Source organism: Mesocricetus auratus, unplaced genomic scaffold, assembly GCF_017639785.1.
Source record: "Mesocricetus auratus isolate SY011 unplaced genomic scaffold, BCM_Maur_2.0 Super-Scaffold_100028, whole genome shotgun sequence".
NCBI classification, from domain to species: Eukaryota; Metazoa; Chordata; class Mammalia; order Rodentia; family Cricetidae; genus Mesocricetus; species Mesocricetus auratus.
This window is the reverse complement of record NW_024429209.1, coordinates 19763971-19835383: the sequence shown is the minus strand read 5'-3', so window position 1 is coordinate 19835383 and position 71413 is coordinate 19763971. Positions and strand designations below refer to the sequence as shown.

General features: G+C 50.3%; 4 long non-coding RNA genes across 4 annotated transcripts; 2 read left to right on the top strand and 2 right to left on the bottom strand.

Annotated features, from left to right (window-relative positions):
• Positions 1-5027: 5027 nt before the first annotated feature.
• Positions 5028-11809, top strand: LOC121134483. The gene is made up of 2 exons (XR_005871577.1): positions 5028-5140; positions 10558-11809. It is a non-coding gene; the product is annotated as an uncharacterized LOC121134483 (long non-coding RNA).
• A 9371-nt stretch (positions 11810-21180) lies between these two features.
• Positions 21181-26122, top strand: LOC121134437. The gene is made up of 3 exons (XR_005871517.1): positions 21181-21263; positions 24269-24548; positions 25708-26122. It is a non-coding gene; the product is annotated as an uncharacterized LOC121134437 (long non-coding RNA).
• Positions 26123-29163: 3041 nt separating this feature from the next.
• Positions 29164-32627, bottom strand: LOC121134594. Its single transcript, XR_005871698.1, has 2 exons — positions 31915-32627; positions 29164-30454 (listed from the first exon to the last, which is right to left on the bottom strand). It is a non-coding gene; the product is annotated as an uncharacterized LOC121134594 (long non-coding RNA).
• A 7222-nt stretch (positions 32628-39849) lies between these two features.
• On the bottom strand, positions 39850-44184 carry LOC121134544. Its single transcript, XR_005871629.1, has 3 exons — positions 43781-44184; positions 42020-42122; positions 39850-40647 (listed from the first exon to the last, which is right to left on the bottom strand). It is a non-coding gene; the product is annotated as an uncharacterized LOC121134544 (long non-coding RNA).
• Positions 44185-71413: the final 27229 nt, after the last annotated feature.

The window sequence follows — 71413 nt, the reverse complement described above, 5'->3', positions numbered from 1 at the left end:
AATTATCCAAAGTAACTCCATTTTGTCCTAGTTTTAGCTAAATTCCCCCAGCCCCCACTGAGCACATCCCCGTAAGAACATTCTTACGCAGTAGCTACCAGCATAAAAAAGGACACGCACTGGTTGGTGACCCACTCATGCGCGTGTCACACGGTAAGTTCAGTCTTTCGGATCACCCCACAGTCGATCTTTGATATTTTCACACACGTCTTAAATTCTTGGGGCAGTGGGTTTTGCTGGCTTTGTTGAAGATTTCAACTTTATTTTTGCAAACTATCTTATAAAAACCTCTTCCTTATATTGTATATTTGAAAACTTAAAAACTGGAATGATTCAGAGTCACCTGTCCATCTAAAACTACTTGCCTTTTCTGGGCATGGATTCTGGAGTCCCAGCTAGCCTGAGTGTGAGGGCTGGCTGGCTAGTTTTGACTGGACACTTCTTCCATTCCCTTTGAATGTTGGGAAGGAATTCGTTTGCGGGTTCTTAGCATGCTGGATACAATATCTATTGGTGCTGTCCACTGTATAACTTCTTAGCGTGCGTGCTAGATACGACGTCTGTGTGCTGTCCACTGTGTAACTTTAACTCGACGACGGATAAGAGCTTTTCCTCTTTTTCCTGATGAAACCAAACCTGCCTTCCTCGTGTTACTCTGTGGTCCCAGGTTTTGTTTCTCGTCGACATCCCCATCAGGGCCCCGTTAACACCCACAAGCCCCCTCTATTTTACATTTAAAACTTTGCCCATACTTACTGTCAGGTCCCAGGGAAGCCCAGGCTCACTCAGAGCCCGTGGCTTCTTCCAACACTTCTCATTCTGCCACCTACCCTAAACCTGTCCAGGCCAGGGCTGGACTTTGCCTCCCGTCCCCCAGCTTCTCTGATTCCTGTATAACCCAGCCAGTTCTGCTACCGCTCTCTTGGTTCCCTGTGTCCTCTTGCTCTCCTGGCTCTCTCTTGGCCCTGGCTGGCTCTCTCTCAGCCTGCAGGCTCTTGTCTCTCTCTCTCGGCTCTGCTCATGGTCTCTCAGTTCCCATATGCTCACTTTGCACGCACCGCCTTGACCCTGTTCAGCCTGGACCCCTCCAGAAGCCTCTGGCTGTTGTCTCCCTCACGTCTACAATAAAAACCTCTCCTCAGTCAATTCAGGAGTGGCATGTCCTCATCTCCATTCACTTCATACTTTAGTGTCATTTTGTTGTTGTTACTATAACCAAATGCGTAACAAGAAGCAACTGGGGTGGGTGGGTGGGGCCAAAGTTTGCTCTGCTGTGGCGGATTGAACGAGAATGGACCCTGTAGGCTCAAAGATGTGAACACCTAGTCCACAGTCGGTGGAACTATTCAGGAAGGGTTAGGAGGTGTGGCCTTGTTGGGGGAGGTGTTCTCAAAGCTGAGAACACACTTTGAGATTTCAAAAGACACCATTATGTCCTCTCTCTCTCTCTCTCTCTCTCTCTCTCTCTCTCTCTCTCTCTCTCTCTCTCTCTCTCTCTTGTTTGAAGATCAAGACCTGAGCTCTCAGCTGCTCCAGCTAATGTGTCTACTGCTTGCTGCCATGATGGACAATGAACCCTCTGAAACAGAAAGCCTAATTAAATGCTAATTTCTTTTATAAGTTGCCTTGGCTGTGGTGGTTTTTTTTTCATAGCAATAGAAAATTAACTAATACAGAAGTGGGCTACTGCTGTCACAGGCCTGTTCTTGCGGTCTCATGTAGGGATGCATAAGCCCTGACCTCCAGTTGCTCACATATACCTCCACATATGCAGCAAGACAGCCCGGACATCTGCAGCAAACAAGCTTGTGCACAGAAGCGTAGAGACAGCAGTGGGATGGTCAACAGCTAACTTTTAGCTCAGGGTCACGTCGTATAGGACTTTAAGGCTGGTCCAGAGACATAGCTATTTGGCAAAGAATGTGGCTTCTTTTTACCCTTGCCCTGAGACTTTGCCTGAGGCTGCATTTGGGACAAATTTCCCTGGGGAAGATTTTAGAGCAGTCTAACATTTTATCTGTTTCATGATTTTTAGTGTTCATGCCCATGCGGGTCTACACCGATAAAGAGCACGTGGGACAAAAAAAGAAAAAGAAAAATGTGTAGTTTGAAGAGTGAAGAGTAACCTGATCAGAAGTGGAAGAAAGGGAGTGACGACCTCAGGGCAAGTCCCCACCCAGCTAAGCCTCCAGGCTGCAAAAAGAAAAGCTGGGGAACCGTTTGCCCCTACAAACCCAGCAACCCAGCAAAGGCTGCTTCTGCACCTGTGACATGAGCTAGGCTCCCTCCCGAGTGGGGCGGTCAGGCAGTGTCCTCTGCTGGTCTTGGCCTTGGAGTCACAAAGGATTAGTGAGTAAAGAGGTTGTAGGATCGACCTTCGTCATTTCGGAGAGCCGCTGAGGCCAGGCACGTGGCAGGGGACTCTCTGAAAGGAGGCCCAGAGGTGCTCTCGTGTGACTCTGTGTGACGCTGGAGATGTCAGAACTGTGGTGTGTGTCACAGGGGAAGCTGCCCACAGGGAGTGGAAGAAAGAGAGAGAGGTGTGCTGCAGCCAACGGAGCTGGGAAGCAAAGCAGCTAAGCCCTGTGACGTCAGACGTGGAGCTACTGGGCCTGGAGTTTGCTCTCTGGTCGGCGGTCCTCCTTCGGTCTAGCATCTCGTCTCCATTTCCTCTCCTGGGATAGCAATGCATACTCTGTGCCACTGCATATTGGAAGCGTACAATTTGCTTTTGTATTTTACAGGTAATAGATTATAGCTAATAGATTGCCCTGAATCTCAGAAGAGACTTGGTGGTGGTGGTGGTGGTGGTGTGTGTGTGTGTGTGTTTTGGTTTTTCGAGACAAGGTTTCTCTGTATTGTTTTGGAGGCTGTCCTGGAACTCGCTCTGTAGACCAGGCTGGCCTGGAACTCACAGAGATCTGCCTGCCTCTGCCTCCCGAGTGCTGGGATTAAAGGCGTGCACCACCAACGCCCGGCGTGGGTGTGCCTTTTTAACCTCTGCAAAATGTGACCTGTCACCATTTCTGGGAAGCCAGAGTTTACCATCCTGGCCAGTATTTAAAGCTCGCTTTGAATTTGTCTCAAAGCTATGGTCATGGTCTTATCTCTCCCAGTGGATTAACAGGGCCGAGGGGTTGAACGTGTGGTTTGACTGAGAGAGGTCCCTCTAGGCTCTTATGTTTGGATGCTTGGTCCACACTACATGGAACTGTTTGAGAAGGACTTGGAGGTGTGGCCTTGCTGCAAGCGGAGGTTTCAAGTGCGATTCTCAGCACTGTCTCCCTCTGCCTCCTACTTATGGATCCAGAGCCGAGGACCTTTAGCAAAAACTACTTTTCTGAGCTGGGTGGAGACTTAGCGTTCTCAACTGCCCCAAACATGGAAGAACTAATCTGTTTGTCTTTTAATCACCTGGCCAAGGGACCACACTCAAGGTGGGATCCTTGAGCCGTGCTAATGGGATAGGAGGAATAATTATCCTGTAAGTGAGATGATGTCATTTCCTTCTCCAAGCCCCTACTACAGTCTCTCTAGCAGAGTCACAGCCACGGAGCTTCCTGAGACGGCCCACCTTGCTGAATGACTCAGAGAAGCCTAGCTCTCCCTTTCCTCATTCTCTCTCTCTCCTGGGCATGCCTCGACTCTTTGGACCTCACCCTTTCTCAACGGCTTGTCTACCAGGCAGCTGCCTTTTGTGCTTTTAACTCAGACCGCTTGGCTTTCTCTCTTTCTCTTTCCTGTCTCCTCAGGTAGCTGCTGAGATGTACATGTTGCTTACTTGAAGATTTTTCTCTCAAACTCTGATCAACTTGCCCTTAAGTTTCCTTTTGAACCAGTTCTTAAATTTTATTAATGAGATCAAAATAAAGAGCCCCAGAGAGGAACCAATTTTCCCCCAAAACATGTGACAACCCCTCTGGGACTGCCCCAAAACTTCCGGTTTCACTGGACTCTGTGTCAGAGAAGCTTGAGTCTCAGTATCTGCAGCACCCCGAGTGAGAGCCCAGAGTCCAGAAGAAAACCCTTCCAGGGTGGAGCGCTGGATCCCAAGGTCACACGCACAGGAAGCCATGCTGAGGTCAGGCCTGGGGCTGAGGTTCAGCTGCAGTTCTGGTGCTGCCTCAGGGGCTGTGAACGGAGTCACCGGAGGCTCATTCCTACCCCACGTTCACAGTTCCGTACGTACCCAAAGCTGCCTTTCTGTGGGGGTCCGAGCCCTCTTCCCTGGGCTTAGTGTGACCCAGAGTGACCTTGACCCTGCAGAAGGTTACAAGGTTGAGATATTTCCTGCTGTCTCTGCATAAGTCACTTAGAGAGAGAGAGAGAGAGAGAGAGAGAGATGTGGAAAAAGTGACTGCTGGTTATATTTTTGTCAACTTGACACAAACTGGGGGTTTCTGGGAAAAGAGACCTCAACTGAGAAATTGCCTCCATCACATTGGCCTGTGGGCGTGGCTGTGTCTTGATTTACAGTTGAAGGGGAGGGCCCAGCCCGCTGTAGGTGGTGCCATCCTGGGCAGGCGTTACTGGGAGGTTTAAGAAAGCAAACCAAGCAAGTCCCAGGGAGCAAGCCAGTGAGCAGCACGCCCCCCTCGGTCTCCACTGCAGCTCCTGCCTCCAGCCTTGGACGCCTGCCTGTCTTCCGTCTTCTGATGAACTGTAGAGTGTGTGATAAAACAAACCCTTTCCCCCCAAGTCGCTTTTAGTCGTGGTGTTCACTACAACAAGAAACAAAATGAGAGACCAGACCCCAGACAAAGGAGGCTGAGGATGTGCAGATGGAGGGTGGCAGGAGCACGGGGAGGGATGGGACTGCACGGGACGGGACACTGAACCTCCCCAGCTGCTCCAGAAACTCTGCTTCTCTGCAAAGACCGGATCCTGAATATCCCCCGGGCTTCAGCCACAAACTGCCCAAACTGAGTGATTCCAAACAAAGGGAGCCATTCTTTTCCAGCCCAAAGTCCAAAGTCAAGGGTGGGCGGGGCTCTCGCTGAGCCTGGGTGGGGAGGGGCACCTCCACACCTCCACTCTCCTGCAGCTCTGCTGGCTCAGGTGTCCCTTGGCTTGCGGCTCTCCTATGTGCAAGTGGTTTCCCCTCTCTTCCTGGGTGCCGCTTCTCCTTACAAAGACGTCGGTGAGTCAGAGCCCACAGACCCCCAGTGTGACCTCACTGTACCTGGCGTTGTCCCAAACCCTTTATTTATTTCCATGTAAACCCACATCCTGAAACTTTGTAGCCATGAATATGGTGTGTGTGTGTGTGTGTGTGTGTGTGTGTGTGTGTGTGTGTGTGGAGAGGAGAGGGAAACATTTAACCCACTTCTGTGCTTAGTGTAGCTTTTGAGAGATGATGTATATTCTCTCTCTCTCTTTCTCTGTCTCTCTCCCTCACTCACTTAATCCCTTCCTGCCCCCTCCTCCCTCCCTTCTTCTTCTTTTTCCATGTTTAAAGTGAGTCCTGTGGGTCTCAGAGAGATCTGAAAGCTCTCCCACCCACCTGAGACACGACTGAGTTTAGATTTGGGTAGCAGGATGACATTTACGACCATGGAGCGGGCAGGGAGGGCTGGCAGGCAAGACTTATGAAATATTCATACACAGCAATAATCTTCGTGGAGAGCAGCCGAGGCCAGGCTTTGTCCAGCACTATTGATTTAGGGACAGTTAATTATCTCCTTCCAAGGATAATAACCCTGCCCATAGCCAGCCCCTCCCCTAGCAGTCCCCGAAAACACTGCAGCCTGTGGCCACATCTCCAGGGTCCAGACTTGCACGGCACGGTGGCCACCGTGGTCCCTGCCTGGAAAGAAACCTGAGCTTAGTAGGTGTGGGCTTTGTGTGTCTGTGCCTTCTGAGGGTGTCTCTTCACCAAGTGTACAGGTCTGTCCCTTCCTTTCTAAAGTGGGAGAAGAGTCAGTCAGTAGTGTGTTTGCCTGGTTCCGTAATTCGAGCTTGTAATTCCAGTGCTGAAGAGGCAGAATCAGGCAGATCCCCGAGGCTTGCAGGTCAGCTACTCCAGCCATGGGCTGGGGCGGGGATCATACTCAGACTCTCAGAAGACTTTGTGCAGGGATGGACAGGGGGTCATTCATTGACTCTTTCACTCAGCTATTCAGAGCTAGACACATATGCTATGCAGGAATATGTGCCCCACTCCAGACTTCGTGATTTGTGGTGACAGGCTCTGTGATGGAATCCCTTGTGCAAGACAATATTCAGAAGTAGAGGAAACAGTGATGAGCTCTAGGTTAGGTTCCCAGTGACACATATGTATATTCCAGTGTATCCCAGACCCTCTTTTTCCTACTCTGGGCTTCTGGCTGTCTGGGGATGGGGATGGGGTCTTGATAGGGTTCTGTCCCCAAACATCATGGAACAGCCCCTGGGCGGGTCTTCATCTAGTGGGCTGTGCCATCCCCTAGGGAAGTGGCTGGTGGCATTGTAGGGACCAGTGTAGCAGCATCCAAATGGCACAGAAGGAAACCAAGGTTTGCAAGCCTCACTGTAGCCACGGGCTCGGGATCTCTCCAGACCTTTCCAGAAAGCTGAGTGGATAAGTGGAGTCTGGTGGCATGGAGGTACAGCTCTCCCGCAGACTGACAGATGTAGGGCAGGCCTGGGTGCCTGTGACACCAGAAGGCCTCAGGGGACCTCACTGTAGGGGACAAGGAGCTTAGGGGTCCCAGTGCCCACCCCCATCTCTTCCTAGAACTTTCCCAGCTAACATATGGAGGGTTGAGAGCGGAAGGCTGTGGTCTGGATCCCCCTTGCACTTCCCTGGAGCCCGGGTCCCAGGCCCTGGGTGGGCAGGATAGCAAGCTGCAGGGGGGCCAGGAATCAGACTGCCGTGGAGGCAGACAGCCACCCCTTCTCGTCACTAAAGGTTCCCATTTCCGGTGCTGCACACCCATCAGTCAGGGATGCTGCCAGGTTTATCATCATCTAATCCTTTTAAAGGTCAGGGACAGGCTGAGACAGAGAGGACAGCCTCCAGCCACCAGCCACCAGCGCCGTAGGAGGCGGGTCCACCCTGCCAGGGCCTCGTCCATCACGCATGTAGCTGGCCTGTGGTAATGAAGGCAACTCTCTCGCTGGCCCTGATCAATGTCCGTCTGCCATCTCTGTCAATAACCGCTGCTGTCCAATCTCATCCCCGACAAAAAAGCACTGGGGTCGCCTGAAGCACTCTGCGTGGTTCAGCGCTGACTTGTCGAGGAGCAGGAACTGAGTTGACTCTTTTGCTAATGAAACCAACTCTGGGGTCTCTGCAGGCGGGTTGGAGGTGTGGGGTGGGATTCGGCAGAGGGCTGGGAGGAGCAGGAGCATTTAGGGAGTTGAACACGTCCATCTCCTCTTTGATGACAGTCTCAGGGTGCTTCTGGCTCCTATAGGAAGCAGCACCTAACTGGGAGACGGCGGTAAGGACAGACCTTCTGACTGCTGCTGCTGGAGAAAGCCAACTCTAGAACTTACCTGTGGTTCCCAGGCCCTAAACCACAGCAGGAGGCTGAGCACCCTGGTCTTTTCTGAGAGTCCAGCAGCAGCCGGAAGCTGGGGACACACCACAGGGGCAGCTAACTTGTAGTTAGGGACTTTCCAGGTCACAGGAGGAGGTGTAGCCAAGCACACCCTTCGCTCACCCCGCCTCTGGCCAAGGGAGGCAGAGAGAATGGGATCCACACGGACAGCCACGGTTTGTGGCTGAAACCAACAGCCTGGGTTTGACTGGGGAAAAGCAGGATCATGCCAGCAGGGGAGTCCCCCCCCCCACTCTTTCTCTCGTGCATACTTTAGGATGTTGGATGAGTTTCTTTGGCCCCCAATAGCAGAACACTGGCCATAGCCATGGGCCTCAAGGTACTGTTTCAGGATCACAGCTGAGTTATTCTAGGACCTTTGAAAACCAGCTTGGTCAAGGTAATTGGTTTTCCAAACAACTTGCGTTGCGGTCTTAGCTACCGTTCTATTGGCGAGAAGAGAAGACTCCATGACCAAGGGATCTCGTATGAAAGAAAGTATTTGGAATTTAATTGGGGGCTGGCTTTCAGTTTTAGAGGGTTAGTCCGTGGACATCATGGAAGGAAGCAGTCGGGCATGGCCCTGGAGCAGTAGCTGAGAGCTTCACACCCTGAACTTTAGGCAGCAGCCAGAGAGACAGAGACAGGGAGAGAGAGACACACACACAGAGAGAGAGAGACAGAGACAGAGACAGAGACAGAGAGACACAGAGATAGACAGAGAGATTGATTGATTGATCGATTGATTGAGACTGGGCCTGGCCTGGACCTTTGAACCCCCAAAGCCCATTCACAGTGACACACCTCTAGCAAGGCCACGCCCCCTCATCCTTGCCAGCCAGTTCCATCCAAACATAGCCATGGGGACAATTCTCATCCTACTTTATTCAGTGGCTACCATTGGTGACCTGCCCAGTGGGTACTTTAGACGAGGAAACTAAGATCAGAGAGGGAAATGAGCATATCACACAGCTGGCCTGTGGCAGGAAGAAGGGATTCCCCACTCTCAGCCGTGTGTAGCTCCAGAAACTGTCCAGCCGGGCTAGGAACGGGAAGACAACGCCTTTGTGGCCAGGCTCATTAGGAGAGAGGGCTTCGGCCTGCGGAACTCCGAAGCACTGGTGGGGAGGAATCCGAATTGAGGGGTGGCGAAAGGGGAAGGAAAAGCTGCATCAGGCTGGAAGTGTGGGCTCAGCACTCGCCTAGTGTGCACAAGGGCGGGTTTGATCCCTAGCACCGTATAAACCAGGCGTGATAGCACAGGCCTGCAATCCCCACTCACTCTCAGGGGACAGAGAGAGTGACCAGAAGCTCAAGGGCGTCCTTAGTTATGCAGAAAGTTTGAAAAGGGGCAGCTCTGGGTGGCACCGGTGCTCAGGGTGCCGGAGCAGCGTCCCCGAGTGTTTCCTTCTCCTGTCCATGTGTCCATGTCTGTAAACACTGCGCCCTGAAAGCTGGGAAATGGCCAGAGAGTTCAGGCTCTGTGAATCGGACAAGCTTGGTTCCCATCACCTGATGCTGGCCGCCGTCTTAATGTGACAGGAGCGCTGGGTATGGGATAAATGAGCAGCTGTGACCAGGTTCTCGCGCATTTGTATAAACGAGGGTCATGGACCATGGCTGACATGCATTCACTATAGAAGTACCAGTTGCCCCGGGTGCCAGCATCCATCTGGAGGTGCTGGGTGCTGGGTGCTTTGTTCTGTTCCACCATCCCGCCTGACCTTCCCTTCATCTGTTGCCGTGTGAGGACTGGACTGTGCTCCAGCTGAGAAACCAGGTTCAGAGAAGCCACCGTGCGCCTCTTCTGTAACTTAGCAGGAGTGGGACCTGGGTGACGCCATCACTGGCTGCCTACGTGGTCATCTTTGAGCCTGGGGTAGGGCCACTCCTCACCTGGGGTCCTTTAGGTGCGAGGCTCTTATTTCTTTCTTTTTTTTTTTTTTTTTTTTTTTTTTTTGGTTTTTTGAGACAGGGTTTCTCTGTGGCTTTGGAGGCTGTCCTGGAACTCACTCTGTAGACCAGGCTGGCCTCGAACTCACAGAGATCCGCCTGCCTCTGCCTCCCGAGTGCTGGGATTAAAGGCGTGCGCCACCAACGCCCGGCTGAGGCTCTTATTTCTGAGCAGCACACAGCCTCCCACTGTCAAACTGGTTAGGTTTCAGGTGACACCAAGAGACACCTGCTTGCTTCTGAGAAAACAGCCACCTCTACTTTGCAAAGAGAGAATCGTGAACAGATAAGAATAAGAGAAACAAGGGCTTGGGACTGTAGATCAACGGGGAGAGAGCTCGCCTAATATCCACAGAGCCCTGCATTCCACCCCAAGCACTGCAGAAACTGAGTGTGGTAAACTCCAAGGTCATCCGTTATCTCCACCCCCACCCCGTAGTGAGTGAGAAGCTAGCCTGGGCTGCCACGAGGCCTTGTTTCAAAAGATAAACATACAGACAGACGGACAGCTGCCTGTGCCTGGAGCAAGAGACAGTACAGCCCCTGGGGCTATTGTCAACCCCACCAGTTGAGAACAAGACCACTACCACAGTTTAAAGACAAATTTGAAGCAAGCTGTAATTAAATACTGGCACAGTTAATGGACTCTGGCCAATTCCTTGTCTGGGTTCCCAGACAATGGCCACCAGTCTTGTTTTGCGGAGGCTTAAGAAGGCAAAACCACGGGCCAAATATTTCCCTTCAGGCCCGAAACGAGTACCTCCCACCTACATCCAATCAGGGGCAAGCCTGTGCACCCTGATGTATTTCCTGCCTGTGAGCCTCCCGCCCACAGGTGATCAAACACGTTCCAGTGCGGATGGGTCAAACAAGCTTGTTTAGGGGAGTGAAAACACGTAGCCTGTTGTCTTCCATAAACAACAGCCTCCAGCACTTCAGGAACTGTGTGTCCTTGGGCAAGGGGCTTGCTGTCAGAGGCATTTTTGTTTCATGGATCTCTTGGGCACAGTAATTAAAACTTGAAACATAACTTAGGCTTTTACACTCTGGACTGTTTTCCCTTGTGTTTGACTTGTTCCAGGCTGCTTGGCCAGACCAGCAGTGTCTGTCAATAGTTCCAGGCCCAGCCTCCGAGAAGCTCAGGTCTTCTGGAGAAAGTCTCAGACAGAGGAAACAGTGGTTTTCGGCGACGGTGGTGGCAGCGGCGGCAGGCTCTCAGAGGCGCAGAAGAGTACCCAGAAGGGGAACACAAGCAAGTCTTTGTCTCCAAGGAAGCCGGTGGCCATCAGGGTGTCTTTGATTCTCCAGCAGCCTCTGAGACTACTGGACAAGGCAGCGAGTAGGCTCTGTGCCTCAGTTTCCTCATCGTTAAGATGTATGTAACTTATCTACCTGGATATCCTGAGCATTCATTGGCAGGGATGTGGCTGTCAGCTCCCATGTTTCTATATGTTCTTGTGTGGGGGCACATGGGTACACATACTTGTGTGTAGGCACACTGTGTGCACGCGGGTGCACATAATTGTATGTAGGCACACTGTGTGCACGCGGGTGCACATACTTGTGTGTATGCACACTGTGTGCACATGGGCACACATACATGTGCGTCTGTACATGCAGGCAGCCAAGTTCCTCCTTGACGGTTTCCTGGTGGCTGCCATGTAGCTCTGAGTTTTCCTACCTGCACCCTTCATACTTGTGTTTCTCAGGCATGTGGCCCCCTACTCCTTTAGCCTCCACTTCCTTGGTGGCCCTTTTCCAGGGGTCAACCTTGGGTGTCATTCCATAGGCACTCTCCCCCTTGTTTTTCGAGGCAGGGTCTCTCACTGAACCTGGGACTCACTGATCAACTAGACTGGCTGGCCAGTGGAACCCAGGGGCCCTCCTCCCGTTGCTTTCCCAGTCCTGGGCTTAGGGATATGGGCTGATACCTTATGCAGCTCTCACGCAGGAGCTGGGGATCCAGGCCAGGCCCTCATGCTTGCATGACCAGTGCTTTCCGGGGTTGAACTGTCCCCTCAGCCCCAGCTGCCTTTCGTGTATAAATTTTAGTCTCTGATTTTACTTGGCATGTCAAGGGCATGGTAACTCTAGCTTTCTAGCTGGAATCTCCTGTGAAACTCAATGCATGGCAGAAGATATGACCGACTGAGAAACCAGCCCAGACTCTGAGGACACCACAAGGAGGTCCTGGGTGCTGGTGACATCACCAAGGACTTGAGCGTCCAGCACTAGGTTAAGACAGGCAGTCTCGGCCACCAGTCTGCCTTTGCCCGTGGGTCTCTAACCGGCAGGTACTCCTTTTAATAAAAGATTTATGAATTGGTTGTGTCCATTAGTGGCTGTTTGTATGTACATAAGTATACCATGTGTGTGCCTGGTGCCCACGGAAGCCAGAAGACGGCATCAGATCTGGAACTAGAGTTACGGGGAAGTTATAAGCTGCAGTGTAGCTGCTGAGAGTTGAACCCAGCTCCCTGGAGGAGGAACTAGTGCTCTCAGTCACCAAGCCATCTCTCCAGCCCCCAGCGGTTACTTGTGGCCGGTTCCCCGCTGTCCTGGGCTGTGGAATAAAGGATGCCTGATCCCTGCCTCGGGGTTTAGAATACCCAGTACAACAGCAAAGAGAGTAGACACCTCTGCCTTGTTCCTTCTGCCAGGGAGAACCGCTGTCTCCCATCATTAAACGGGAGTTCAGCTGTGAGAGTCTCACAGGCACCTCTGACTGGCCTGAGCGAGTTCTACTCTAGAGAGGTCTTTCTGTGAGAGGGTGTGGGGGTCAAGGGGTGCTTCCTGTGTCTGCCGAGAGGGTCATGTGACTGGTTCCACTCCAGGCTGCTTAGTGTCCCTGTCATGAGAACATGCCAATTTTACCAGGTGTTGCCTTTCTAAACATGTTTATTTGTGATTTCTATGTGTTCGTGTGTGTGTGCCTGCGTTAGTTTATGTGTGCCATGGGTGCACGGGAACCTGTGGAGGCCAGAAGGTGTCAGGTCCCTTGGAACTGCGTTTTAGGGCTTGGGAGCCACCATGTGGGTGCTGGGAGCCAAGCCCAGGCCCTCTGCAAAAGCCACAAGCACTCTTCACCGCTGAGTCCACTCTCTCTCTCTAGCCTCCAGCTGTTTCTTATTTGTTGAGGGAATCACTCACGAGGCTTTTTTTTTAACTTTTGAGTCTGTTACTGTCTCGTATGAAGCTTTCCTCATGTGGGCCCTGTGATAGCTGCTCAGCGTACAAACTCCTTACAGGACAATGATGTTTAAATGTCTAGAACTCCCCCCCAGACAGGAGTCGTCTATGTTGGATCCTCCTTCACGCTTTACCAGGAAGCGGCTGGTTCTGCCTTCCTGCTTTACTTCCTGCTAGCATGGATTCTTGGGGTCAGGTGGAAGTGAGAGCCTCCTTGGGTTTCTTCTGAGCATGCACTCAAGCCAAGCAGTCATCAGGAACCTGCTGGAATCCGAAATGCCCCCATGGACAGCTACTTCATGAGACTTCTCTTCCGAGTTTTCTCTTAGGATTTGGCTAGCTCATAGTTTGCCCCAACTGTGGTTAGCTGGAATCCAGTGAATGAATCCATCATTTCTTACTGTTTAAAAAAAAAAACAACTCAGACTTGACACACTGGGAAAGGTCAAATAAAGGCATCCTTGCACATAGTCACCAGGGACAGAGAAATGACAGTTCCCTGGTGCTGAGGCTCTGTTCCCTCCGGGTGAGGCTGGGCCTCTGACACGAGGCTGTGGGATTTCAAAGGGACCCAAACTGATGAGAAAGTTATGGAAATACAACGAATGAAGATGCTACCTGGCTTTCCCACAAACTCTCACTCTCTGGAATTCTGTAAACCAGTGCTGGATTTCCAGAATCCTGAAAAAGTTGATTTGGGCATTTTTGTTAGTTTCTGTCACGACTTTTGTGGAATAGAGAATTATCCATTTTTGCTGATATCCCTGTGACTTCTCAGATTTGAGAGTTTGCCGGTGGTGTTCCTCTTTCTTCCTCACTGGCATTTGGTCCCCAGGGAGTCTGGTTGTAGAAAGTGACTCGCCAGGCCTTTATGGAAAGTCACAAGGCCTTTGATGTATTATTCAGGGTACCAATCGATGCCAGAGCCTATCCATTCCCCACCGGTCCCCCTGCCTGGGGCCTCTGGTGTTTGAGAAGCAAATGCCACCATCTGAAGCATCTCCATAGCTGCAGCCTAAATCCTGGGCCCGGCTGTCAGAGAGAAACAAGAGAATCCATCGCTTGTGTGGTAGGCTGCTCCTGTCTCTGAACCCATGGCCGCCAGGAGAAGAAAGCCGCTTTCGCAGCCTAAGATGAAAGGAAGAGCGATCTCAGTTTCCCAGTGCTCTGTCTCTCCGTCCAGAAGCAGCTGTGATCAAACGGGAAGTGCTTGGGAGTCAGGAACGGCTGCCAGGGACTTGCCATATCCCAGATGCCCGGAGTCGTTGTGATACTAAGGACATGGGAGCCTGGGCTCTGTCCTGTGTTTGCTGTCTCTGAACTGTGTGACTGTAGCTGGGCCACCTAGTACAGCCACTAAGATGAAACCAGGAGTCCTGTGCAACCTGCCCTACTCAACAGGTTCAAGTACAGAGACTGCCTGGTGGGAACTTGGGCACCCTGTGCTGGGTCAGGCTGTGTGGTGGGGAGTCAGGGCCTCAGAGCATGGCTGGGGCCTTTCAGCCTCCAAGACCGAGTGTCCTGAGGGGTGGCCAGCCTTCCCTCTGGGGACACAGCAGGCACCGGCTTTCATGTAACGGGTGTTCCATACCACCTGCTGGTACTTCTGACTAGCTGCATTAATGTTATTATTAATAATAGAGGCTGGCATTTATTAAGAACTCAGTATATGCCAGGCACTTCTCTGAGTGTTTCAAGCGTGTTTAACCCTCGCCAGTGCATGCAGGAGCTGCTGGGGTGGTCTGCATGGCATGCACACGGAAACAGAGGCAGCAGGGAGTGCATGCCACAGAGACACTCAGCTGGATAACATCTGCGGGCGCGTGTGCAATGAGGGAAGTGTGTTTGCTTCACAGGGAGTGCACGCCACAGAGACACACAGCTGGATAACATCTGCGAGCGCGTGTGCAACGAGGGAAGTGTGTTTGCTTCACCCACCCGGGAGCAGAGTGTGAGGCCAGTGCTGTCAACTCTGTAGGATCCAGGATTACAAAGAGACAGACTTCGGATGTGTCTAGGAGGGATTCTCTAAACTGGGTTCTTTGAAGACCCACCCTAAATGCGGGCAGCGCCTTTCCATGCGCTGGGGTCTGAGACTTCATATACAAAGGGGGAGTTGAGCTGCTCGCCAGCGTGTACCCCTTTGCTTCTGACTGCAGCTGCCTGTGCCCTCACCTCACGGCCCTGCTGCTGAGGCTCCCATGACGGACTGCACCTCAAACTGAGCTGGCAGAAATCCTCCCTGCCCTCAGTGGGTATTTTGTTCAGCATTGCAGTCAGTAACTACACACAGAGATCAGCAGGAGCCATTTAAAGTGCTAACCAAGCATGGTGGCACACGCCTTTAATCCCAGCACTCAGGAGGCAGAGGCAGGAGGATCTCTGTGAGTTCAAGGCCAGCCTGGTCTACAGAGCAAATCCCAGGACAGGCAGCGCTACACAGAGAAACCCTTTCTGGAGGTGGGGGAGGAATAGATGGACAGATGATGGATGGATGGACGGATGGGCAGACAGATGGATGATGGATAAAATCCCTACTCCCTCCCTGACTGTGGGTGGTGGTAGGAGGCCAGGGTGTAGATCAGAAAAACGTTAACCACAGGACACTCTGTGTCATTTCTGGTAAAGTAACTTCACAGTGCTCAGTACTTAGTTACTGCTTGCTGTTTCCCTAGCAGGCAGCTTTGCTCCCTGAAGGCAGAGTGCTCCCTGAAGGCAGAGAACCATCTCCCCAGCTGGGGACCAGCTCCTGGGGCTGGAATGGGGCTTTCTGGTGCCTCCAGGCCTTGTTTCCGGTTGTGTCACGGCATAGCCTTGGCACACTACTCTGGTCATTCCCCCTCCTGTACCACGGTAGTCTGGTGGTCCACTCTGACAGTGTCAGCCAGACAACCAACCGGCTAATGTAAGATCCCACTGGAGGCCTGTGTGGTGTACTCCCTGTGTCCCACGATGCATCATGGCTGACTCAGTTCCCCCTGGCCTTCACTCTGGGCATTTCCCACATCGGGACAGGTCTAGCCTGACCCTTGAGATCTAGAACCCAGAGTTGCAAAGGCAGCTAGTGCCTCCCAATCCTTGACCTGTAACCTCCCACCCCTGACCTGTAACCTCCCACCCCTGGCCTGTAACCTCCCACCCTTGACCTGTAACCTCCCACCCCTGACCTGTAACCTCCCACCCCTGGCTTCCCTCTCTGCCTCTGTCTTCCGCTCTCCTGGGCTTTCCTTCCCCATCTGCTGATGAATGGTTCTAATAAGACACCAGAAGGGATGATGCCAAGATTATTATTGCAACTGCATCTCCCTCCATCAGCCACCATGGGCTTTTTGCTGCCAGGGTTTCCGAAGTTCAGAAAACAGTTGTCCCTGGTGCTCCTGACCTTTGACACATATTCCCAGACAGCTGAGCACCCATGCTGGGGGCTGACCCTGACACTTGCCACACGACAGAGATGCAGAAGTCCCCGGTGCCATCCCCTCAGCTTCAGCCAGACCCAGTTACCACCCTTTCTGGCCCAATTAGTCCAGATCCTGCATCTAGAGTCCTCTGGCTCTGCCCAGGTCCCAGCAACATTTCCGCAGCGTGGATCGTCGGAACAGATCTCCCCGGGTCTGAAACCCACCAACAACGCTATCGTGAAGACAGGACTCGCTGCTTTTGCCTCCCAGGGCCCAAGGCTCTACAGACACCGTGGATGGGCCCTGTAGAGGTGCCTCTCTCCCTTTCCCTCACGACTGCATGGATCACAGCTGTACTCACCAGGCCTGGGATTCTCCAGCGCCGTCTCAGGAGTCATGGGAGGCTGGAAGAGGAACTCTCATTCAGCGACAGTTTCAGCAGCAAATTTCAATTTTGTTTCATTAAAAGAAACGATCACATCTATTACTTAGTGCTGGGGTGGGGCACTTGAGTGTCAGGGCGCGCGTATGAAGGTCATATTGTGGGTCATGCTTCTCTCCTTCCACCACGTAGGTCACCGAGCCGTCCTGCTGGCCCTTCAATTGAAGGCTTTGGTCTCCCTCCCTCACTGGGCCAAGAGGGCAGGCGTGGGCTGGGTTCAGCGGAAGGTGCTGGATGGGTGACGTTGACTACATTGCTTAGGAGCCATCATTTGCTAGTGGACGTCAAAGCCGGGTCCTGGGGCTACCTCAAATGCGCTCGCAGCTTGGACACCTCTGGATGAGGGAGGGCACACACCTAGGACCCCTGCCCCCAGCACCGGTGGTATGTCTTTAAAGTACCAGCGGTCATTCCCCCCAGGGTACCAGATGGCTCTCAGTTACAGACACCCAAGCAGAAAGAAGAGAACTGTGCTTTCCAGATTCTAACTCTAGCCCCAACCATGTCCGGCTGGCTTTACCTGACTCCCTGGTATTAAAGCACTGTGTCGCTCTTTTGTCTTTCAAATTTATCAGCTCCAGGTCCCAGGCCCCGAAATCATCCGTATGAGATAGTTACTGACAACCATGCTAATTAAGCCAATTAAGATTTTAAAAAACAGCCAGACCAAAAGTAAGCAAACGCCTCCAAAACATCTCTTGGTGCTGAAGCTCAGGAGTGCAGCATTTTTGCAGACCAAAAAAAAAAAAAAAAAAAAACCATAAAAACCACAATTGCATCAGTGTTTAAAGGAGGGTACATCAGTGTTAGGGGGGTTGGGGTAACCTCGTAACATCTGCCTTTTTGCAGAGCTTAGCAGTATTTTCCAGACACAACATGGCAATTATTTTTGATTTACACTTCCTCTAGTTATTTTAGTTTTATGTTTTAGCTTGCACAAACATTAATTATTTTGGTTAATACATCTGGACCGTGGTTAGGGTCACGGACAGTCCCCAAAGCACTGCCAAGGCGGATGTGGCTATTGAGAGGTGGCAGACAGAGAAAGCAGACACAAAATGGAGTCAAGAGAAGACGATGTTACCTCAGTCACCCTGACCCAGTCCACCCGGATAGCACAGGCTATCCCACCTCCAGCACACTCTCTGCCAGCAAACGACCTCTCACCCTCTCCGGTGAGACAGTGGAAGAAGACACAGATATGTCCGTGTGTCTGTCTTTCCCGCACAGGGGCCCCTTCTTCAGTCTCAGTCTCAGAGACGCTTATCCATTTGATATTTATTTTACTTTGTATTATGTTTTATTTATTGGCTGCCCAGGTTAGTTGATCCTGTGGGTTTTCTTGTGGTGTCCTTGACCCCTCTGGCTCCTACAATCCTTCCTCCCCCTCTTCAGCAGGATTTCCCGGGTTCAGCCTGGTGTTTGGCTGCGGGTCTCTGCATTTGTTTCCATCAGGCCCTGGAGGAAGCCCCTCCGATGACAGCTGGACTAGGCACCAATCTGTGAGCATAGCGGAATATCATTAGGCAGCATAACATTTGACTTTTCTTTTTCTTCAGTCATGTTTGGTTCGATCCTAGATCTCTGGGCTGTCCAACCTCCGGGTCCTGAGCCCCAGGCAGTATCAAGGGTGGATTCACTCTGCTGGTCTCAGGCTGGACCAGTCATTGGTTAGCCACGCCCATGATCTCTGCCGCCCTTACCCCAGCATGTCTTGTAGACAGGACAGACTGTAGGTTGAAGGTCATGTGGCTGAGTTGGTGCCCCAGTCCCTACACTGCAAGTCTTATGTGGTTACAGGAGGTGACCAGCTGAGGTTACACATCCTCTATTGCTAGGCATCTTGAGTAGAGCCACCTTTGTAGACTCCGGAGAGCTTCCCTTACACTGGGTTTCTACCAGACCGCCAAAATGTCCTCCTTTTCCCATCAGCTTTCAGCACTCCCCCCCACCTGACCCCTCCTGTCCCCATCCCTGCACGTCCACAGCCTACCCAGAAAGCCTCTTTGCTTCCCTTCCATGGAGATCTGAATGTCTCCCTCGAGTCCTCCTTGACACCTGTTCTCTCTGTGTCTACGGATTGCAGCATAGTCATTCTTTACTTCTAACATCCACTTAAGAGTGAGTACATTTGATGCTTGTCTTTCTGGGTCTGGGTTACCTCACTCAGGATGATTTTTTTTTCTAGTTCCATCCATGATGTCAATGTATTTTAGAAGCTGAATAATGAGCTCCATTGTGTAAATGTACCACATCTTCTTTATTCATTCTTCAGTTGAGTGACATCTAGGTCGTTTTCAGGTTTTGGCTATTATGAATTAAGCTGCTATGAGCATAGGTGAGCAAGTGTCCTTGAGGTATGACTGAACATCCTTCGGGTAAATGCCCAAGAGTGGTACAGCTTGGTCTTGAGGTAGATTAGCTCCCAATTTTCTAAGAAACCACCAAATAGATTTCCAAGACGGCTGTACAAGTTTGCACTCCCACCATCAGTGGAGGAGTGCTCCCCTTGCTCCACATCCTCTCCAACACAAGCTGCGTTTTCTGATCTTAGTCATTCTGACAGGTGTAAGGTGGAATCTCAGAGTCATTTTGATTTGCATTTCCCTGATGACTGAGGATGTTGAGCACTTCTTTAAGTGATTCTCAGCCATTTGAGATTCTTCTGTTGAGAATTCCATTTAGATCTGTACCCCATTTTTAGTGGGATTATTTGGTATTTTGATGTCTAGTTTATTGAGCTCTTTATACATTTTGGGGATCAGCGGTCTGTCAGACATGCGGTTGGTTAAGATCTTTCCCCATTCTGTAGGCTACCGTTTTGTCCCATTGACGGTGTCCTTTGCCTTACAGAAGCTTTTCAGTTTCATGAGGTTCTATTTATTAAGTGTTGATCCTAGTGTCTGCAGTATTGGGGTCCTGTTCAGGAAGTTGTCTCCTGTGGCAATGTGTTCAAGGCTATTTCCTACTTTCTCTTCTACTAGGTTCAGTGTAACTGGATTTATGTTGAGGTCTTTTATCCTCTCTTGAATTTGAGTTTTGTGCAGGGTGATAGATATGGACCTATTGAATCCTTCTACACACCAATATCCAGTTGCACCAGCACCGTCTGTTGAAGATGCTTTCTTTTTTCCATTGTATAATTTGGGCTTCTTAGTTGATCATCAAGTGTCAATGGGTGTGTAGATTTATATCTAGGTTCTTCAGTTTGATTCCATTGACCCATCTGTCTGCTTTTATGCTGATACCATGAAGTTTTTGTTACTATGGCTCTGCAGTAGGCTTGAAATCAGGGATGGTGATACTTCTGGAAGTTCCTTTATTGTATAGAATTGTTCTAGCTATTCTGTTTTTTTTAAATATGAAGTTGAGTATTGTTCTTTCAAGCTGTGTAAAGAGTTGTGTTGGAATTTTGATGGGAATTGCATTGAATCTGTAGATTGCTTTTGGTATGATGACCATTTTTACTATGTTAATCTTACTGATCCATGAGCATGGAAGATCTTTCCATCATTTGATACCTTTTTCAGTTTCTTTTTTCAAAGACTTGAAGTTCTTGTCATACAGGTCTTTCATTTGTTTGGTTAGCGTAATCCTAAGATATTTTATATTTTTGTGGCTATTGTGAAGGGTGTTGCTTCCGTGATTTATTTCTCAGCCCTTTTATCATTTGTATATAGAAGAGCTACTGATTTTTTTTAGTTAACCTTGTATCCAGCCAGTTCACTAAAGGAGTTACCTGGTAGAGTTTTTAGGGTTGTTTATGTATACTACTGTATTATCTGCAAATTACAATACTTAGACATCTTCCTTTCTAATTTGTGTCCCCTTGATCTCCTATAGTTGTGTTATTGCTTTATCTAGAACTTCAAGTTCTATATTCAATAGATACAGAATGAGTGGGCAGACGTCTTGTTCCTGATTTTAGTGGAATTACTTTGAGTTTCTCTCCATTTAATTTGATGCTTGCTATCAGCTTGCTGTATATTGCTTTTTATTATGCTTAGTTATGTCCCTTGCATCCCTGATCTCTCCAATACTTTTGTCATGAAAGGGTGCTGGATTTTGCTAAAGGCTTTTCCAGAATCTAATGAGATTATCATGTTTTTTTTTCCTTTCTGTTTGTTTATATGGTGGATTACACTGACAGATTTGTGTATGTTGAGTCATCCCTGCATCTCTGGGATGAAGCCCACTTCATCATGGTGGATGATCTTTTTGATGTATTCTTGAACTTGGTTTGGAGTATTTTATTAAGTATTTTTGCATTTATGTCCATGAGAGAACTTGGTCTGCAATTCTCTTTTTTGGTTGAGATATTGTACTGTTTGCATATCAGAATCTGCTCTTGATTTAACTTTGGTATTTGATATTGAGAAAATTGATTATTTCTTTTAGATTTTCCAGTTTTGTGGAGTACAGGTTTTTGAAGTATGACCTAAGCCTGTTGTTATGCCCCTCTTTTTGTTTCTGATTTTGTTAATTTGGATATTTTCTCTGGTTTTTAGTTGATTTGGCTGAGGGTTTGTCTAACCAACTCTTTGTTTTATTAATCGTATTCTCTTTTATTGATTTCAATGCTGAGTTTATTTCATGCAATCTACCCCTCCTGGATGTGTCTACTTCTTTTTGTTCTAGAACTTTCAGGTGTGCTATTAAGTCACTGGTACGAGAATTCTCTAATCTCTTCATGAAGGCACTTAGTGCTATAAATTTTCCTCTTAGCACAACTTTCATTGTGTCTCATAAGTCTGGGTATGTTGTACAGTCATTTTTATTGGATTCAAGGAACTCTTAATTTCTTTATTTGTTCTTTGACCCAGTGGTAATTCAGTAAAGAGTTGTTCAGTTTCCATGAGTTTGTAGACTTTCTGTTGTTTCTTTTGTGGTTGAAATCTAGCTTTAATCCATGGTGGTCTGATAGGATACAAGGAGTTATGTCAATTTTCTTGTTTCTGTTGGCATTTGCTTTGTAACTGAATATGTGGTCGGTTTTGTAGAAGGTTCCATGTGGTGCTGATAAGAAGGTATATTCCTTTGTCTTTGGGTGAAATGTTCTGTGGATGTCTGTTTGGTCCATTTGTGTCATAATGTCTGTTAGTTCCACTACTTCTCTGTTTAGTTTTTGTCTGGATGACCTGCCCCTTGATGAGAGTGGGGTGTTGAAGTTTCCCACTTTTCATGTGTAGGGTTCTATGTGTGATGTAAGCTTTAGTAATGTTTCTTTTACAATGTGAGTGCCCTTGTGTTTGGGGCATAGATGTTCATAACTGAGGCATCGTCTCGGAGGATTTTTCCTTTAATGAGTATGAAATGTACTTCCCCACTTCTTTTGGTTAATTTTGGTTTGAAGTCTACTCCGTTAGATAGTGGGATAGATAAAATCACTTGCTTGTTAGGTCCATTTGATTGGAAAACATTTTTCCGACTCTTTACTCTGAGGTAATGTCTATTTTTCATGTTGAGATGTTTCTTGTATGCAGCAGAAGAATGGATCCTGTTTTTGTATCTATTCTGTTAGCCTGTCTCTTTTTATTGGAGAATTGAGTTCATTGATACTGAGAAATATTAATGACCACTGATTGTTTGTTCCTGTTATTATGTTTCTGGTGTTGGTAATGGTTTTGTGGTGTGTCTGTGTGTGTGTGTGTGTGTGTGTGTGTGTGTGTGTGTGTGTGTCCCTTCTTTTGAGTTTTTGGTGGGAGATTATCCATTGTGTTTACGTGGTTGTAGTTAACTTCCTTGGGTTGGAGTTTTCCCTCTAGCAACTTCTGTAGGATTAGATTTATGGATAGATACTGTTTAAATTTGACCTTGTCATGAGATATCTTGTTTTCTCCATCTATGGTGATTGAAAGTTTTGCTGGGTATAGTAGTCTGGGCTGGCATCGGGATCTCTTCAGAGCTTGCAGGACATCTGTTTTGCCTCTTCTGGCTTTTCAGTCTTCAATGAGAAGTTGAATATAATTCTGATATGTCTGCCTTTATATGTTACTTGGTCATTTTCCTTTGCAACTTTTAATATTCTTTATTTTGTATGTTTATAGTTCTGACTATTATGTGGCAAGGGAACTTTCTTTTCTAGTCCAATCTACTTTGTGTTCTGAAAGCTTCTTGTTCTTTTATAGGTACATCCTTTAGGTTAGGGACATTTTCTTCTATGATTTTGTTAAATTTATTTTCTGAGCTTTTGAACTGGGCTTCTTCCATTATTCCTATAATTCTTAGGTTTTGTCTTTTCATGGTGTCTTAGATTTCCTGGATGTTTTGTGTTAGGAGTTTTTTAGATTTGAATTGTCCTTTGACTGATAAATCTACATTTTCTATTGTATCAATGCCTGAGATTCTCTTTTCCAACCTCTTGAATTCTGTAGGTGATGACTGCATCTGTAGTTCCTGTTTGCTTACCCAGATTTTCTATTTTCTGAATTCTCTCACATTGTTTTCTTTATTGTTTCTATTTTGATTTTCATGTCTTAGATAGTTTCCTTTGCCTGTTTGTTTTTTTTCTTTCTTGGACTTCTTGGCATTCTTTAAGGCATTTGTTGATTTCCTCCATTTTTTGGTAGTCTTTCTCAATTTCTTTAAGGGAGTTTTTCATTTCCTCTTTAAGAACCTCTATCATCATCATAAAGTTGGTTTTAAGATCATTTTCTTATGCTTCAATGGTGTTGGAATATTCAGGGCTTGCTATAGTGGGAAGATGGGCTCTGGTGGTGACATTGCCCTGCCATTGTTGTTTGTGTTCTTATCTTTAAGCATCTGGATTTGGAATGATTATAGATCTAGGCACCTATTTCTATGTTTGTCTTTGTTGGATGGATGCTTGATTCCTTGGTTTCTATTTATTCTTTGGGATTCTGGCTGGAGTGGTCTGTGGTTAAGCAGAGGGTCTCTGACCATTTGGGCCTGGACTTCTTATGGCCTGGGTGTTCTTTGGTCCAGAAAGGGGCTGCTGCCTATGTTTGGGGCTGAAGTTCTGTATGTATGTACATGGCCTCTGGCATGGCTGGTGTCCTCTGGGGTTCAGATGCTGACACGACTTCTGGTGGGATAGGAGGCTTCTCCCTGGTTTTCAGGGATCTGACCTGGTTTCTGGGTATCAGGATGCTTGGATGTCCTCTGGATCAGGATTCTGGTCCTCTGATGGGATAGAAGGAGTGGTCCAGATGTGTGGCCCGGGATATTGATATGAGGAGAGGAGGGGCAGTTAGAGTTATGCTGAGGTTCAGAATGCTGGCCTGGCCTCCTCCTGTTATGTTTTTCCAGACAGTCTCATGTAGCCCAGGCTGGTTCCCAACTTGTTATGTAGCTGAGCACCATCACATCACTTTTGTGAGTTTCTGGGGGGTATTCTGTGCAGTTAGTTGGCAGGCAGAGCCTTGGACTGGAGAGCATCTATGGGAGCTTCTCTCTGGACTTCCCTCCACCACTCCTGCTAGAGACCCAGCTTCACTGCTGCTTTGGAAGTGACTTCCATTCCACACACGTTTTCCCCGGCATTTCACACAGTCAAATGATGGTGTTCCCAGTACTGTCCCCCAGTGAAGCTCTGAGTAAACACTGAGACGACATCAGTCGGGGAGGCAGTGGGACAGGGGACCCCGAAAACACCCACGTTGAAACAGACAAGGGGATAGGCTCACGGTTATTTAGAAGTACAAAAAAAAAAAAAAGAGAGAGAGAAGTTGTACAAGTTAATTCTAAACCCCGTCCATGTGGTCTAGAAAATTGCTTCAAAGCTCATTACCATCATGCAGGTTCTAAAGACTCAAGGAATCCCAGGAAGCAGACAACCCAGAAGCCTCAGGAAGTCCCTGAAACTGACCAGGCAGGCGCCTTAGGCTCCTCCTTCCCCACATTCATCTAACCAGTGATAATGGTTGAGAACACAGAGACCAGCTGAACCGCGTGGAAGCGACTCTGACCTGTTGTACCGCCTGCACACACTGTTCAGCGTACTTCAGGATTCTGGCTTTCATGAGCTGTCACCCATGCTGGGGTGACAATGCAGCTGTCTTCAAAGCATTTTCTGCTCCTGTAAGTAACCCCAGTGAACTCTTTGGCTCTCCGAGTTCGACTTGGGTGGTATCCTCACTTTTGGTCTGTCATTGGTTCTCTATCTGGAGTAGACATTTGTTCACGGCTCCCTGGGATAACATCACATGATAATTAAATGCTAGCCAGATGCCATAGGAGCTTAAAGGACACCTACATGTGGACCTGAAAGCCATCTATCGTATCGAGCAGATGGGTCAGGTGACACCAGCCACTTTCCCTGTGACTTTGCAGAGAGAATGGCTGCTGGGCTGTGGGGTGTTGAGCAGCTAGGATGTCCACACAAGACTTGTCTCTAGGGCATGCTCAGTTTGTTCACATGGGCATTCCTTATAACACCATGCTGATGTAAAAGTAAACAGACATCCCACCAAGAGGGGAACTAGCATGGCTGAAAATGCTACTGCAGAGTCCCCCTGGCAAACCTTACCCAGTGAGGATGTTTTGGAGGCCTTACAGGCATGACCCACGACCTCTGGGAAGGCCTTTAGCTGTGGCGGGCTGGAAGGTCTTGAGAGTGTCCGGCAGTGGCTAGCACTGATAGGCAGGCATGTGTGAGCTCAGTAACGGTGCCAGAAGTTCAGTGGTCACCGAAGCCAGGGCCACACACAGAGGCCCGTCTCAAAGCCCTCTTGTTCATTTGCATTAGCATGGAGGCTTAGGATGCCCTGCCGGGTCTTGAAAGCACAGCTGTGTGATCCTGGGGGCTACCTCCAAAGTTCCCCCTTTTGTATCATTGAGCAGTAGGAGTTTTAGGGCTCACAGCTTAGGGTTGGCTCACATCAGTACCATCTTGGGATTCGTTCATTAGTTTATCAAGGCCTGTCCTAGACTTGGCTCATATCTGAGCTGCCTTGTGGTCTGTTAACACATCAGAGCCTGGGGGGTGTGTGGTGGGGGGTCATTGTGGGTGTGTGGGTGGGAGTGGGTAGTTTCTGTCTGAGCTGCCTGGTGGCAGGCTCCTATTTAACAGGCTGTTACATCATTCTGAATCACACAGGTGATTTTTTAAGTTACACGAAACGGTTTCACTTATGTTCCTAGCATTCTTGTCTGTCGGGCACCGGCTACATACCGGGCTCGTCTCGTGTGGGGCAATCCTTACACTAGCCGGAGCTGCTGTTCCATTTCTCTTTCTCAGGTGAGAAAGCCAAGTCGAGAATGTGCTCACTGTCCAAGGGCAGCATGGGTTGCGTCCAGATTCTGCCGCTACTCACTGATCGGTGTGTGCCTGAGCCCAGATGAATCCACAGAAGGCCACACACTGTGAGTCAAGGAGCATGGGGCATGTGGGCATCGTGTGAGTCCTCAGGGTGAAACTTGGATCAAATCCAAGTTCAGAACCTTCATGCTGTGCGGCCCCAGGCCAAACTATGGCTTTTTAAGCCTGGGCTGCCCACTTATCTTCATGCTGGTCACCAGTGAGACCGATAATCTCTGGGCTCCTCGCTGACACGGAAGGACCTTTCATGCACTGAAATGGCTTTTTCTTCCTTCTGTTTCTATTTGTATTTATCTTTCATGACGTAACATATATAAAGTGTGCTTTAATCGTATTCTCCCTGTTACCGTCTCTCACCCACACCTGTTAGCAGCAAGCCCCTCCTACTTTCATGTATCATTGGTGCCCCAGTGAGCTTAATTAGGGTGCACACGTGTTGGGGTGAGCAACAGCAACTGAAAAATTGGGTCCCGCGAGCGCTGATGGAGCCCAACTCCTGGAACCTCAGCATGTTTGTTAGGTGCGGCACAGGGAGGAGGATCAGCTGGTCCCAGCAGGTCTCCATAGTGAGCAGTCTCCGTCTATAAGTGTTCTGGAGGAGGAAGATGCAGCGACCAGTTTCTGTGCACACTGATAATCATTCTGTACACACTGGTCAATCATTCTGTACACACCTGTCAACCATTCTGTGCACACCTGTCCATCATTCTGTGCACACCTGTCAACCATTCTGTGCACACCAGTCGGTCGCTCGGAAACATTCATGCGTGGACTGAAATCTTTACCACTTCTGAGCCTGGCCCCCGGGGAAAGGTTTTGCCAATTTTCCATGGGTCCAAGCCCTTGGGATTCTTGACATCAACAATGCACACTTTCCATCAGCTACCAACTGTCGAAAGCTTCTGAGGGACTGGTGGGGGCCCGTGAGCCTCTCCCCTCATCTGGGCTAGCTCGATGGTGTGCAGATGACCACAGTTGCTGTGAGTTTGTGGACATGGCCGCTGTGCCATGAAGAGGACCTCATCTCCCAGCAGTCCCTCCCTCTTCCCACCCCTCTTCCACCATGAGCCCGCGGTGACACAGGTGCCTATCACTGGATGAGCACCGGCTGGTCTCTTACTCTCCGCACTTCACGGCTGCCCTGACTGCTGCCCACTGCAAACAGGCTTTTCTGACCGAGTCTGCGGGCAGCACTGCTCTGTGGGTCCTAAGGAAAGTCTCCAGAGGGCAGAGCAAAGACGGTCAGATCGTAGCCCTGAACCCTGGCATCCCTCACACGGTGCATACAAGACAAATCACAAAACCAACCCACCTTGGCAGGCATAGCTCTAGGTAGAGGTTCTTGGGGCATAGGTCCCTTGGCCCCCCTCGTTTCCCAATAGTGAGAACCAGGCCCCGGAAGCAGCAGCTGGTGGGGTCTCTGGCTTTATGTAGGTCCTTATCCAACCTGGTCTGGGTCCCTGCAGCATTGCGGGTTGGAGGGGACCAGGGCAGCATTGGGGTAAGTGCTGGGAAACCTTGTATCAGAGAGCCTGGGGGCAGCAGGGATGTGGGGCAGTGACCCCTCCACCCCTCCTGTCGGTGTCTTGCATTCTTGGCTGGCGGGCATGAGATGGAGCCTGTGCTCGTCCCTTGGCAGACAATGGTAGGATATGGTTCTTTCTGCCTGCCTTGGGAGAGCAGGTCCTGATCTAGCTCCTCTGCCTGCTACCCGGAAGTTGGTCCTAACTACCCACATCTTCACCTCACGGGTTTCCCTCGGCCACAGAGCCACAAGTGGTCAGGAAAAGTCAGGACTCTGTGCCAAATACACCCTCACAAAAAGACCCTGGTGGAATGCTGGTAAGAGCGAGACCGCAGGAGGGGACCCCACATTTAGAGCACCCCCACGCACCCATCCCCTATTTTTAACTAGGTGCCGTGTGGGCCCCCTAAGGGGAGTGTGGTAGACAGAGAGATGCGACCCTGGACACCCTGGCAGAGTTTACAGTTTTGTGTGATTGCGTGTGCTCACGCACGCACGTGTGCACATAGCAGCAGGATATAAAGAACTCACCGTGTTGCTGGTGGCGGGAGTCAGAAGCAACAGGACCCAGATCAGACAGGGAAGAGAGACAGAAGACAGCAGTGACAGACAGAATGGAGGAATGGAGGGGAAAAATCACCCTGGAGCGTCAACAAGCGCGTGAGGAATAAGAGCACTGGGAAGTGACAGCGGGCCACTCGCAAAGGCCCTACTAGGTGTGAGGCTCAGGAAGTCGCTTGGCCCGTAGGGTGGCAGGTCGGTTGTGGGGCTGGCTAGGGCAGGGCTTGTGGTGGGGCTGGCTAGGGCAGGGCTTGTGGTGGGGCTGGCTAGGGCAGGGCTTGTGGTGGGGCTGGCCTCTTTTCACGGAGCCTTGGCTCCGGCACAGGTCCGTCATCTCGCATGACCCCAATTATTCCTTTGTGGGATAGTTGGGAAAGGCCAGCCACGCACACCCTGGCCTGGCATGTTGTGTGGGACATGAACAGCAGCCATTGTCCTACGGCTGCTCTTGGCTCTGTCCTGGGCTCCCTGTTCCTGTACCCTCTGAGATGTCCTGGTAGGGCTGGGGGACTGCCCCCTCCCCGCCCACGCCACCAGCAGGGCCTGCCAGCTATTCTCCCAGATAATCACTTCCGACCCAGGGCTGAGTGTTGGTGACAGCAGCTCTCTGATTCCCTGTGACAGTAACCCTTTTTTTTTTTGCAGAGGCCCCTACCCGCTAGCCCTCTCTGGGAGCTGAGCCCCACCCGTTCTCACAGAAGTATGTCTTTAATAGCCTCTGGGACACCAGCTGATGGACTGGCCATGAACTTCCCCTGGTCCAAGTCCAGAGCTCAAAAGACAAAGGGGACTTCAGAGTCCATGGCCGCATCCCTGGCCCTGTGTCCTCTTCCCAGGCCCTCCCTGGCCCTGGCCCCTTTGTTTAGGGTTCAAGAGCCTGGGCTGCCAAGATTCTGACTGAAGCGCTTGCTGGTCAACATCTTAATAGCTAGACAAGAAGGAAAAGCACAGGGTGCCGAGGACGGGGACAGCTAATGGGGCAGCAGGGGAGGGGGTGGCAAGGGGTGCAATTAACTCCTCATCCCACAGCCCTAGGACGGGGTGGGGCAGGAATGCAGGGGTGGAAAGAGACCATTTTGAAAGATCCAGCTACTTGGGCCACCTGGAACCTCCACAGAGGACTCTAGTTAGGAAGTGTGTCACCAGCCTCTAGACCAGTGGGTTTCAACCTGTGGGTGGCGAGCCCTTTGGGGGAGGTCAAAGGACCATTTTTACAGAAGTCACCTAAGACCATCAGATAACACAGATATTTACAATTCATGGCAGTAGCAAAATGTGCAGTTATGAAGTAGCAATGAAAATAATTTTATGGTTGGGGGACACCACAGCATGAGGAACTGTATTCAAGGGTGGCAGCATTGGGGAGGTTGGGAACCAGTGCTCTCCACACACCCTGGGAACTCACAGCTCTAGATTAGGAGTCTGGGACACGGGCGTTTACTGTTCCAGGAAGTAGTGCCAACCGTGACTTTGCTGTCCAAGGAGTCCTTGGGGTTGGTTGCATTTTCTCGCTCATCCTGTCCCTCATCATCCCTGCTTCTCTGACAGCCAGTCTTAATCCACCTTGGGCTCCCTGCTCTGGGGTGAAGGCCAGAGTGTTGCTGCTCATAGGGGCCCAAGGCTCAAGTTCTGGCTGCGAGGGTCCAGGTGAAGGATGCCAAGAGCTTTTGGATCAGAGGGTTCTGGCTTGAAGTCCACTCAGTTCATATAACCGGTAGTGTGAAGACAAACCCGGGTAACTGTGGATCAGCCGGGATTAACACTCATCCCCGATTTGCCATGGGCTCTTCATCTGTCATCTGGGGTGGTGGCAGCGGCAGCCATTGTTGTGATTAGACATGGCACATGGTACGGACAGCTTGCTTCAGAGTCCTGCAGTGAGGTCAGCCGGCTTCTCGTCCTCCCTGCCAGAGGAGCCTCAGCCTGCCCAAGTTCACTGGCTGCAGAGCTGGGACCTGCACAGTCTCTTCCCCTAAACCTGTGAGGCTCACAGCGGAATGTCTGCCTCTGCACACGGTGTGTTTGCCGAAAACGCATGGGGCAGGGTGATTCGACCCTAGGCCTCTTCTTTGGGATGCACCCCACTGTCAAAGCTCTGGAATGGAGTTTTTTTTCTTCCACCTCCATTTCAATGGCACGGCTTTGGACCTCAAGTCAGAGCAGAGTTCTGTGTTCCCTGCCTGTGGAAGCCACGGGAACTCACCAGCGCACTGGACTCCACCCAGTTTCAAAGGCTTCCCAGCTCAATGGGGCCAGCTGACCATGTTCCCATGGGACTGTCTTTCCCACGGCCACTCAGGCCCAAGCCAGCCCCATGCAGTCCCACTCTGGTAGGCAGTGGGAGATGAGGTCAGAACCAGGACCCAGAACTCAGGGAGATGTAGGCTTGGCTCCGAAAAAGCTTTGCTGTTGGACAAACGCCTTCCCGTCTCAGCTACATCTTCAGAGACACCGGGTTAATAGAGTCTGCCTCAGGGCCTTCCACGGGGGAGCTGGGCAAGGTGCTGCAGGCAGCCCCAGCTCCTGTGTCCGGCGGGAAGGGGGCAGCCACACTACCCTTGCTCAGTTGGTTCCTGTGCTCTGGTGACAGCAGAGACAGACAACACACCAGTCAGCCACACAATGCAACTGTCGGGAGGACCTCAATAAGGGACTTCCAACCGTCCTCCCCCACCCCCACCCCCATCCTCCCACCCCCGGTGAACTCAGCTGGAGAAGTCACTTTGGACAAAGTGTGTGTTGCTTGAAGTAAAGTCCACGGAGACAAAAATGCCTCCACTGCTGTCAACAGAAAAGCAGATAGAAACAACCCCCCCTCTGAATGAGGCCTTTTTGCTGATGCAGATTCTTGCTGTGTAGCCCAGGCTAGTCTCAAACTCCTGCTCCATCAGCTTCAGCCTGCCATGTAGCACAGGTGACAGGTGTGCGCCGGCATGCCTCGATACCCCACAAAACTAATATCTGTGCGTGTGTGGTGTTCATGCGTGTTCACTGGGGCGTGTGCATGCTGTGTGCGCGTGCTTGTGTAGGCCAGAGGTCAATGTTGGGCGACTTCCTCAGTCACTCCTCGCCTTATTTTTTGGACACAGCCTCTCGCCAGTCTGGCTAGGTTGGTTGGCTGGCCAGCCACAGGGACCCTCCTGTCTCCACCTGTTGAGTGCCGGGGTTACAGGTGTGTACTGATGGGGCTGCACTTTTGTGTTCATGCTGAGGGTCTGAACTCATGCTCTTATTTTCCCAAGCGAACCATTTCCTAACCCCCAACACACTACTGTTACTATGTCAAAAGTTTGTAGGTAATGAATTCTAAAGTTAAGAAACAGGCAAACACGCGGTACAAATGCCAGATCCTTTGGAGGTTTGCAAACGTAAGTCTTCTCACTGCCAAAGACAGCAGGGCCTTGGGATAGCAGCCCCCACAATGTGAAGCCTGAAGTGGTTACGGGGCCACTGAGCCCCACACAGTGAGCTCAAGAATAAAGTTACCCACAAATCACTCACATTTACTTTATTTCGGATAAAAGAATGTTCCTCAAAGAGTCTCTTGCCCGCTTATTTTAGGTTAAGAGGTAACACGCACAGCCAACACAAAGGCGAGGGTATTTCGAGAAGCCCCTTGCGTGTTTGACAGCCAGGGTTCTAACGAGAACCAGACCCAAGGGGTGACACACATCCTCAGACTGAATGCAATGAGCTCCTATCTCCTCCGGCCTTAAACTCCTCTCTCCACTCAGCCCTATCACGCCTGTCTCCACCTCCCAAGTGCTGGGATTAAAGGCCTGTGACTCCCAAGTACTGGGATTAAAGGTCTGAGCCACCACTGCCTGGCCTCTATGGCTAACTGTCAGCTAGCTCTGCACACCGGTCCCCAAGCAAACTTCATTTGTCAAAGCACAAAAAGTGCCACCACAAGAGCCCGGGTGGTTCCACTCTGAAGGGGCCTGAGGCACAGGCAGAGAGTGGTTTGCTCCGGCCTCCGTGTCCCTGGCACCTCCTCTCCTCCTCCTCTTTCCCCTCCTCCACATCCACAGAGCACCCACCATGTCAGGCTTCCTGTTAGCTATCAGAATATTCAGCGAGTGCCTCTCCCCAGGCAGCGGTGAAGAAGAGTCCAGGGGTGAGGAGGACAACCTCAGAGGTCAGACGTCAGCGAGCTGAGCTGGAATAACCCGGAGACCCGGTCAGGCAGACGCTGGGGAAACACTGCATAGCGTGTCAGAATTCAGGGCATGTGACCAGAATACGGGGAGGATTTGGAGTCATCTCCTGGAGGGCCCGTGAGAGCTACCGTTTTAGCCAATGTGCTAGGAAGCCTCGGGGCTTCCTTTCAGGGGACAAGCAGATGGCAAGCAGGTTCCTCCACACCATGCAAGGCTCCAAGCCACAGAATCGCCCTTCCCAGCGTCCTGTCTGTGGCGCCTCCTAGGGGAGAGCACCGTCATTATTTCTTTTCTGGAGTGGTCTTGGGAAGGGACCATCCGCGTGACCTCCGGTTGACCCGTCTTCTGCCGAGTCCTCTGGACGGCTATGTCATGAACACAACGGCCGTGTCTGCTGTTCAGCCTGGGCACAAGGACCCTGTGTTCTCAGCCAGGCTCGCCAACATCCGTGATGAGTAACTGGGACTGTGTCGGATGGGGAAGTGGTCACAATGCCCCTATTGTGTTTCCTCAGTGGAGCTGGAGCAGCAGGCCAGTCGCTGGCCCGGCTGGCAGCCACAACCGCAGGGACTCAGCCTTCATCTTCATCCCAAGGACCCGCCCAGCGTGGGGCCGGCCAGGGCCTGCTGCCTCATGGACGCCCCCTCACAGGCCCACCACAGCAGACGACTCTTGTTCCTGCACAACAAAAGGTCATTTCTGGCAGAGGGCGTCTGATTCACTTAGCGATTCAATTCTTCCTTGTTCGTTCCACAGGCGTCGGCACCCTCAGAATTTTACCCAGAAGATGAGAATGGCATCCAAGCCTTCAGAGATGCCGAAACCCTGGCGTACCCACACTGGACACTCCCTTCCCACAGCTCACCTTCACAGCAGCCTGAGGGGTGGGCCGGGCTCTCTGCTGGTGTGCAGAAGGACGCTGCATTTACAGTCGTCACATAGAAGAAGGTTCTAGACACGTCTTCCAGTGATTTGTGCAGGTCTAAGGAGGAGTCCCTGTGGATGGTAGTGTGACTTAGCTAATGTCCCGGAGACCGATGATGAGGCTGCCCCTGGGGGTGCTGCTTCCAGGGTCCTGTTAGCGGTGGGAATCAAGAGGGGTCGTGGGCTTTCCTGAGCCAGAGCGAAAGGCAGCAGCATGCTCCAAAAGCTAATGGAGGCCAGGGCAGAGTGAGGTTCCACACACAGAGATATGCACACACCATGCACACACATATACACATGCGCATACATTCATACACACACATATATATACATATGCACATCTATGCATATGCACATGCATACATACACTACACACATACACATTTACATGCACACACACATACATGAATATAGGTACACACACCACATGCATACACGTATGCCAGATTCATGCACACACATGCATACACACACAGACACATGCAAACACACTTGCACAAAGATGTATAAACACGTGCACACATATATGCACACACATGGATGCATGCATGCACACAGACACACCATACACTGGAGCGCTCCATCTGCGTCACTTTCAAAGGCGGGCAGAACCACTGTAGTGTCAGAGCTCATCGTTAGGTGGGGCTCATCGCTAGGTGGGGCTCATCGCTAGGTGGGGCTCATCGCTAGGTGGGGTGCAGGGGTGTCACAGTGGGTGCAGGTGGGTCCCTGAGCCATGGCTCTGCACAAATCTGCACCTAAGCATGAGTTCTACAGCCATGTTCACACGCAGCCTTCCACTGAGCTAGTATTTATGATTTGACTCTATGTATGTCGGTCTTCAATAAGATGTCTACCAAAAATCCAAGTTTTATAAAGAAAATAAAGTACAAAAAAGTAAAAAACAAACTAAAAAAATTCCCCCTGGCAACTCTGGAGCCAAAGAGAGGAACTGCCAAAGAACTGAGACACTGCTTTTTCAAGATTTGTCCTTGGTATTAATCGTAAACATGTGCAGACAGTAGTTTGCAATATCTTAAATGCAGAGTGATTCAAACTGTTAAAAATAAATTAATATTATTCCAGTATTTGGCAAAAAGGAAAGTTGGGTTAATATATCCTGATGCAGTCACCGGCTGGACTATTGGTCAGCCGTGGACATTGTATGTACTATACGGAAAACGTCTCACAAAGGTTCAAAATGCGTTATTAAACGGCAATGACATTTTCCCTAAATGCTTCTTTCATTGCTTTTTTTTTTAACAAGAAAAAGTAACTGATAGAAACAAGCCATAATATTAATAGCTGTTCTTGATGCACAACGCTGTTGCCGGTCATAAACATGCATATATATGCATGAGTAAATATCATAAAAGCGAAGCAAATACATATGTAAATACATATTCATATGTAAATATTTTATTTTAAAATTGCATATATGTGTGTGTGCACGCGCATGCGTGACACGCATGCTTGTCTATGAGCATGTGCATGTCAGTGTGGGTGCCTGAGACATATTCATATGTAAATATTTTATTTTAAAATTGCATATATGTGTGTGTGCACGCGCATGCGTGACACGCATGCTTGTCTATGAGCATGTGCATGTCAGTGTGGGTGCCTGAGACATATTCATATGTAAATATTTTATTTTAAAATTGCATATATGTGTGTGTGCATGCGCATGCGTGACACGCATGCTTGTCTATGAGCATGTGCATGTCAGTGTGGGTGCCTGAGACATATTCATATGTAAATATTTTATTTTAAAATTGCATATATGTGTGTGTGTGTGTGCGTGTGCATGCACACACATGCTTGCCTATGAGCATGTGCATGTCAGTGTGGGTGCCTGAGACATATTCATATATAAATATTTTATTTTAAAATTGCATATATGTGTGTGCACGCGCATGCGTGACACGCATGCTTGTCTATGAGCATGTGCATGTCAGTGTGGGTGCCTGAGACATATTCATATATAAATATTTTATTTTAAAATTGCATATATGTGTGTGTGTGTGTGCGTGTGCATGCACACACATGCTTGCCTATGAGCATGTGCATGTCAGTGTGGGTGCCTGAGACATATTCATATATAAATATTTTATTTTAAAATTGCATATATGTGTGTGCACGCGCATGCGTGACACGCATGCTTGTCTATGAGCATGTGCATGTCAGTGTGGGTGCCTGAGACATATTCATATGTAAATATTTTATTTTAAAATTGCATATATGTGTGTGTGTGTGTGTGTGTGTGTGCGTGTGCATGCACACACATGCTTGCCTATGAGCATGTGCATGTCAGTGTGGGTGTCTGAAAGGCCAGAAGAGGGCATTGGAATCCCTGGAGTTGCAGCTGTAGGTGGCTGTGAGCTGCTCAGTGTGGCTTCTTGACATAACTCTGTCCTCTGCAAGAGCAGCAAGCACTCTCAACCACTGACCCGTGTTTCTTCTGTAAACTCTTGCTGGCGAATGTGAGCTTCCGCCGTAAGTCTCGTTGTGTTCATTGGGAACAAGACTGCCCTGTTACCCTCCTGGCACAAGTCTGTGTCTCCAACAAGCATACCTCAGCTGAGTGAGAGCCTGACTTCCAGGCCGCTGCAACTAGAGATGGGAGTGGTTGCAGCAGTGACCATGTCTGAGTGGGACAGGGGACGTTTTAATGGAGTGTATGAGGAGGGGGCTCCATGCATAAAATCTTTCGTGTAAAGCTCTTTTTTGTAGCAATATTCTATTATTTAACTGAGTATTACATACAGTATATTGTGATCATATTTCCCCATTTGTCCCCTAACTCTTTCCAGATCACCCCCACTTCCAGAGCCCTAGCTTTGTGCCCTCTTTTTAAATGGTCCCCTGAGTTCAATTGCTGCTGTCCATGGGCCTGGGGCTACCCACGGGAGCATGGTCCATCCATGGGAGCCACACCCTTAAAGATGGCGGACACCCCTCCCCCAGCGGCCGTCAACTGCCAACAGCCCCTCAGCTAGCGGTGGAGGCTTGTAGGACCCTCCCTCCTCCATGCCGGAATGCTGATTGGCCTCACCTTGTGAAGGTCTTCTCCAGGCACCCACAGCTGCTGTGAGTTCCTGAGCTTGTCTTGTCAAATCCCGAAGGCTGCTTCGGGACCATTGAGGATGGGGAGATAGAAAGATTGTAAAGACAGAGGTTGGTGGAGAAGCAGACGTCCTGTGCGTGTCTGAGTACCACAGATGCCTACTTCTCTGCCCCTGGACCAGCTGTGAGTTTCTGCATTAACCACCATGCACTGCACCAAGAAACCTCTTTGATGAGGTCTAAGAGCAACGCTAATCTGTGCGGACAGAAGCGAGGATTTAGAGGGCGGTTTGATACATTGTCCACTTAGCAGAATAATAGTAGCAGGTTTGCCCCTGGGGCCTGTGAGCTCCCAATCATGTTTTTTTGTTTGTTTGTTTGTTTGTTTGTTTGCAAGATTTACAGTACTAGGCGTGTGTTCTCTTCTGTGAGGTGGGCCTTAAATCCAACCAGAAAGCAGCTGATTATCTGAATGATGTTCATGTCACTGCTGCCCCCCATGGGCGTGTCTCACCATGCCAATCATTACAGGGTCCACAGCTGGGCAAAGCTGTTGGTTCCTTCTCTCCAGCACCTGTGAGAGACAGCCAGCAGGGAGGAAGCTTCCCGGTCAGTACCAACTTGACATCCTCATATTCTGTCACCGTGGTATGCTGTCTTTAGGAACAAGGTCTTACCGTCAAGTTCTGGTCGGTAGCCAAGAGCAATGGCAACAGCCTGTGTTGTCTGGTGGCGGGGGTGGGGGGGGTGGGGGCGGTCTCCACTACTCACTCGGCAACTGACAACTCTAAGGGCGTGTCCCACACTTTGAACTGGGGTTTTTATTTGGCAGTGTAAACCTTCTGGTAGGGGGGAGCATTACCCCTGTGTAGGGTGACTTCAATTATACTCTTTCATGTAAACACACACGCTCGCGCACACACACACACACACAAGCGCGTGAAGTTTATAAAACAGTTGATTTCTATATGATTTTTTGAAACATTCTTACACCCTTAGTGTTAATTATTCTTCCCCAATACACACTCCTCTGCCCTGCCCCCATCATTCGCCTTACCTCACTGTGTGTGTGTGTGTGTGTGTGTACATGTGTGTATGGAGGCCAGGGGTGGCACAGAATGACCATATATATCACTCTACACCTTATCTGTTGAGGTGGGGGTCTCCCACTCACCCTTGAGCATGGGCATTCACGCCAAGTGCATGTGTGGAGGTCAGAGGACAGCTTGCGGGGTCGCTTCTCTTTTTCTGCCATGTGGGCCTCAGGAATCAAGCTCAGGCAGTGACAGTTGGTGGCAAGCCTTTCACTCTCAGAGCCATCTTGCTGGCCCATGGATAAAATTCTTGAAGCTGCTGGTTGAATATTGAATAAGCAGCTGGGCGTTGGTGGCACACGCCTTTAATCCCAGCACTTGGGAGGCAGAGGCAGGGGGGTCTCTGTGAGTTCGAGGCCAGGCTGGACCGAATATTGAATAAGCAGGGAGGGAAGAGACAAACAGAAAAAGCCCCGCCCTTCTGCAGTAGGAAGAAAGGATTGGAGGAAGGGCAGGGCCCCTGCAGGTGCAGGTGGGAGGGTCTCTGTGCAGTGGCATGTCCGGTGTGTCCACGCATAGCAGGTGCACAGAAGCGGGGGGCCGGCAGCGGCAAGCTGAAGGGAATCATGAGACTTGGCTGTTAGATGCTGAGGAGACTCCCTGGCTGATTCTTAAACCACAACAGCCTGCACCAGCCACGGATGTAGACAACACCCCTGAGGCCCCTCCCCTCAGCCCCTCAAGGGAGTTTAGCTGTAGGTGTCATTCCCAAGGTAATCTCAGCGTCCAGAACCATCGATAACTCCCCGGTGTCTGAGACTGAATTTAAAGATGTACAGGGACTGTGTCTCTCTCCTGGCAGGGTCAGGGAGCTCAGTGGTGATGCCAACGACTCCAGGGTATATACCTGGACCTGTGTGGGAACCAGGCTCACAGTGAATAGTGCCAACCCCCTGCCCAAGCTATCCTCTGCAGCTGGGAGGCCAGCCCACCGGCCCCTCTGCCGAAGCCTACTGAACTCCTTACCTTCTGAGCTACCACTAGCGGCTCCCGGCACTGGGGATGGAGACTCAGGGGACTGGGGAGACTGAGGCAGTCATGGCTTTCTGTGTGTCACAACTGGCTAAGCCCCTCCACTTTTCTGGTTGGCAAAATTCTGGGGATCCAATGGGTCGTTTTATGCTGGGGTGAACACACCCTGTTAGCAACTTGGAAATGACAGACTTCAGGGAGTCAGCCACCTATTTTGGGTGGCATCTTCCTTTGAAGTGCCATTTCAGGGGAGATCTGGTTAGCTGTGACATTGTCCACAGGCTGGGTCAGAACTCTGTAAGGCAGGAATGGCATTGCCCCGACCCTTCCCTGTTCTCCTCCTCCTCCTTCTCTTCCTCCTCCTCCTCCTCTTCTTCCTCCTCCTCTTCCTTCCTCACTGACTCGGGTTTCATCCCCCTCCGGCCATGACTCATGCAGGCACTAACATCTACCAACTTTTAAAACGATGCCGCTGTCACTTCGGATTAAGGGTCAGAAACGCAGGGAGCCGTTGCCACAGCAGTCCTCAGTGCTGCCAAGTGACACGAGGCTCACTCTGTGCTTTGGAGGCAGCGAGGTCCTTACCCCAGCAGAGCTTTTCATAGTGTTGAAATGAGGAAGATGTACTTGGCTCATGAAATTCTTATGCTTGTCTGGCACCAAAGCAGCGAAACATCTGAGCTTTGACCCACTTAAGAAATGGAAGCAGCCGCTGAGTGGCTGGGGTGGTCCCCAAATTCCTGGCTCCAAAGCTGGAGCTGGTGACAAAGCGGTGGCCTGAACCCTCTTATAGTTTTATCTGGGTTTAGAGGGAGTTACTCGTGTTTCCGCGGTGATCTTTGTTAACGTTTCAAAAGGGAGTGGGGAGCTCAGGGAACTGGCACTTGGAGGCCTAAGTGGGGCGGCCTAGGTGCCCTGGAGAGCTGTGTCCAGATGCATGGCTCCACACTGAACAAAAGGGAAAGAGAGAGACAGCCGAGCCCCCCAGTGCTCACCCCGCCCTGCTTCCTGACCTCCCAAGATGTGAACAAGCACCCCCACACACTCACACTGCCGCTGCCAAAGTTCAGAGGCTCCCCAGCCACACTCCACCTGCCCAGCCCTTCAGCCCCTGAGTTGCTGTTTGCTGTGTATTTGGTCTTAGTGGTGAGAGAAACGTATGTAGAACACTGGAGGAATGATGTCCCATCCGGACATCTGGACGGCAGGCAGCTCTTTCAAATTTTAAGGCAAGCATTAAAACAAAGGCAGCGTTGGCTGATGCTTGTCGAACTCCTTGCTAGCTAAGATTTTAGGAGGCACAGAAAGCATTTTAAAACTTCTAAATGATTGTGTATTTTCCTTTGGAGTCCATTTTTGGTTTTCATTCCTCAGCTGTATAAGGGTTCATCTGTAGTTGACTTTTGCTTTCTTTTTATTTATTTATTTTTTATTTTCATCCTTCTGTGTGCTCTAGGTGGTAAAAGGAGTGTCCTAAATAAGTCATGGTACCAGCAGATGCGAGTCCTGAAGGTGACCCTAGTGTAATTGCCTTCTGGGAAACAGTGCTGGGTGTGAGAGACTGAGCCCAAGGGGTCATCACACCTTGATTTCAGGACTCCCGTCGGAGTCCTGATGCTGAACTTGGCATTACCTTACACCATGAGTGGGAGTGAGCAGTGAGCCTCCTATGACCAGGTAGCCACGTGGGAGACACACCCTAATAAGCCGGTGCTCTCCTCTGGTTACCGTCCTGCATAGCCCTTACAGACACAGATCCCACCCCTTTTAAAATGTATATTTTAGGAGAGACAGCACAGGCCAACAGACTGACTCTGCATGTGACGGTCGGTGATACTGCCTGGTCCTACCGCTAACAGATCTGTTGGTGTCTATTGTCCCTTGGCAAGCACAGTGACATACAACACAGCACAGCCTTTCTGTGCAGGGACGTTGGTCTCGTGGCCTGATAGCTTTCTGAGGACACTGCCCTCCGAAGGCCCACTGTGGGGTACATTCCCTTTACAATGGGGAGGAAGAGTGACCACCTCCCACCTCGGGGACAGCGTCCCTTCCACTCCCCACCTCCGTGATCTTGGCTGCAGTTCCAAGCAGCCGCCTCCATGGCAGGAAGCCACTGAACTCCTACCCTGTCTAGACAGCCAGTGTGCCAGCCGTTGGCGGGCTGACCCGGCTGTCTGTGTGCACACGTGTACATGGCTGTTAATTACCCCAGAATGTCTGCCCCAGCTGCTGCTGGAGAAATGTAGGTCATCTGGGTACCGCGGCAACCACGACTGACAGCGTGTGCGGTGAGTCGGGGTCACGGTGGCCGGCGACCTGGCCTGACGGGGCTGAGGCTCCTGACCGTAGGCGTGTCCACCACGTCCCGTGGCTGGTTTCCTTTGCACACTTCACAGTACTGTGCACATCTTCAGCCTAAGGCGCGCGGCTTTTCTGCAACGGACTGGAACAGTGCGGCATTGTGCATCCTAAATATGACCTTTCACGGAGCCAGACAGAGCCTTCTATGAAGCAATTTCCCTGGAATGGTCAATGTCAGTTCACCCCTGCAGCAGCCCTAGAAGGAAACCCTGGATCACATGGCGGCCTAATGCATTCTCCGCTTACAGATGGGGAAGCCACGGTTCAGCAATGCTGCACTGCTCTTTAAAGTAATGAGTGACTGCACAGCAAGCTCATTGCTCACGTGGCAAAACCTCCCGTTAGTTCCCTGCTGTCTTCCACGCTTACTCCAGCTTTACAGATGGGGAAACTGAGGAGCCGAGGGGGCCAATCACAAAGCAAGTATGATTCAAACTGGGTTAGTCCGTTTGCGTCAAGCTAAAACCCCAGAGTGGGCGGGGGTCCATCACTACTTTGGACAAACCATTTGGACTTAGAAAACATGAGGTAAGAGCTGAGTTTTGTGGTGGCTGCAGAGAGGCCCCTTAGCAAGAAAGAGTGAAACAGTGGCCTGGCCAACAGGTGGCCCCAGGCGGTGGCTCCAGGCAGAGGCTCTGAAAGCCAAAGCTGCCCAGTGCAGCAGTTTCCAAGTTATTCACCAGTGTGGACTCCACCCACCTTACCCCAGGTTTAAAAAAAATAAAAGATCCAGGGCCAGAGAGATGTCATCATGTAAAAAAGGGACCAAGTTCAATCCCTACGGATCTGTGTGAAGATGAAAGGAAGGAGCAACTCCAAACTCCACATGTACACTACAGATATCTGCACTCACGTGTTACACACACACTGATAAATGTGCACACTACAGATGTCTGCACCCACGTGTTACACACACACACTGATAAATGTGTACACTACAGATGCCTGCACCCATGTGTTACACACACACTGATAAGTGTATACACTACAGATGCCTGTACTCATGTGTTATACACACACTAATAAATGTGTACACTACAGATGTCTGCACCCACGTGTCACACACACACTGGCATTTGTCTGGAAAACCTAGCAGTAATGATGGTTTGTAAACTGGCCATTTGCACAAAGGTTCCGAGAAAGCACAAGAAATACAAGGATGTGGTATTCCCCAGGGGAACGGGGAGTGTCGGTGCACCTCCAAATACTGTGCTATAAAAATGTTAAAACACACAGGAACTGCTTGCACATAAGTTGTGCATATTCTTAGCATCTATGTGAGAAGTGCAGGGGTAACCCCAGCATTAATGGCAACCCCAGAATGGGGTAACCCCAGCATCAATGAAACCCCAGAATGGGGGTAACCCCAACATCAATGGCAACCCCAGAATGGGGGTAACCCCAACATCAATGAAACCCCAGAATGGGGGTAACCCCAACATCAATGGCAACCCCAGAATGGGGGTAACCCCAGCATCGGTGTCACCCCAGCATCGGTGTCACTGGGAGAGCCTGCATAAGTTACTTTCCCACTGCTGTAAAGGAACAGCACGACCAAGGTGACTCACAGGAGGGAAGGTTCATTTCAGCCTCTGTTTCTGGAGGGATGAGAGTCTGCCGACATCACAGGGAGGCTGCGGGGTTGGCAGCGGGGGTGTCCGCAGCAGGAAGCTGAGAGCACAAGAGGAATACGAGAGCCTGGAATGGTTCGTGGCTTTGAAACCACAAAGCCCACCCCCGGAAACTTCCTCTAGTGAGGCTGTGACCCCTAAGCCTCCCCAAACAGTGCCACCAATGGGGGACCAAGTATCCAATACCCGAGACTGTGGGGGGGCATCTCATTCAAACCACTACCTCAGCAGATTCCTGGAGTCATTCTAGCCAAATCTGGCAAGCTCCAGATTCAGTGGAAAGCCCCCCATATCAATAAAATAAGGTGGGGCGTGACTGAGGACAACACCCGAGGCTGAGCCTGGCCTGTACATGCACATGTACACACAGGTGCCACACACATGAACACCAAAGCCCGGAGGAGCCGGTGGAATCCATGGCCCACATGTTCACCTTCTAGCGTCTGCCTTTAGTCATGGAGCTGCTCTTGTGCCCTTCTGCTCTGTCCGCGACAGGCTACGTTTCCAGAGGACACTACTACCAGAGGGTGGCCTTCATCCCGTAAGATGTTCCAGACACAGTGGGGACGTGCCTTTGACTTTTGGTGGGTGTTTACATACAGAACATGGTGTTCTGGGAGGAGGGGGCAAGAGATGCCATCATTCCCTTAGGGGATGCTTCTGACTAGGGGAATGATGGCAAGCTCAGCGCCAGGCTCAGCCTGCCCCTCAGCCTGATGCCAGGCAGACCAAACAGCCATCTGAGACTCAGCCATTATTGTTTTCCCCGGTTTTCCCCCTGTGGGACAAAATGAGGTTGAAGGAAACGCCATGCCATCTGTGTGTGTGTGTGTGTGCGTGTGTGTGTAACAGCTATGAATATGACCCCAGTGCAGGCTCATCCTCCCCCAGGACTGGGCTTCTAAGTGCTTCTTATACCAACCCTGGTGGGGTGCCACAGCCCCCTTCATGTGGCTTGCCCTGTGTGGGAGACTGAAGTCTACAAATCAGACATGCAGGGTTCAGGGTACCCCCAGTAGACAGCACATCCTCCTGCCCTGTGGTCCAGACATCCTGCCAAACTGCCCCAAAGTTCTCCCTCAGGCCAGGGAGCCTTTCCAGCCACCAGACCAAGTGACACATCTAGCTCAGAGCTTCCCCAGGACTGCTCCTTGTCCTGACGTCTTTAGAAAGGACTGGAGTGGTGGCAGCACAGGAGAGGTGGCAGCAAGAAGCCACCTCCTGGCTTCCTACAAGACTACATGGAAACCCAGCTCTGGCTGCGATTAGGAGCAGGTTGTTAGAGCTTGAACCATGGTTCCTTCTCATGGTCTTTGAGAACCACCTGGAGAGAGCCAAGGTGGGGAGGGGAGATGCAGGGGAGAGCACACCATTGCACACAGAGATGCAGGAGAGCACACCATTGCTCACAGAGATGCATGGGAGTGCACACCATTGCTCACAGAGATGCAGGAGTGCACACACCATTGCTCACAGAGATGCAGGGGAGAGCACACACCATTGCACACAGAGATGCAGGAGAGCGCACCATTGCTCACAGAGATGCAGGAGTGCACACACCATTGCTCACAGAGATGCAGGGGAGAGCACACACCATTGCACACAGAGATGCAGGAGAGCGCACCATTGCTCACAGAGATGCAGGAGAGCACACCATTGCACACAGAGATGCAGGTGAGTGCACACACCATTACTCACAGAGTCACAGCTCAGTGGGTGCTGAGTTCCACGAAGGCTGTTGAGCTGCTGGGCACTACGCTGGCATTTGCCTGGGAGGAAGGGGTGGTGAGCAGAGACTTCCATGATCCGCAGCAACGAGATCAGCGAGAACCAGACTTCCGAGAAGTATGACAGGGTATCCTCACCGCTCACGCTCTGTGGGTGCTCTGTCACCTGCTCACTTGCTCAGAGTGAAATGTGACTTATGTGGGTAACGCCACCACACCTTGACAGTGAGTCACACACACACCTGGTTCCGGTTTCTCTTGTAATTATCCGTTTCTGCCCTCAAGGTGCAAAAAGTCCACAGAGAAGTTAGCTTTTAACCCTTTTGCTGATAGGACCAAGGAGACCAGTAAGGAGCCCCAAGTAATAACGCTGGGCTACTCCGCGCAACCTGTGCCCACCCTGCCCAAACTGCCCACCCTGCCCACCCTGCCCAACCTGCCATCAGTTGGCCTGAGTCCTGCTGGTAAAATCTTTCACCCCTCTCACCTCCTTTCCGGCCTGGAGCTCGGCTCTAGCAGGCCCTGTCTGAACCGTGGGACCATATGGAAAGACGCAAGCTTGGCATTAGAGGGAGCATTCACATACGACACCACTGCTAGTTTGCAGACTGTGTCACTTCCAGGGGCCATAATTTCTCATTTAGCTAATAAGGGTGCTAAGATCTGCCTCATGGACCACAGGTACAAAGGTCCTGAGGTAGCTTTTGGGTCTGGAAGATGGACTAAAAGGAGATTCTCCCTCTCCATCCCCTCCCCCCCCCCACAGTGTGGGTTCAGGGCAGGTCTACCTGTCTCATCTACAGATTCTGAAGCCCAGAGGGGCTGAGTCTCAGATCTCAGCTGATGGGCTTCCTGGTGGGACGGTCTGAAACTGAAGAAGTGTTTATGAAACACACAACTCCTCAAAGCCAGAAGATGCCCTTTAGGTACCTGGGCTGACCTGGGAAACCACAAGACAGACAGCTGTTGAAAAGAGACAGCAAGCCTCTCTGAAAATCGAGAGCGTGTACACACACACACACACACACACACACACACACTGCTGGCAGAGTGGAATTGAAGAGGCTTCGCCTGGCAGATTAATTAAGGATGGCAGTCTCATTAACCGCCGTCTGACCTCGGAAGCGCAGGCCCCCTGGGTGGGCGGCGTGGTCCAGGGTCGTTAACGGTGATGTGTGTGGACGCTTCAGAGAGACCGTCATCTCCCTTCAGGCCCAGCTCCTAACTGAAAAGGCCTTTGGCCTCCGGCTCTGCTTCCTTATTGCTTTGTGAACAAGGGAAGCCTGACTGTGGGACTCGGAGGGGCCCCTCTGGGGAGCATGAGAAAAAGAGTGCTACCAGCTACAGATGGGGTCTGTCACGGTCCCAGAGCCAGCAGGGGACAGGAGGACAGGTCCGCCATGTGGAGGGATCCTGTAGGTCTCTTCTTCCAGTCTCTGGCGTTTTTGCTGTGACACGCCTGGCGAGCATCCTACCCTGTGCTCTCTCTCTCCAGTCTTCCTTGAGTTTTAAAATAAAGCATCTCACTCTCCGCACAGTTCCATACGTTCTGGTCCCATCCGGGAGTCACCCACCGGAGTTCTGGGAGGCTGGTCCTGCTGAGACCTCACTCCATGGGTGGGTGGACTAAGGTTGGGGACACATCTGAGCCTGGCCAGGAACAGATGCAAGGCCGAAGCCCCTCTGCTGAGCTTCATGGCTGTGACTGGCACTTAACTATCTGCAATAGTTACGGTTAGCGGCGTTCACTGGTCATACAAGGTCATACGAGCCTCCAGATGCATGCTATTTGTCACGTTACTAACCTCCCAACTATGCATGGATGCTAGAAAAGGGCCTCACTTGGTGTTCTTAACCTTTACCCCCACAACGGGAGTCATCTGTGCCTTTCCAGGCATTGACATGCCGGCCAGAAGGTAGTCAGCCTGCACAGGCCCCGCAGATCTCGTCTCTGCCCGAACCTGGCTTTGTTCTGCAGAAAAGCAAGCATGGGGTCTCCGTCACTGCATCTTCTGAGAGCCAGGAACTGACTGGAATCGGAAAATGGGGGTCACTTGCTGGGTGGGGAAATGGGGGTCACTTGCTGGGTGAGGAAATGAGCACACTCGCTGAGTGGGGCAGTGAGGGGGGCACTTGTTGGGTAGGGGAATGGTGTGCACTTGCTGGGTGAGAAATGGGGCCCATCCACTAGTCTGGGTGCTTCTTTCTACTGGCTTGCTTAAATTAGATGCTACTTATTCAAGTTTCAGTCTGGGATTTCACTGATTCAGAGTTTTAGGCTCAAGTGTTCCAGGTCAGCATCATTTATCCCATGGGAGCCCTGAGCTCTGGCCTCCTCCTGCTGCTGGTTTTTTTTTCACCTCCCAGCTGACGCCTGCCTGTCACAGCTGCCAGACAGACTACAGACAGCCTAGTTAGATTAAACGTCAGAGTGAGGAGCAAGTGGTTTTAGTGCAGGTGTAGTTCAGGAAAACATGGGGTGTTGGGAAGACCAAAATATTTATTCATTGTTCTCAGAAGTTCCATTTTTAACTGGGCATTGTATGTTTTTATTTGCTGTTTAGTGTGCCACATGGCGGCAGCGCGACGGTGGTGGTGGTGGTGGCGGTGGCGGAGGTGGTGTGGCTACAGGGCCTCAACCCTCCTGCCCCCGAGAGGACCGGACACAGTTGGTTATAATAATCCTAATTTGTTTGCTGGCAGTGACTTCATGCCCACCTGAGAACCTTCTATGGACTTTGGGAGACAGAGGTCTCCAGAGGGGCAGAGGCTTGCCCAGCGTCACGTGTCACTGATGCTCGCTCCACCACCCCGTGAGCTGCACCTCATAGAACTGAGACACATGACCCCCCCATGTCCTCTAATGCCCACACATACTTCTTCCTTTGCCTACCTCAGATTTCCATCCTGCTGCTTCAAAGCCAGGGCCTGGGTCGACATCACCATCCTGTTCAGTTTCTAGGGAGACTGTTGCACCTTCTGTAGAGTCACGGGTTGGCTTGTGAAACCCTCCAAGACTCCCCACCATCTCCAGAGGTCTTTCTGGGTCTCACTCCTGGCTGTGTCTCCTGCCTGGATCACCACCGTTTGTCCTTTCCAGCAGGCCAAGAGGCTTCATGGCTGTCACATGGTCTCCATCAGCAGGGTGGTCTGGTTCACTCTGCCCCCTCATGTTTCAGGGATGGAGAGTGGCTTGGCCACTGCGACCGGAGAGCCTGGGTTTGATTTTGTGCTTTTGTTTTATGTGGCTCTGCCTTAAGGGAACCAGGGGGTTGGCCAGCCTCCAACCACTCCTGGTCGCATCCCAAAAGCCACCCCACAGAACTGAAACTCGAGGCACGCTCCATTACTTGCTGTGGCTTTGCCCTAGTTCTCGGAAACCCGGCTCCAGTCTGAAGATAAGCCGTTATGGGGCCGGGGAGGTGACGTCATTGGTGAAGCATTTGCTGCAACAGCACGAGGACTTGAGTTCAGATCCTCAGCGCCCGTGTGAAAATCCTGGTGCAGCAGTACCCATCTGTAACCTTTGTGCAGGGAAGCTGGTCCACGGGCCTCAATGGCCAGCTAGTCTAGACAATCAGCAAACCTCAAGGCTCAGAGAGAGAAACCCTGCTTCAAAAGGCAAGGGGGATGGTACCCTCTGGTCTCTAAATGCTTATGAGTGTCCATACCTGTGCACACAGCTGAGCTCCAACAAACACACCTACACGCAGGACACCCAGACACACACACATACACACACACACACTGTATGCATGCACACCTCCCCGGCAGGCACACACATGCAGATCCCACACAGAGAGACACAGACACACACCCCACACAGGCAGACACACACACACACACACACACACACACACACACACACACACACTACATACACGCATGTCAGGCCCGTGGCAGGGGGAGCTAGCAGTCCACTTTAGGCTTCTACATCTCTGTCAAGCAAGAAGCAGAGAGCTGGGCTTGAAGTGGCTTGAAGGACTAAAACCTTCACGCCCTACCCCTACAAACGATCTCCTTTTTCTATCTAGACCCCATCCCTTCACAGCCTCAGTCACCCAAAACAGTGCCACCAGCTGGAGCCCAGGTGTGCAGATTCCTGAGCCCGTGGCGGCATCTCAAACCCGAGCTATAATACTTGGGAACATCTCAGACTTGAGCTATAATACTTGGGGACAAGGAGCCCTGACTCACTGCTGGCCACTAAGAGCACCCACGCTTTCCAACTTAGTAAAGGTCGCCTACTCTGCTCCTACTGTGCTGGGGTCCCTGGGGCCCATTGTGTTGATGGGCTCTAAGGCTTTTCTTCTTCCTTTTTTGGTTTTTCGAGACGGGGTTTCTTCGTGTAGCAGCCCTGGCTGTCCTGGAACTCACTCTGTAGACCAGGCTGGCCTCGAACTCACAGAGATCCACTTGCCTCTGCCTCCAGAGTGCTGGGATTAAGGGAGTGTGCTACCACTACCCAGCAAGGCTTTTCTTCTTAAGAGAGGGGTTTGAACTATAAGCCTTCAGCTGGGAGGAGGACCTGCCGGAACCCACCTAGGCACCAGGCAGTCCTGGCTTCTCCTTTCCCAGCCCTTTAGCTCAAAGCAATGGGCCGCTTATGGTCTAAACTATTCACATTCCTCTCTGGTGGCCACGGGGAGATTTAAATTGAAGTCTGTGAGAAATGCTTTGCTCCCCTGACTAAGGTCATATTCTTGGTCTTTACTTCCCCTTCATGTCAGGAAAAGCTTCCAGCTCAGGGGGCCACCAACAGGAAGACTAAACACACAGAACTCCGGATATGAGGTCACTGTCCCTGCTACTATCTGTCTCCTAGCTCCTCAGTCTAAGAGAACAGTAAGCATCATTTGCTCAGGCTATTAGTGTAACTGGGAATTCCGCCATCCGCAGCCTACAGGGTTCCAGTGAACTACTGTCCGTCAGGATTGTATGACTTTTATCTGGAAGAGTCTAGAAACTCTAGGCAGTACGGGTCCTAAGAAATGGCCTTTCTCTGGTCCTCAGACACTTGCATTGTCAGGGAATGCAGGTCACAGGGTGTTAATGAAAGTTTTCTTGTCCTACCAGGTCCACGGCCTCAGCTCCAAATGAACACACAAAGACTTATATTAGTTATTAAACTGATGACCGATGGCTAGGGCTTCTGATTGGCTAGCTCTGCCTTAATTATTAACTCATTTCTATTAGTCTATGTATTTCCATGCAGTCTTGGCTTACCAGAGAATGCCCTGACCTGTTATTCCTTTATGGTCTACATGGCGTCTCTTTTGGTGGGCTCCCTCTCTACCTTTTCCAGAATTCCCCTCATCTAATCCCGTCTACCTTCCTGCCTTATTGGTCAATGGTGTTTTATTCATTAACCAATAAGAGAAACATATATACAGAAGGACGTTCCCCCATCAGCAAGATGTGGCACTGTTTGTGTTATGGAGTCCTGGCAGACAGAGTGTACACCTGCCGTGGGTGAGAGAGACTGTAGCATGTGCCTGGTGAGTGTGTGTGTGTGTGTGTGTGTGTGTGTGTGTGTATGTGTATGTATATGTATATGTATGTGGGTATGGGTTTATGTGTGTACATGTATGTATTTGTATGTATGTATGTGTGTATGTGTGTTTATGCATACGTATGTGGGTATGTATTTATGTGTATACATATGTGTACATGTATGTGTGTAACTGTATATGTATATATATGAGTGTGCATGTGTGTATGTATGTGTGCATGCATTTATGTGTACATGTGTGTATGTATATGTATGAGTGTGCGTGTGTACATGTATGTGTATGTGTATGTATGTGTGTATGTATTTATGTGTGTACATGTGTATGTGTGTGTGTATACATACGTGTACCATAATGTGAGTCTGGAGGTCAGAGGGCAGCTAACCCCTGACTTCTCTGGAGCCCCATTCTGTTTTCCACCAGGAGAGCCAGGAAGACACAGGCAGTGCTCCCAGCCCTCGGTGCCATGGCACACTGAAGGAGCTTCTCTAGCTCAGGCTCAAACCCCACGGGCCAGAGCGTCTCCAACAAGCTGTGGGTGGTGCCGTGCAGCAGGCCTGGGGCCCACAGCGGGCAGAAAGGCTGTGGAGGCTGCCCAGCAGCATCTGGGACTCCTGGGACACTGCCATCCTCTCCCTGGAGTCATGGTCTTGTTGACACCCTGAACTTTAATTTAGCTCCACAGTTCCAGCACCCATGGCACTCAGCTTATGCCCCACCGCAGTCCAGCAGGGCTTCCACATGTGTTTGCTGGGTGGCCAGCCACCTGATTATCCAGAAGGAGATTCTGGGTTTGGGATGCTGAGTATTCAAATGATGCCATTCTGTCTAAAGACTGTACCGTTATATGCAAGGTGAGGGGGTGGCCCCTGGCATCAGGAGTCGGTGCACACCGGTGAAGAGTTGCCACCAGCACATACACCAATGAGAGCATCCAAGCCTGGTCCTCGAGGTTCCCTGTGCTTATCCCAGACTTGGGTCTGCAGTCTTGGCTAGCAGAGAGACAGTATGATAATAATACTGGTTATTATTATTATTCCACCTCCCATCGCCTTGGTCTTGCTTCTGCCATGGGGCTGGAGAAAGCAGGGTTTTTGCTCCCCTGATGCAGTAGTGAGGCCAGGCTGGGGACAGAATGAGGTCATAGGCTCTGGCACCTCCTGGGTCCCCACACCCTCCCTTCCAGTAGCCCTGAACAGTTAATGACTCTCTGGTTCAGCTCCTTAACAGGGAGAAAAAGAAAACCCGAGTCCTCAGCTCAGCGCCCTTAATTTGTCTCATTTGTGCCTAAAGCGTAGTTGGGCCAGCCGATGTTAAGCAAAGAGGCCATTACCATAACGACTCGTCCCCGTGGCCCCGTCTTCTCCTAACTAGGCTGGCGGGCAGGAGCACAATCACGTGTGTTCCCACCGCGGGGACATCGCCACCACGCAGGCTCTTATTCCCACCTCCCAGTGTGTCTGTGTTTTGAAGAAATGACCCACATTTTAAAATTGGGAAGATTTAAATACCGTTCTATATTTCTAATCGCTCTTGAGCAGTCTAGCCATGTGGCCTGGGAGTTCCTGGCCCTGGGACAGTTAGCAGGGCCTGAGGACCGAATGGCCTCAGGTACAGCAGGGCCCAGAAAGATCGGATGGAACCAGGAGCTCCGTGGCAGTTGCAGAGGAAGTCTCTCCAGATCAGCCTCTGCTGTTGTTACAGTATTTGTTGTGCGTGTGCATGGTGTGTGTGTGCGTGTGTATGTGTGTATGTATATGTATGAGTGTGCATGTGTGTATGTATGTGTATGTTTATGTATGTGTGTATGTATATTTATGTGTGTACATGTATGTGTATGTGTGTGCACACGTGTGTACCATAGTGTGAGTCTGGAGGTTAGAGGGCAACTAAGTGAGTTCCCACCTCCTGCCTTCACACGGACTCCGGAAGCGGAGCTCAGCAGGTGCCTATCCCCGCTGAGCCGTCTCACAGGCCTCAGATCTTGTATTCTTGTGAGTGAGAGACACTGAGGACCCAGTGGTGTTGTAAGCCAAGTGTTGTGACAGTACGCCATCTCCACAAGTCACGCTCAGTTCCCAGCCTCTCCTGGAGGAAGACTTTCCACACCACAGGACCTCAGAGCAGAGAAGGGCAAGGTCCTGCACTCAAGCTTCAGACAAGCTCTGGCATCTCGCCTGCCTTGTGGAGAAACGTGTACTGGTGAAGTGGGTACCACCCGGTACAGCTGATTCCATACAGAGCTGTGTACCGTTTTTATTGTCAGAGCCAATCTTAGGACAGGAAAAGGTGTCGATACATATGGAGCGTGGATAATAAAAACCCAGAGGCAGATAGTAAGGTTAAAACTGAAGAGCAGAGGAACAAAACGGCCAACCACTAGAGTTCTCACCTCTACCCATGCTCAGGGCTGAGGGGTGACCCACCGAACCCCAGACTGCCCTGCTCTCCAGCAGACCTCAGACTCACTGCTCCTCCGTCTGCCTCTCTCCTGTCTCCTCACCCCTTAAACTCCTCTCTCCACCCAGCCACATCACCCCTGTCTCCACCTCCTTGGTGCTGGGGTTAAAGGCATGAGCCACCGCATACGCGGGAGTGGCGGGCTCTAAGCCTCGTGTGGTGACTGCCACCCCCAGCAAGCAGGTGTGTGTTTGGATATGCAAATAGCAAACAGCAGGGAAACGCAGTCAGTGTGCCCCACCCACTGACGGCTGGAGTCTGCTTTCTGTTTAGTCTCATTTCTCAAAAACATTTTTTAAAAAAATTTTAACTGCATGTGTATGTGTCTGTGTGTGGGGGCATGCACATATGAGCGTAAGTGCCTACAGAGACCAGATACGTGGAATCTCCCTTGAAGCTGGAGCTTCAGGCAGCTGTGGCCGTTCAAAACCAAACTCGGGTCCTCTGCAAGCAGTTCACGCCCTTGACTGCTGAGCCAACTCTCCAGACCGCCACTTCTTAATTTTGTTTTGTTTAAAAGATCTCTAGGGCCAGGCTAGCCTCTCACTGAATACGTAGCCTGGGGAGGCCTTGAAGTCCTGATCCTTCTGGCCCCATCTCCTAAATGCTGAAATAGCAGGAGTAGATCTCCACACATGCTTTGCGAAGTGCTGGAATTAAACCCAGAGCTTCAGGGGGGCTAGGCCAGGGCTGTGCCGTGGAACCACGGGCCCAGTCTCACGTTTTTAAACACAGGTCTGGACCCACGTTTACTTGTAAAAGAAGGGCAAAGGGCACGGATCACCTGCGAATAGTGTGTGGGTGTGTCATATCAGGCCGTTTGCCTTCGCATTGGCAGGTAGAGACCTTTTCTACAGGGCCTTCCCAGGGGCTGAGCACCCTTGGGAGCCAGAGCTGGAGCCACGACCTCTGCCTTGCTTTAATCCTTGGGCCTTGCTTGGCAGAGCCCACCTTGGCCATGTAGCTTCTAATTCATTTCCCAAGCCTGGGGTGAGTGACAAAAACAAGATGGCTGAGTTTGCAGCTGGGCCTTTGGTATCTGGGGCTTCACAGGGACCTGGACAGCTTCTGCACGGGCACTCATGGCCAGCACATCTTCAGGCCTTGCCTGTTGACCCCTCTAGAGATCTGTGCCATTGTGACGGGGTCTGGATGCCATTTCTGTGTCATTTTCAGGGTTGGTTGTGTGTGGTGTGGTTCTTGGACTTGGTCATGTTTGAACGGTAACCCACAGCCTGGGAAGAGCGCTCTCTCTCTCTCTCTCTCTTAAATGTATTTAGGAAGCAGCCAAAGTTATTTCTCAGGAAAAGGTCCTGCTTGTTGTTCAGTCGAGATTAGCTATGATTTCCCCAGGGACTCAGGCTGATCCCAGAGAGAGAGCGAAAGCTAGTTAGGAGATGTGTGCTGGTTAGGACTCGACTGTCCGTGGGCACCAGACACTCAACTGCAGCCCAAATTCAGAGTCCCTAGTGTAACGCAAGATCCAGCCACGGGCAATACAAGCAGAGGCTCTACAGTATTATGTAGACCCAGTCTCTCCATTCCCAGTCACAAAATACAGTGTGGTTTTTGTTCTCATGAGAGCAAAATGGCTGCCTTGTCCCCCATCACTATGCACTCGGTTTAGGAAGGCAGGCAGGCAGGCACTGTCCTCATTTCACCTCTGTTACTATGATAAAACTCCCTGGCACAAAGTGAATCAGGGAGGAAATTGTTTATCTGACTTACAATTCTACACTACAGTCTATCAATTCCGGGAAGCCAAGGTAGGAGCTCAAGAACCTAGTCATGTCGCATCCACACTGGAGAGCAGAGAGAGAATAGCGCTGGCCTCGCTCACTCTCATCTATAGCTCAGGCTTAAGGAATGGAGCTGCCCACAGTGAGTGCTGGGTCTTCAGACAACAATTAACGAGGCGATCAGAGCAGCTTCAGTACAAGTTGGGAACCCAGGACGGGAACCAGAGTTGACTTTTGCTTAGGGCCACAGGCTCGAGGGAGGGAAACTCCATGTCTCACCGTGTCTCCAGTAGAAGCCATGGGACAGGGCAGGGGGCAGATCTGACTCAAGGTGGGGCCCACAGTGCTGCTGGGATTACAGGAGTGAGCCACCACACCCAGCTAATTTTAAAATCACCGAGGAGAAGGCAAAAGGGTATAAAGAAGTGGACAGAAGCCCCAGGTGCCCTGAGTGTCATTTGTCACTGGGTGGAATTCACCCTTGTGGCTTGTGCTGCAGCCTTTAGACAGAGGCACACAGTGCTCACTCGGCACTCTGTCCGGGGCCTGCCACTTCCCTTACTAAAATTAGTTTGTGGGCACCAGTCTTGATGACTATATAAATGTTTCACTATCTGACATCCTGTAATTCATTTGATCATTTTTATAGTGTTGCGAGTTTAATTTTTAAAAAAAATCGAAGACTGCCAAAATTGATGTACATTGCTCGAAACCTATTTTCATTTGCTAATTATTTTCTTAGTCCAGTTTGGGAGAACGGAATTGCCAAATCGAGTAGATGAGTGTTTTTTAGGGATTTTTTTTACAAGCATACACAGGTGTGGGCTCACACACGTGCACACACATATACACACACGCACACATGCCGCACACCAAATACACATGTTCATGCACACACACATACTCACATAGATGCACACGCATGAACATGCGTGTAGGCACACACACACACTCACACTTCGCTTCTGTAGGTTCTGTAGTGTGGAGAGTCCACCCTTCCTCCCATCTTCATTCAGCATCGAGTGCTGTTGTTTAAAAGCCCTTTGTTGAGCTGCTTTGGGGTGGCCTCTCAGTGACTTGGTAATAACTGATTAACTCCAAACATGGATCCAGAGACTTAGGAGTCACAGGACAGACTGCCCAGAATTGAATACGGCAGATGGTTCCAAGGCTTGTCTTTTTCCGGTACCTTGAAGGCAGAGCCCCCTGCTTGTCCAAAGCCCTTGCAGAGGTCATCGGTCAAGAAAAGACGGGTGAATGCTGGCACAGGAGTCTGAGCCTGTGCTCGGCAAAGCCTCCTGCAAACATGACTAACTGCAGAATGAACTACAGCCACCGTGAACAATCCTCCACAGGGGAGGGTCCTGCGGTCCCCCCTTTCCTTCTGTCTTAGGGTTTCTGTTGCTGTGATGAAACACCAGGACCACAAAGCAAGTTAGGGAGGAAAGGGTTTATTTGGCTTACGCTTCCAGATCTCTGTTCATCACCAAGGGAAGTCAGCACAGGAACTCAAGCAAGACAGGATCTGGAGGCAGGAGCTGGTGCAGAAGCCATGGAGGGAGCTGCTGACTGGCTTGCTCAGCCTGCTTTCTAAAAGAACCCAGGACCACCAGCGCAAGGATGGCACCACTCACTATGGGCTGCCCCCCCCCCATTGATCACTAATGGAGAAAATGCCTCACAGCTGCATCTCACCGAGGCATTTCCTCAACTAAGACTCCTTCCCCTCCGATGACTCATTTGTGTCAAGTTGACACACAAAGCCAGTCAGCACACCTTCCAAGGTGTGTTTGTTTGCACCAACCTCATCAACCTCATTGTAAAAGTGTGCAATGTACTCCCAAATTGTTAAGCCTTATATACATGCCTTACGTTTCGTATACACGCATCAGCGTAATACTGATGTTTATCGGTAAGTTGCCACATATGCTCATAGCATACACACATACATAGCACACACACACACACACACACACACACGAAATATATGTACGATGCATTCACGACAATGACATGTGCTTACACACATGTACAATTTCCCTCTCCCTGTTTGATTATTAGCTTTCATTTAAAAAATAAATCGCAAGAAAATGCAAAGGAAGAAGTTTTTGGAGACCTCATTCCTTTTTCATTCAACTGCTTTTTGGAAAAGGCCCTGCTTTCTTTGGCTCCTGTGGCCCGTCTGGTCCACTTGACTAGTTTAAGGGATCCATGCCAGGAATACAGACACTAGTTGAAATCCACATGGAGCCCCATGTGTGGACAGCTTGCGGCTCCTCAAGACTTATCAAGCCCAGCTTTGACGCCAAATGGCTAAGAACTTTCCTCTGTGATGACTACATGTAGTATCAGTAACCAGTATGGCTTTTATGCTCCAACAGTTCCGCTGTCTTCAGGTGGAGGCCATGTGTGTGTACATGTGTTTATAGCTGACTATGTAACATCCTGCTGGCTTCCTTCTCTAGTGTCATTCACTGGTCTTTGGGTTTGGCTTTCTGAGGTCATAACGATTTGAGACCACATGACTTCAGGGGGCAACTGGACACGACTGTTATGGGGTGATCAGTCCTTCCAGGGAGGATAGGCTGACAACGACTTTCCCTCCAGGTGCAGGGCCTAAAAGGAGTCTTTCGTAAACCCACAGAATGTCCTGGTTGATTTTAAAGTCAGAAGAAATGGCCTGGAAGCAGAGGAAAGCAGAGGAAACAGGATATGTGTGCATGATTTAGTGTATGGGATAGGAAAGGATGTGGTGGGTGGTGATTCCTAAGTGAGATGGTTAATATTGCTAGTGCTGACAGGATCTAGAATCCCCCAGCAGTCTAGCCTCTGAGCGTGAGTATGAGGGAGTTTCTAGATTAGATTGATGTGGGGGTTTGAATAAAAATGGCTCCCATAGGCCCATAAGGAGTGGCACTGTTAGGAGGTGTGGCCTTGTTGGAGGAAGTGCGTCATTGGGTGACACTATGGATAGAAGCTCAAGCCAGGCCCACTGGCTTACTGTCTCTTCCTGCTGCCTGTGGATCCAGATGTAGAGCTCTCAGCTGCCTCTCCAGCACCACGTCTGCCAGCGCCATGCAGCTGTGCTCCGGCTGTGATGATCACAGATTCTGTATGTGGCCTAGAGATCATTCTCAAGATATTTTGGTGAAGAACGTGGATGCTTTTTGTGCTTGAAAAAAATCTGCCCAAGGCTAAAATGAAGACTTTCGGGTTAATTCCCTTGGCAGAAGAAATCTCAAAACAGCCCAGCATAGACTGTCGTGCGGTTACTAGTGTTAACTGTGATCAAGACTTACAATGAAAAGGAGCGAGCTGAGCAAGGGAAAATACGAAACGTACAGTTTAAGGAGAGAGGGGATTCCAGGGAGTGGAATGGAGCCAAGGCCTGTGTTCAAGGAGACAAACAGATTAAAGAAAAGCCTGACGTTTGATGAAATGAAGGGGGTGGTGGCCTCGAGGCAAGATCTCACCCAGGTAAACTTACAACTGCTAAAAGGGATAAAAGGAAAGTTTAGAGTGTGGTGGTTTGCACCTTTAATCCCAGGACTCCCGAGGCAGCGTGGGGGGCGGGGATTGCCGAGTTTGAGACCACCCGGGTCTACACAGGGAGTTTCAGGACCTTCAAGCTTAGGCAGTGAAGGAAACCACTGAAAACGGAGAAAGCCAACGGAGACGCAACTGAACGAGGGAGCCACGCTCCAGCCCCAGCAAGCAGCGGAACTCGGAATCTTCAGCCGTGCGGCTCTGGCTTTAGGGTCAAGGATACAGGAAAGGGGATATGGACTGTCCCTCCAAGACTAAGAAAGGCCACTGGGTCCAGGCGTGTGTCAGGGCTGTCCCTGCATGGAGGCCTAAACTGGTCTTTGTGTGAAGCCTGGATTGCCTTGGAGGCCCCAAGATGTTGGAGATGCCAGGGCTATGGGATACCTGCCGAGGAAAGCTGATAACAGAGAGTGGAGCCAGTCCCAGAGAGAGAAGAGTGCTGCAGTCAACAGAGCTGAAAGGAGTTGGAGATCTGAAGAGCGCTTTGACATCAGACGTGGAGACGCAGAGTTTGGAGCTTGTCCAGCTGGCTTTCAGCCTTGCTTTGGTCCTGTATTTCCTCACTGTGCTCCCTTTCCTCCCTTTTGGAATGATAATGTATGTCTTGTGCCATTGTGTGTTGGAAGTATAAGATCTCCTTTTCATTTTGATTTTACAGGGGATTGCAGGTAGGAGATTGTGTGAATCTCAGAAGAGACTTTGAACTTTGGACTTTTAAACATTGTTGTGACTATGATAGACTATGGGGACTGTTTTTTTAGACTGAGATAGACTATGTTGGACTAAATGCATTTTGCACCATGACATGAGGACCAGGGAGTGGAGTGTGGTAGTTTGAATAAAAATAGCCCCCATTGGTCCACAGGGAGTGGCATTGTTAGGAGGCGTGGCCTTGTTGGAGGATGTGTGTCACTGGGGACAGGCTTTGAGGTTTCAGAAACTCAAGCCAGGCCTATTGTCTCCCTGTCTGTTCCTGCTGTCTATAGATCCAGATTAGGGCTCTCAGCTCCTCCTACAGTACCTCATCTGCCTGCAGGCCGCCATGCTTCCCACCACGATGATAATGGAGTGAACCTCTGAACTGTAAACTGCCACCTAAATTGAATATTTCCCTCCATAAGTCTTGCTGTGGTCATGGTGTCTCTTCACAGCTATAAAACTCTAATATAACTGGGTTAGTTGAGATGGGAACATCCACTTTTAACTGTGGATGGTGTAGGACCACTCCTTGGGCTGGGATCTCAGACGGAATAAAAAGGGGAAAACAATCTGAGTACCCACATTAATCGCTCTTTGTAAGTGACATTTACTGTCCCAACCACCCAATCCCAAAGAGCCAACTCAGAGGCTGAGTATGAGTTATTAATGCTCCGTCAATAGCTCAGGCTTATGACTAACTAGCTCTTACATTTTATTAACATGGCCTAATGCACTCATCTCCCGCTCCCTCTGCATCTGGCTGGAGACCCCAGTGACCCCACCCTTCCTCATGGTAGCATTCTCAGTTTGGCTTTCCCGTCTAATCCTGTTCAGCTATTGGTCAGTTAGCTTGTCTATTAAACCAACCGTAGTGTATATTCACACAGCGTACAGAAGGGTTATCCGGAAGCAGCTTTCTGCTTCCTGGTGGTGGACAGGGTGTGAGCAGATGCCTCAGGCTCCTGCTGCCACGCCTCTGCCACGCCTTTCCCGCCGTGGGGGACTGTATCTGCCGGCCAAGCTGAAATAAACCCTACTCTCCTGCCAGGTAGCGGTAGCACACACTTTTGATCCCAGCCCTCGGTAGACAGAGGCAGGTGGATCACTATTAGTTCAAGGCCAGCCTGGTCCGCAGACTGAGTTCTAGGATAACCAAGGCTACACAGAAAACCCCTGTCTTGAAAAAAAAAAAGCAAAAAACAAAACAACACAAAAACCTACTTTTCCATAAGTTTGTGGTCAGGTATTTTGCCATAGTAAGGAAGCCAGTAACTAACACAGGAAACTGGTCGGGTGAGGTGGGGTCCCTGATGTGGTAACCTGACCGTGTGGGCCTTAGGGCTTTGGAGCTGGTTTGTGGGAAGGGTGTGGAAGAGCTCGGAGCTTTCAGCTGGGAAAGACCTTAAGTACAGGAAACGGAATGGATCATGCTGGTGGGAGCTTGGAGCTCAAGAAAGCAGAGGGAAATGGGGCCAGTGGAGGTCTATCATGAGGTTTCAGAGGCAAACGGGGACTCTGTCAATAGCTAAGCTAGGGACCATTGTCGTAATGTTCCAGCAAAGAACCTGGATGCATTCTGCCTATGTCCTGAGAACCTGAGTTGGACTGAATTTAAAGGTAATGGACTAATTTGCTTGGCGGAGGACATTTCAAGACCGGAGACCACCCAGGCTGTGATACAGCAGCACCAAAGAAAAGGGAAAGCTTCCGGTGAGGCCAACAGTTACTGAAAGGGAGGCTGTGGTTATTAGAGAAAAGGACACGCACTGTATTGACATAGGAGGGAAAGTACCCTGGTGCAAGATGTCCAGAAAAGACCCCTGTGGGAAAAGTAGGCTTCAATGGGCCTGACGGCTGGCCTAGAGCATGCGAAGTAGGTATCTCCCGGCAGCCAGCCCGGGTCTGCCAGAGCGCCTTGAGAACAGCGGAGGAGAGATGACTTGGACCTATGGACAGCGACCTCATCACCTCAGCAGATGCCAGCTCAGGGGATCTCCTCCCCTGGGGCAGAGTTGGGGAGTATATACGGCTTACCCCTTCCTGGAATAAACTGAGCTTGTTGTTTCAACTTGTTCCCAGTGCCCGCGTCGCTGGTGCCTGCTTTTCCCCCACCCCCAAGAGACACCCGCGGGATCCTGCAACAGACCCCAAATTGTCAAATACAAATATATTTGGAAGGGAGAGAGAGCAAACCGGGAACGCAGCTCAAGGGGTTCCCTCCCGGGGAACAAAGCACCCAGGGAAGCGTTTCCCAGGGTCAACCTGCTGTGGTCCGAGGAGCCAAGCTCCATCCGGAACTCAGCGGCATCCTCTGCGTAGTGCTTAGTTTTGGAGGCGTGGAAGATGCAGGGTGGAATCGTGAGGTCTTCCTCCATGGTTCCAGAGAGCCGCTGAGACCAGGTAATGTGAGAATGGATGAGAACTCCAGCAAGGAGGCCACAGGTGAAGATGTGAGGTTGAAGCCCAGGTCCCCGTGGAGACTCCAGGAGGATGGAGACGCCGGGACTGTGGACTGTCTGCACCAAACATTGGTCTGTGGAGTAGAGCAACATGTAAGGGGACCTTGGAGTGTGAGCAGAGGGCCACGGGTCCATCAGCTGGGCACGCAGTACCTCCAGCCAGTCACGGTGACACAGAGCCTCCCAGGGTCCTCACGGTAAGATCAGAAACATCCTCACTGCCTGAGCTCTACCATCCCGGGACTGTGCAATTGGGGGAAAACAACAAAAACAAACACTTTACACACGGCAGGTCCAGCAAGGAGAGAGAGAGAGAGAGAGAGAGAGAGAGAGAGAGAGAGAGAGAGAGAGAGAGAGAGAGAGAGAGAGAGAGAGAGAGAGATGTGAATGTCTGTGAGGATGGAGGCATAGGGCAGCTGTCTGATCTCATGGGCGTCTTTCAATCAGTAAAAGAAAATATTCACAAAATTCCAGGGACAGTGGGAGAAGATGGGAGAGTGTCCATTGAGACATCCCTATCACCAACAGAGGCCTTAAGATGAGGATCCTCAGTGTCTGCACAGCTCCCAGGCCCTCTAGGGATCGTCTCTGATCGTCCTACTTTATTTCTGGGTCACCTTTCTGGCTACATGCCATTTGTCTCTTTGCTGTGTTTGCTACCCCATTTCTGCAGGTTTCCTTTGGTCCGTCATTTTTCAGTGTTTCTGGGTGGTTACTACCGGTTCACACAGGCAGCACTAAGAGTTGCTAAAAACTGGAGTAGTAGCAGTGCCTCCCCATTCATTAATTCACTCGCTCATCCTTCCATTCATTAGTCTTCTATTCACCTACTCATTCACTAATGCACTCATCACGTCAATCTCTGTTTGCCCGCCTTTTCACTAATCCATTCATTCACCGGCTCACTCAGTTTTCATTCATTTGTTCACTCCCTGGTTTATTCATTCATTCTGGTACCATGTGGTCCCATCATACCTGCCCCGCACATAGGGAAGAGAGAGGCAAGCCAGCATGCGTCAGTCAAGCCGGAGGTGCCGAGGGACTAGAGCTTGGTCTGTGGGGAGATAGCCAGGGCTACCTGGTTATACTGCCCTGATGCACATGCTCCATGTAGCACAGAACATGGGGATCAGCCAACTGGAGCAGAATGCCTGGATGAACCCCAGGAGCTGAAGAGGACCTGGCAAGTCAGAGACTCCGGGAGATGCCTGTGTGGCCAGGGCCCCAGAGCAAGGACGGTGAATGGGAGACACGATGCTTGCCATTCACTCCGAAATTTAAGGGAGTTGGAGAACTTAAAGTAATATTTGCAATTAAATTTAAAGTAATAAAATGACATCCAGAAAGGATCTGGGCAGCACTGGATTCACAGAGCTAAGACACAAACAATACACATATATAGGACAGAGGCAATTTTAATCAAAATTTCAGTATTATAATTTTTGGAAGAATTTTTACTTTTTATTTTTAGTTTTGTGTGGGGACACCAGACCTTGAGCAGAGACCCACTTCCCCATGAGCCTGGGAGTAGGCAGCTGTAAGACAATGTTTACTAAAAACATGTTTACTAAAAAGAATACAATGCCCGGGGCAGTAAGTTCCTGAAAAGGGCTGACCCACGGGAACTGCCCTGTCCTCCACCTTTTCCAAAGACTAACCGCCTCTTCAGACCCACCCACCTCCACCTCTGGTGTCAGGGTATATAATAACCAGCCAGAATAGGATTAAAAGAGAGCCTTCCTGAGGAGCCTTCGGTGTTGTCAATCCCCGACACCCTCTGCACATTCTCGGACACAGGCTGCGCAGCGGGCATGGCAGTTTTGCTTTAAAGCATTGTTAATCTTGGTTTCTTGGTGTTGTGGCTTCATTCCCTTTGTGCCCAAGACCAGTGTTTCACTCTCTTTTCCCTGGTCCAAGGCAAGGGCAAGAGTTTGGGGAAAGAGATAGAGGCTGAATGAAAGCAGAGGTCTCAAGGGTGTGTGTTCTTCCCCACAAGCAATGGGAGCCACAGAGGGGGCCCTCGTGGATAAGACATCTCTGGGAATGACTCACAGGGACAGGAGAGAGGACCAGAGGGATGAGATGGATCCAACTAGGAGGGTGTGATGGGTAACCAGGAAAGAAACACAAGCAACATGGAGACAGCTGATGAGATTAAACAGTGGAGTCAGACCAGTGGCAGTTCTTGAACCATGGCTTGAAGATTCTACAATTCTGATGACTGACAGACCCTGAGGTAGTAGATGGGGAGTCTGAGTCTCAGCCTCCTGAGTCTTTGCTCCTTTTTCAACATCCCAGAAATGTCATTAAGCAAATAATCTCAGAGGATGGGTTGACTCCGTGTGTGGAAATGGTAATTATGGAGACAGATCAAACACGAGATAATCCCTGCAACACTTGGGGAAGACTGAAAATGCCCTATATCTCAAATTCAAATGCATCTTTTTTATGACTGAAGTGTTTATTTGAAAGACCAGCAGCACCTAAGTGGTGTTTTGACCCATGGGCTTGTGTGAGCTTACACAGAGAGAAGGGGTGATGGAAAGTTGCCGGTCTCATCCTTCCTTCCAGCACCTATCACCCATTCATCTCCTCCATCATCATCTGTCACCATCCATCCCCTCCATCATCTGTCACCTATCCATCCCCTTCATCATCATCTGTCACCATCCATCCCCTCCATCATCATCTGTCACCATCCATCCCCTCCATCATCATCTGTCACCATCCATCCCCTCCATCATCTGTCACCATCCATCCCCTTCATCATCTGTCACCATCCATCCCCTCCATCATCTGTCGCCATCCATCCCCTCCATCATCATCTGTCACCATCCATCCCCTCCATCATCTGTCACCATTCATCCCCTCCATCATCTGTCACCGTCCATCCCCTCCATCATCTGTCACCATCCATCCCCTCCATCATCATCTGTCACCACCCATCCCCTCCATCATCATCTGTCACCATCCATCCCCTCCATCATCTGTCACCATCCATCCCCTCCATCATCTGTCACCATCCATCCCCTTCATCATGTCACCATCCATCCCCTCCATCATCATCTGTCACCATCCATCCCCTCCATCATCTGTCACCATCCATCCCTTCATCATCATCTGTCACCATCCATCCCCTCCATCATCATCTGTCACCATCCATCCCCTCCATCATCATCTGTCACCATCCATCCCCTCCATCATCATCTGTCACCATCCATCCCCTCCATCATCATCTGTCACCATCCATCCCCTCCATCATCTGTCACCATACATCCCCTTCATCATCTGTCACCCATCTGTCCTCCTTCCATCATCTGTCACCATCCATCCCCTCCATCATCATCTGTCACCATCCATCCTCTTCATCATCTGTCACCATTCATCCCCTCATCATCTGTTTCCATCCATCCCCTCCATCATCTGTCACCATCCATCCCCTCCATCATCATCTGTCACCATCCATCCCCTCCATCATCTGTCACCATCCATCCCCTCCATCATCATCTGTCACCATCCATCCCCTCCATCATCATCTGTCACCATCCATCCCCTCCATCATCATCTGTCACCATCCATCCCCTCCATCATCATCTGTCACCATCCATCCCCTCCATCATCATCTGTCACCATCCATCCCCTCCATCATCATCTGCCACCATCCATCCCCTCCATCATCATCTGTCACCATCCATCCCCTCCATCATCTGTCACCATCCATCCCCTCCATCATCTGTCACCATTCATCCCCTTCATCATCTGTCACCCATCTGTCCTCCTTCCATCATCTGTCACCATCCATCCCCTCCATCATCATCTGTCACCATCCATCCTCTTCATCATCTGTCACCATTCATCCCCTCATCATCTGTTTCCATCCATCCCCTCCATCATCTGTCACCATCCATCCCCTCCATCATCATCTGTCACCATCCATCCCCTCCATCTCCATCATCTGTCACCATTCATCCCCTCCATCATCTGTCACCATCCATCCCCTCCATCATCTGTCACCATCCATCCCCTTCATCATCATCTGTCACCATCCATCCCCTCCATGATCTGTCACCATCCATCCCCTCCATCATCTGTCACCATCCATCCCTTCATCATCATCTGTCACCATCCATCCCCTCCATCATCATCTGTCACCCATCTGTCCTCCTTCCATCCGTTTATCATCCATTCACTTTTCCTTTCATTGTGTATCCATCTATTCTCCCTTCAGTTCATCATTACACACACACACTTATCAATCCATTCTTCTTTCCAAATAGTCTTCCCTTCCTTTCTCCCTCCCTCCTTCCCTACCTGTCTTTCTTCCTTCCCTTTCTTCCCCTTCCCTTCCTTTCATTTATGTTTAACCCTTTCTTCCAGCATCCATTCAGCATCCCTCATATCTATCCTTCTATAGATCCTGTCCTTTCTTTTCTTTTCTTTTCTTTTTTTTTTTTTTTTTTTGGCTTTTTTCGAGACAGGGTTTCTCTGTGGCTTTGGAGGCTGTCCTGGAACTAGCTCTTGTAGACCAGGCTGGACTCGAACTCACAGAGATCCGCCTGCCTCTGCCTCCCGAGTGCTGGGATTAAAGGCATGCGCCACCAACGCCCGCTGTCCTTTCTTTCCATTCCCTTCCTTCCATAGACCCACGTTTATCCTTTCTTCCATCATCCTTTCTCGTCCTGTGCACCCATCCACATCTCCTCCTGACCCTCAGCCCATCCATTAGCCTTGTATAGTAAGATGACCATGTAGAGTTTGCTATCTTGTGGAAGTGTGGGTGCTTTATTCTGTTACATCTAGAATCGGCAGTGTGTGAGTGTGTGTGTGTGTGAGTGTGCGTGTATGTGTAGTGTGTGTGCATGTGTATGAGTGTGTATGTGTGAGTGTCAGTGTATGAGTGTATATGTGTAGTGTGTGCATGTGTGTGAGTGTGTATGTGTGAATGAGTGTGAGTGTGGTGTATGAGTGTGTATGTGTGCGTATATGTGTAGTGTGTGTGCATGTGTATGAGTGTGTATGTGTAGTGTGTGTGCATGTGTATGTGTGTGTATGTATGTGTAGTGTGTGAGTGTGCTTGTATGTGTGTTTCCATTTCACAACATCTTTTCTGTCTACTCTCACATTAGCAGAGAGTAAACATTGACCAGCCTCAAGAAGATGCTAAGTGTCCTAGCTGTCTAGATATGATCCCAGAAAAACTAAATGCTCATGTGCATACACACGTGTGCGTCTGTATGTCTGTGGTCTGTGGTGACCTGAGAAAAAATGGCCCCTATTAGTAGGTGTGACCTTGTTGGAGTAGGTGTGGCCTTGTTGGAAGAAGTATGTCACTATGGGATGCATTTTGAGGTCTCCTATGCTCAAGCTACGCCCAGTGAGACAGTTGCTTCCTGTTGCCTGTGGATCAAGATGTAGGACTCTCAGCTCCTCCTCCAGCACCATGTCTTGCAATGAAGATAATGAACTAAACCTCTGAACTGATACCCCAATTAAATGCTTTCCTTTATAAGAGTTGTTGTGGCCATGGGGATCTCTTCATAACAATAGAAACCCTAACTAAAACAGTCACACGCGTGCACACACACACAAACACACACAGGGGGGGAGTACTGTTGAAGGACAAGATGGTAAGACATTGTTCTCCCTCCCACCCACATGGGCTCAGCCTTGGTGGCTTCTGGAGGGCCATGGCAGGGACTCCTGTGAGAATCCAGCCCTCAGTCTGGCCATCAGCAGAGAAACCAGACACAGATGTCAAATCTGTGCAGCAAATGTGAGACTATTTAGTACAATTTAGTAGAAACGAGTCATCCTGCAGACATAAACATTTTAATCAGAGTGACAATTTATTCAAACAGTTTGACAATGCTTACACATGCAGAGCAGATGGGCTCGGGTGGGGGCAGCCAGAGAGCTGGTGGGAGAGCGAGGGAAGCCCCTAGCAGTGGCTGGTTGTCTTTGGTGTGGGTGAGGGCAAAGTGGAAAACAAGGCTCTCCTTTCCTGGAGCCAAGCTGATACGATCCAGAAATGACCTCAGTTTACCCCCACAGAGACACCTGGCTGCTGCTCAGATACCTCTGATGTCGCAAACCACTGGGAACTTAAAGACAATGGGGGTGAGGGGAATCTCACTTACCTGGAGAATATTTGCTAAGCACCAATGGAGGGACACCGTCATGTGGGGAAGCAGAGGCTGTGCGCATACATCACAAGGTGTGTGTAAGCAAATCTGTTAGCAAAGCCTTCCGGCTCTTGCGTTTGGGATGAGAACCCTCTGGACAGGCCCAGAAGCAGCCCCTGCAGATGAAGACTGGAAATAAGCAGGTTGTTTGGGAGGGGCTGCCAGGATGTTCTTGGGGGTCTGGAATGGGAGAGCAGGAAGCCCACCATGGGGGTCCTTGGTGAACCCAGTGAGAGACCAAAACCCCTGTGTGCAGCTTGACCCCAGATGAGCAGCTCATTGGGGACAGTCTTCAACCAGGTGATGACAAAGGCCAGCCAGTCCCTGAGATTCAGGGGTGTTCTAGGGACGAACCAGCATTTGTTGAAGCCCCCATGGGACTTTGTCACTACATAGCAGTAGGTCAGAGGGCATGCTTTCATGCTGGGCTGGTGTGCTGCCCCATGGTGCAACATTGTAACACATGTGACACTGGCCTTAGGCCTGCTTGTGTGTAGATAGATACTCAGGGGACATATGTTGTTGGAATTGCTTGATCCACCAGGTCCTGCCACTTCATCCCCAAGTAAACACACAGAGACATATACTAATTTATAAACTGTTGACTGAAGGCTAGGGCTTCTTACTGGCTAGCTCTCTCTTAATTATCAACCCATAACTACTAATCTATGTATTTCTACATGGCCTTGTCTTATGGGAGAATGTCTGGCACATCCTATCCTCCCCATCTCTACTCGGCATCTCTCTTGCGGCACCTCTCTGCCTGCCTTTCCCAGAATTCTCCTCGTCTCCTAGTACCCCCTATCTTCCTGACTCTATTGCCTCTTATTCATCAACCAATAAGAGAAACATACGTATAGAAGGACATCCCCCCATCAGGCATAGAGGCAGAGATATCAACAATGTAGAGGTTATAGAAGAGATAAGGCATCCCCAGATTTCCAAACCAATGAAAAACACGGCCTCTTTGTTACACAGCAATAGATGACTAACACAACACCTATATCCCCTCCATCCTAAAGGAACTTGCAGCACAAAGAACTGTTTCCGGCTTTGCTTTGCAGATGATGAGACCGACTGAGGTCAGGGGTGAAGCTCTTTGTAGTCACCATCTGGAGCTGGGTCCGGCTGCTGAGTCTCTCCCACCCTGCGGCTGACTGCCTAAACTCCGACGTGCACGCCCTTTGCACATCCCAACATTTAGGTTGTGGATGGAGACGAAATGTGGCGAGGGATGGGATGCAGCCATCTCCACTAATAAATACGTTTCTCCGCTTTAATGACAGATACACTGGGGGAAAGCCAGGACAGTCCTGCTGGAGGCGGGAGGAAGGAGGGGAGAGGGAGGGCAAAGGCTCTGCAGGCTCATGCGACCCACCAAAACAAAACAGAACAGAAAGCTCAGAAGATGGCGGTGGGGGAGACTCTGGTGGAGCTGCCTGCAACGTGGGACGGGAACTCCGAGAACGTACCCTCCCAGAAGTCACAGTGGCAGCAACTGCCCTAGTCTCCCTGCTCCTCTCAGGTAGCGGTTAACATAATCGTCAACTTGACAGGACCTAGAATCATCACCCAGGAGACAAACCTCTGGGTGCTGTCTGGGGAGGACTTCCTGCATAGACTGAGTTAACCAGAGAGGGATCGTAGGTCAGGGTGTCGCTGTCCCCGTGCCTGTTAAGTGGTGTGTGCTGACCCCTCACATGGGCACCAGCGAGCTCCCTGGCTCACCAGGCTGGGCTTGGATGGAACTGATCTTTGATGTGCTCTCTGGGGCGCAAGGGTCACAGGGCACTCGTGGTCTATGGGAGCAAGGACAGGCTGCATCCTCTCTGAGCTGGATGGGGTGATCCCAATCATGGAGCCCTGAGATGGAGCTTCCCCAGGCTGGCTCTGTGCCTTCGTCTCCCGTTACTCACTTCTCCCTCCCCTTTCCCTGCCAGCGGAAGGGTTTTACGATCTAATTTGATCTCCCACTGAGTTTCCAAAATTAATTTCCTGTTAGAAATAAATATTGTACTATGAATTATAAATCAGACAAGACAGTAATTGCAGGGAACTTGTAAATTAAGATTTTGACTGTTGTTCTCTGTAACAAATAGATGAGGCAGCCCTTAGGACTGAACACTCATGGCCACTTAGGGGACTATTGGAGCTGAGGGGGAATGCCATCAACCGAGGAGGGCTCTGGCTGCATGTGTCCCCGCCACTACCATTTCTGTGCCACAGTGAGTGCTTTGACACGTCAGCCTCATGGCATCCCTACAAAGCAGACTCTTGGTATTGTGTCAAAGATGGAAAAAAACAGGTTCAGAGATCCAAGAGATGGAGAATCAGGTGGTCCCAAAATTGACCTCATGCTACCAGACAAGGGCTCTCCCAGCTCCAACCTCAACAGCCACTGAGGTCCCACAACTTCCCAGCTCCTTCTCACGCCCAGGGTGATTGCTCCATCCTCCATAGGAAGTCAGATAGCTACTCAGAAGTATGCATTCTAGCGAGGCTTTTCTGTCAACACCCCAGGAGGGTCCTGTGCTCTTTGGACTTACTAGACGGCAATCAGGCCTGCCTACTGGGTAAGGAGGAATGGTCCCCAGAGCTGATTAACAGGTGTCCCTCTAGAGGGCTGCAGGCTGCCCGAGCATTTTACAGGACAGATCTGATCTCATTGTCTGTGTCGGGGCTAGTGGATGGAGGCTCTGGGAGTCATAAGCATTACTCAAGGAACAAAGACCCAAGATCCATCCAACATTCAGCCAGCAGTGTGTTTACTGACTAGGAGCTAAGCCATTCAAAGTGGTGTCCTCGGAATTGCTGCCTTGGTGGCATAGTGGGGCCCTCTGCTTGGGATTAAGGTGCAAACTAGAAAGGGACAAAAGATGGAGCTTGAGTCCCCGCTGCCAACTGTACCTGCAGCTGGATCTACTTGTTCCGTCCTTGGTAGATGAACCAGCAAATCACCTTCGGTTCCTTAGCTCCACTGGCCTTGTCCTGATTTTCCTTCTGGAGTAGGCTTATCATTGAGGGCCGTCAGGCAGGATTTCAGAGTAGGAGCTTGAAGCAGAAACCACGGGGGAAATGTTGGTTGTGCGTCAGTCACTGTTCACATGTGGTTAGCTTTCTTATATAGTCCAGGACCGCCTGCCTAGGGGATGGTGCCACCTGCAGTGGACTGGGCCCTCCTATACCAATTAACAACCAAGTAAGTCCCCCAAGACACGCCCACGGGGCCATCTGGTTAAGCTTTCCTCCCAGATGGCTGCAGGATGTGTGGAGCTGGCCTCTAGTGCTATCCAGACAGGCCTGCGGTAGGCAGCTTGAGTGACTCAGGACTGGTCACCCTGCCGCCACCATCAAAACCCTCCTCTTGTCCCATTCTTTGAGCACATAGAGCACTCAGTACTCATACAGAGGACAGAGCCACTGCTGTCCCTGGTGGCTGTCACCACAGTTTTGCTTTTTGTCTATACAGGCGACCTCACTTACATCCCTTCTCTCCCTGAGCCAAGAGGTAAGACCCATTGGGAAGATTTTCCTCCACAGAGGGTCTTCCTCCTGAATAATGGCGTGGCAGGCCCTGGCCAGCACATCTGGTCAGAACAGCTGGCTGTCTTCTTTACCGCTAGTGTTTGTCTCCACTGTGGATCCTCCTTTCTTTGTTTATCCCATCTGGTCTCAGGTCTGGTCCCCTGGGGACACAGAACCAAGGCAAATATTTACCTGAGGCTTACTTGGCTCCAGCTTTGGCTAAACGCCTTTTTCAAATGCTGGAATGGAAACTTCCAGATGCCTTTGGGTGAGATCCGTTGGCTCCACCTGGGTCCTGGGGATCGAGTAGCGCAGAGAACATTGTGTGATGCTGACAGTAGTTGGCGCGCAGAACTTCAGGGCTGCGAACCGTCTCTACAGATGCGGTCTCCACGGTTGGCAGCGATGGGCTGCTGACTTGGTGGAGTGGCAAGGCGCCAACATCCTGACAGCACACTTTTTAGCTGGTAGAGCTTAACAAATCTCAAGGATGCCACACGTGGAATCCTGCAAGCATCCTATGAAGAGCTTTTCAAAATTGTGGTAAAATACACATAAGAGGGAGTTTTTTTAAAAAAATAGGTAACTTTTAGTTCTTTGAAATTTTAATACAGTGTATTTTGATCATATTCACCCCTAAATCCAACCCATAGCTTCCCACCTCCCAACTTCCTGCTCAACTTTGTCTGGCCTGGCTCTGACATTGCATGAGCCACTGATTCTCCATCTCTGGACTATTTTTAAATAACTCATTGACTTCAATTTGTACTGCCCTTATGCTTCTGAGTGTGGGGCCATTCCCTGGACTGTGGTCCACACCGGACTTTTTCTCCTCAAGAAGGTATCAACTGTCCATAACAACTTCAGTTCGTGGCAGGGGGTAACTTTATATTTCCCACCCTCCCCCAAAGATCAGAAACAATCTTAGAAGAGGAGTTGGGGAAAGATTTTCAGAGTCAGAGGTTAAGGAGGACCAGAGCAAAGCCATCTCTCCTAGGCAGAAATGACAGGAGCACTGCATTTATGAACTCACAGCAGCGTGGCTGCCTGCACAAGACCTGCACATGACCTGGTAGCTGACCATCTTACAAGATCATAGTTTTTAAGGCTATAGTTTTGTCATGTCACCATGCATTTTCAAAACCTATCAATTCAGCTCTCTTCCTCATATCTGTGTGTGTGTGTGTGTGTGTGTGTGCATGCACGTACACATGCCTATGGAGGCCAGAGGTGTCTTTCTCTATCATTCTTCACTTTATTTTTTAGTGCAGAGTCTCTCACTGAACCTAGAGCTCAAATTCAGCTGAACTCACCATGGTGGTTTGCACAAAATGCCCCCCATAGGCTCATATATCTGAATCCTTGGCGGGACTATTTAGGCAGCACTAGGAGGTGTGGTCTTCGTGGAGGAGGTGTGTCACTGGGGGGTGAGTTTTCAGGTTTCACAAGCCCATGCCATTCCCATAGGTCTCCCTGCCCCCGAA